Source organism: Balearica regulorum, chromosome Z (assembly GCF_011004875.1).
Source record: "Balearica regulorum gibbericeps isolate bBalReg1 chromosome Z, bBalReg1.pri, whole genome shotgun sequence".
Lineage (NCBI taxonomy): Eukaryota > Metazoa > Chordata > Aves > Gruiformes > Gruidae > Balearica > Balearica regulorum.
Window position 1 is genome coordinate 29306419 of NC_046220.1, and position 72089 is coordinate 29378507.

The following is a 72089-nucleotide window of genomic DNA, read 5'->3' on the forward strand; positions in this document are numbered from 1 at the left end:
CATAAAGTCCACAGAAATATTTCACCACAGCACTCACCAAGTTCTTATTTCACATAACCTGAACTAAAACATCTGTCAATTTCATCCATCTCCAGAATCACAAAACTAGTAAAAATTTAGTAAAATTTTGAATGAAAGCTCCACCTAGTCCACCAATTGCAGGAAACATCTATACTTGAGAGTGACACTTTACCACATGTTTTTTCTTTAGAGAAGACCATCAGAAGACAAAATATAAGGTTACTGCAAAGAAAGTATGGAATTTTTAGATTAGTTGGAAATACTAGTATACATAAAAAATAAATACACTATGTTGAGTGAAAGTTCATGATACATTATGAAAATAGTTTAGGTAATTTATCTAACATAAATGTTATGCTTGTCAGAATACCCATACTGGACAGACATCAGCAGAGCAGTTGCAATTAAGAGAGGGTGTGCACATTCACCATAGGTTACACCATAGCAGTTGGAGACATAGTCAGCGAGGAGACATTTTAATAATTTCCAAACAAAGGCTGACAAAAAAATCTTATGCAGAAATGAGAGTATTCTGATGGTATAGTCACTGCAGAAGAGAGGAAACAGGCAAGAAAACTGGTATGTGTGCTCTTGAACATGCTTATGATCATGCGAGACTTCAGGCTGGATCTGTGTGGTCAGCAGGCCACTACTGAAATATTTGTGAAGGTAATGCAGGAAGTCTGATAACAAGGTGGAGGAACTTCAACTGCTTGAACCCCAGTTTTAAGGTTAACTAACAGAAATAATTACAGAAATGTAAGATGGTGTTTGAGGAAAATAGAAATAAAGCTAAAATGTGTAGTCATAGTATGGTACTCTTGGTTCAGTGGAGTCTGGATAGTAAGAAAGTTCTAATGAGGTAATTTTTGTAAACTAAGTCTCTCTTAACAGCATCAAAGGAAAAAATAGCCCTGTTTGTTCTAGTAATATGGGACATTTTAGCTTTCTAGATAGGGATTATGGGGAAAAAATGCTAGTTAATAGTGCTAGAGCCTAGATACTGACATTTGACCAGTACCTTAATATCTTTTCAATGACTAACTTTATTTTGGGGATTAAGGAGTACATTAAAAAAAGCAGAATACCTTTAGATCCTATGTTGATTTGTTTTGACTTAAATGGATAAGCAGAAATAAATCTTTAATTATCTTGATTTCAGAAGGGGAAATATTGAGAAATTAATGATTTAGCAATACAGATACACTGAGGAGCCCAGATACTCAAGTGAAAAGGAGCTTTAAAATTCCACATGGAAATTAGTCAAGGTGATTATCAAGACATTCTATATTGTTCTTATGTACAAACTGAAAAGTGGGAATTTTGAATCTCATATTGAAATAATTACAGGATGAAATCATACTTAGTCATAATGTCTGTGGGTTATCAGAGTTCAAATATACTTTTAAAGCTATTTTTATGTCAAATGCACTGGTTTATTACAAGATACGACAATCATATTAGAAAAAAATCAGGATCTTCATTCACTACAGCACTGTTTACTAGGAAACAGAATCTCACAATATAGTTATTACATTGAATTTAATTATGTTCTCAATCTCAATAGCCACTCAGTGGCTGCGCTTTTAATCATTTTGACATAAACAGGAACTTAGGAGATGCTGAGAAGCTGCCATTTCCAGTGATATCCCCTTGAGTTAAATATTCTTATTATGTGAAATAGGAACTAAACCCATCAGTATTTCCTTTCTGCTAGCAGACTCAACTCAAATATTTGGAAGGGAAACAATGACATGTATATATTTGGCGTGCAGCTTTTTTTTCATTATTGAATTTTTGTAGATTTTTGTGTCACTTGTTGCTTTTCTTTGTTCTAGGATTGTTAATAGTACAATATTTTGTTAACAAAGATTTAAGAGCAAAATATTACTGTGTGATTTTTTTTTTATAAAGGGTACAGTATTAAACTTATCAAACTGGCATCGCATACCATATTATTAAAGGTCTGTTCTCAGAAATAGTAGTAACAGCACAGATGGTGAAAAGAGAATAGGTCTACATTACCCATTTGACTGTATATTTTCAGAGAAAAGGGAAAAAACCCTATCCCTTCATATAACAAAAGATTAGTAGTTACCAATACCAATACCTCCTAAGTTATCTTCAATATTTTAAATTTGAAGTTGTGACAGTATCTCTTTCAAATTCTGGCTTTGACTGACTTTAAGATCTTAAGATGTATACTAATGACAGGATAGAGAGTTTAATCATCATCTGCAGTTTTGGGAAGTATCAAAAAGTTTTGCACTCCATTTAAAAAGTAGTCTTGTTAAAGGAATTTTATCTCACTGGTCTTGGCTTCCAGGTACCTAACACATCAAACTAAGCCCATTTTCCTGTGATAAATCAGTTGTTTATACAGGTTAAAGGTGGCAACATGAAATCATCAGACTAACATAAGCAGCAGAGAGATAACTCACATTTACTGTGTGCATGTGCAAGTACACAACTAGTGTGAATTTCATAATCTCATTTCCCATGTACATATATTTTCGCCCTTGTAAATTCAAAGCAGATCTTTCAGAAGGAAGCAAAACCACCGAGAATTATCTTGCACTGCTACAAAGTAGAAACGTAACAAGTAAGTTACCAGTCAGCTTACTGTGTGTGCTGAATCTAAATCCCTGAAGACAAGGAAGCAACAAGGTGCAATCATAAATCTCACAAAAATGTACATTCTGATCCTTAGATTTATTTTTATTAATCTACAAGTGAGAGACAATCCAGCCTAACTCTCCAAATTCAGATTTTAATGGCAAAGTTGGCAAAAACTGGTTTGGCATACATAAATTCCAAGAAAAAAAAAATTAGTTAATCTATACCTTCCTAAAACATCAAACAGGTAAATACACTTTTACATTATTTTAGGATACTGATCTTTTGCCTCGTTTGTTGAATGTGTTGAGGATCTAGTAAACTTGTTTGGCTTTTTTTGAGATCTGGAGAGAGAAAAAAAATGAAAGCCATTAATGGATGTTAAAAGTATCAAGGGGCTTAGGCAAACTGCACTGATAGACATTTCTGACCTTCATTATAATACATTATGCATGTTTTGCAAGAGTTCTCAGTCTTGTAGGAAGGGAAAGGAATTGATTCCGTGGCCTATTTAGGCATGTTTGTGCTTAGCTGCCAAAGAATGGCTGCATGTCCAAAAGCTTGCCTGTTTTTGCAGCTGTATAGGTCTAGATAGAAAATCTAGTCTCCCTGTAAATTTCACTTTGCAGATATTCCTAATGCTTCACAACTTCAACACTGTGTACACTTTGATATTTGTGAGAAGAATATACAGCCAGAGAGAAATTTAAATAATAAAATTCACTTAAGATGACCAAAAGCATGAAGTTCATAATTCACTACATTTCTCCTCAGGATCTTCCAAATATTCTACTGAAAAGCACATCTCTCCATTTTCTGGGTTCAAAGATACTAAGGTCTAGTTGTAGAAAGACAGTTTCAATAATGAAGAAAACCTCTACAACATTCACTAAGTATAACAAATGTAAAATGTTTTTGCTAAATAGCACATCTCTTATTACCAGACAAGAAGTCAGAGATCACAACAAAAAATAAGCAACCAATATACTTTGCTATAAACAGGCAGCATCAGCTTCTGATGTGCTGTGCTTGGAAAAGACACCTTATTGTTACAAGTTTCCTCCAGCAACCTTAGTATTTCAAAACCACCATAGTGCTCTCATTTCCAGTTAATGAACACTACTGTTTCGTACACCACATAAGAAAGAGCTTTGTATGTTTGACCAAAGTTTAGAACTTCTCTTTAAAATGAGGCTGACAAGTGTGTTCTGTGCTAACGATGGACACACACAGTCAGCACTAAGCTGCATCTTTTTTGACACAAAGCTATACAGTCAGTATTACCACTTTCATATAACACATGCCAGTTGATGTAATTTTTTTAGATTTGTTGATGCCATTTTTTTAGATTTCAGTAAAGCTTTTGATACTGTCTCTCACAGTATCCTTCTGGACAAAATGTCCAGTATTCAGTTTGACAAAAACATAGTGCAATGGGTGACCAACTGGCTGATGGGTCGGGCCCAAAGAGTTATGGTAAATGGGGTTACATCAGGCTGGTGGCCAGTAACTAGTGGGGTTCCCCAGGGCTCAATTTTAGGGCCAGTTTTTTTTAATGTTTCCATAAACCACTTGGATGTAGGACTAGAAGGTGTTGTGAGCAAGTTTGCAGATGACACCAAATTGGGAGGAGCTGTTGATTCCATTGAGGGTGGAGAGGCCTTGCAGAGAGATCTGGATAGATTGGAGAACTGGGCAATCACCATCCACATGAGGTTTAACAAGGGCAAGTGCTGGACTCTGCACCTGGGAAGGGGCAACCCTGGCTATACATACAGACTGCATGATGAGATGCTGGAGACCAGCCATGCAGAAAGGGACTTGGGGGTCTTGGTCAACAGCAAGTTGAACATGAGTCAGAAGCGTGCCCAGGCTGCCAGGAAGGCCAACCATACCCTGGGGTGAATCAAGCATGGCATTGCTAGCTGGTCTAGGGAAGCAATTGTTCCACTCTACACTGCGCTGGTGCAGCGTCACCTTGAGCAGTGCGTGCAGTTTTGGGCACCACAGCACAAAAAGGACATAAAACTATTGGAGAGTGTCCAAAGGAAGGCAAAGATATATGAGGAGAGGCTGAAGTCCCTCGATTTGCTCAGCCTATAGGAGACTGAGGGGACACCTCATCACAGCCTACAACTTCCTCATGACAGGGAGCAAAGGGGCAGGTGCTGATCTCCTCCCTCTGGTGACCAGTGATAGAACCCAAGGGAATAGAATGAAGCTGCGATGGGGGACGTTTAGCTTGGATATCAGGAAAAGGTTCTTCACTGAGAGGGTGGTCGGGCACTGGAACAGGGTCCCCAGGGAAGTGGTCACAGCACTGAGCTTGACTGAGTTCAAGAAGCATCTGTATAATGCTCTCAATCATATGCTCTGATTCGGCTGGTCCTATGTGGAGCCAGGAGTTGGATTCAATGATCCTTATGGGTCCCTTCCAACTCAGGATATTGTATGCCCAGTTTTCTAAGTCTCAAGCTGAGGATGGAACCTAGCTGCAGTCTTTTAGCAGCATAGATACCCTGCTTTCTTTCTCAGAGGAAAGCCACTGCTTTTTGATATGCTTTCTATCTACTATTTTTCGCCCTCCCTCATTATTTTCCCCCAACTTCAGGTTGACCTGCGTATTTCTGTCCGTTCCTCTCTGTTGAGGATAGAGCCGCTTCCATTGGTATAGCCTCTTATGAACACCACAGCAAAAACAGACCTGAGCAACGTCCAACTAAAGAGCCCATGTAGAAAAATGGTGAAGATGGGGTTATGATACCCTGTATTCACCAGCTGGAGAAAAGGAAAGACATTAGCCCAGTAATTCTAGAGCTAGTCTTTGGTTAAGAAAAGCAAGAATACAATAACCCTCTGTTTTACACTACCTTCACAAACAAATGAACTGTCATGCTAGATGAAAAAATAAAATACAAATGTTTGGGGTAAAAAGTAAGAATCAACAAAATGTACTTTATAGATACCACATAGATGTTTTATGTAGATTACTTTTTTATCAGCCCAAGCACTTTATTTCTATTGGTTCAGAGTAACAGAAAACACAGGAATCAAAGATTTTGTTATTTTTCTTTAAATTAGTCAATGAAAGTATGTTTTCTTTTTAAATCTCCATTTTTCTGATACTATTTAGCTTATTTATTTTTAAAACGGAGTGTTGAAAAAAAAATAGCTCACTCTTCTTTGATGGAAGATAAACATAGGCCATTGCAGTGAAACTGAATGACTAATTGTCTTCCACTGTTTGCTTTATTTTTCTTGGGACCAAAACACTTACTAGTTCACTTTCACACTTTTTGCTTCTGGCATATTTCAAATATTAAATTATTTATTTTTATGGAAGCTGATCAATTTTTTTTCACCCAAGAGAAAGGCAAAGTATTCTTTCAAATAAGAAGTGAAAAAACACTTGCAAAACCAGAATTCCAAGTTGCAATTTTAAAAGAAAGACTACTCACTAAGATTTAGTCTACAGGCCTTCATTTTGTGTTTTTATATAGCTCAAAGCTGTAAGAGCACAAACCTCTTCAAAGCTGAGCTGCTGAATGCCAACAATACACTACTTTACCTGATATTGCAATACTGCCAAATATTTTCTGACCAGGTTCTAAATAAACCTTCTTTACTGTGCTTCCTGTTATTACCTGCACTGGCACTAGCTAGAATTTGTAATTCTTCAAATGTATACCTAATTCTATCTGCTGCACTACTAACTGTTTCTGAAGCTGTAGCTTTGGCTTCTCCACTGCAACATGCTTTCACAGTGACAGGCTAGGCTGGTCTGTGGATAGTGCCCTCACCAGGCTTTTAAACCATGTGTAATAAAATTTAATTTGTACTGGACATCAGAATTAATAATGAAATCAATCCTGAACTGAGTACAAAGAAAGCTGGTATTTATGAATTCCAAAAGGAAGACCTTAAATCTTCTAATTCTTGCTGTATTTTCATATTTTCCACTTGGAGTTTCTGAAATAAAATAAAAACCTTTATTAATAAAGTAGAGCAAGTAACCAAAAATAAGCATTTGCTCAATATTAATGATCCATTATGGATTGATTCATCATTTATTGACTGATGACCTAATTAACCATAGAATATCCAGGGTATGTTACACAGAAGTGTTCAACATATACAGTATTTAGAATAAACAATTGAAATAGTATATACCATTCAAAGTAATCATATACACAAATGAGAAATTTGGAAGAAGCAAGATCATAGGGGTGAACACGAACATAAGACAGCATGAGAGCTCAAGAGAGACACCATCAGAGTGCAAGAAAGAGGGCAAGTGCTACAGCACGCAAAAGACTGAGCACGAGGGAGCAAGCATGGCCAAGCCAAAGCAAGAGAGCATGCAAGCATGACCGAGCCCACAGGAGCACATGGAAAACTGAGGGAGTAAAAGTGAAAGAGCTAGAAACCAAATGAGAAAGCAAGAGCATTGTCAAGACAGCAGAGAGAACAAGAGATGTAATAGGAAGATAGGGAGAGCATGACAGAGAATGCATGGGGAAAGGCGGGGCATTGAGGTGGATGTGAGAACGCATGAGAGCATGAAAGCGATAGTGCAAGAGTGCAACAGGGTGAGAAGTGTAACAGAGCACAAGAAAGGAAGAGAGGGTGACCTCAAGAGTGAGTTTGAGCATGAGAGCACCAGAGAACAAGCCCAAGAGTGCAACACTGACAGCAAGAGAGTGCAACCAAGCTGAGCACAAGAGTGACCACAGGAAAGAGCAAAGTGTGTGAGCAACAGAAAACAACAGTAAAGAGTGAGAGACAGAGTGTGAGACAGGAAGTGTACAGAAGGGAGAGAGAGCACCAGTGCAGCAGACACAGCAAGCATGCAAGAGAGCAAGCAAGTGTGCTTTAGCTCTTCTTTCAGTCAGCCCTTGAGGAAAGGCAGACACAACATGGTCTCATCAAATTCTGGAAATCACTACAGAAGACCTACTGTAATGAACAGCTGTCCAAAGCTACATCAGATAAAGAACTAGCGAGTCCACTGCATAAAATACTGCTAGGTAATTTACACATTACAGGTCAAAGTCTAGCAAACCATATACCTTGAAGCCTTTCATACTTCCCATGCACTGAATAAAAATAAACCTTTTTGCAAAAGCCTTAGTAATTTCCATTCTTCTTGTCAATGAAAAGAAAGAAATACGTTAAAATCCGTCAAGAACATAAAAGTTTCAGTTCAGAGAATATCACCTGAAAGTCCAGAGATGCTATTTGTTGGGTTATCTTTGCCTATTTAACAGCTAAAGAATTATAAATCATCATTATAAATTCTTACTTTAAAAATAGGCAGACAGAAAGACTAAATAAGGTGTGATTAAAATATCAAGTGTTTCAAACTGTCATCTAAATGGTTAAACCCATACTATTGGTTATTAGAATCATGCAGCTGAGATCATTGTACTACTACTACATTTACTTGACGCTAAGGCCAAATATATAAATTTCCCCAGTATCTTCACAGGAAAACAAATGAATATCACAACTCAGAAAGCAGAACAGATGGAGACATCCCAATTTAGAGTCTGCTTAGATTTTACAGAAGCGTTGAAGGAGTTTTTTTTATTTTCAAACTTTTCATTACCCTGTTTAGCTAGAAATCAATTTTTAGTAACTTTTATATTGAGTAAGCAGTTTAGGGACTGGGAAAAAAACCCCAAATACCAAAAAATCATTTTATGTCACTACCCATAAAAGTCCAGCAGTGAAAGCCTGAAGAGAGGACACAAGGAGCAGACACATTTTCTTTGAGAATCCCAGGACAGGCAAGCACAGTGGTAGCAGTACTGTGTCAACATCTGGTACACAATAAAGGGAACAAGCAAGACGGCCCACAAGTCCTCAGCAGGATTAAACATGCATACAAGCACATTTTTATATGAGAACATATATATATGTACACACATATATATGTATGTGCATGCATGTGTGCCAATATCTTTAATTTTTATATTTGATATATAGAATATAATATATATATACTCACATTAGGAAAATTCACGTGATCCAATATGCCTGAATGTTCCGGAGCTGCATGATCACCCCTCATATATTGCAGTGTTGTCGCGGAAGGTAAAGATTCTTCATTTGGGGAACTTCTAACAAAACCAAAAGGCCCTAACGCACACATTCTTGAGACTTTTCAAACAATCTGAAACACTTACTGCACACTAAGCTTTTTCACAGCACAGCAAAACTTTCTAGTAGCAATAGCACAGCTGTCAAGAAGAGCAACCAGCAACATCAATAATAACACATTCTTACCAAGCAAAGGAGAATATTTAAGATTGTAAAAATAGAGCCAAAAATTAATTATTCCTTTAATGGAAACTGATTCACCTGCTCATCTACTGGACTCCAAATTGGAGAACAAAAATTTGGAGGAATATAGCACCTGCCTCTTTCACCAATTACTCGTCCATGCTGAAGAACTGACTGAGGGGTTTGGGGGTTATTAGGACAAGCATACAGCATGGCATACAGCTAGACAAGTCCATAATACCTTGGGTGAATAACTGGCTGACAGGTCTGGCTCAAAGAGTTATAGTTAATGGGGTTACATCAGGCTGGCAGCCAGTCACTAGTGGGGTTCACAGGGCTCAATTTTAGGGCCAGTGCTCTGTAATGTCTTTATAAATTATCTGGGCACAGGAGTTGACCGTACATTAAGTAAGCTTGTGACGTGGTTTAGGCCCAGCCGGCAGCTGAGCGCCACGCGGCCGCTCACTCACTCCTTCCCCAGCATGATGGGGAGGAGAAGTTAACAAAAGGCTCGGGTCGAGATAAGGACAGGGAGAGCTAATTATCATCAAGAGCAAAACAAACTGAACTTAGAAAAAGGGATCCATCTAATCTATTACTAAGCAGAATAGAGCAATGAAAAAAAACACATAACATCAAGCCTTAAAACACCTCCCCCCACCCCTCCCCCCTTCCCGGGCTCAACTTCACTCCCTGCTTCAAACCTCCTCCCCCCTCAGTGGCATGGGGGGAGGGGGATGGGGGTTGCGGTCAGTGCAGCGCACGGTGTCACTGCTGCTTCGTTGTCCTCGGGGGGAGGACTCCTCTCATCGCTCCCCTGCTCCAAAATGGAGTCTCTCCCACGGGCTACAATCCTTCCCGAACTGCTCCGGCGTGGTCTCTTCCATGGGGTGCAGACCTTCAGGAGAAAACTGTTGCAGCATGGGTCTCCCACGGGGTCACAAGTCCTGCCACCAAAACCTGCCCTGGCGTGGGCTCCCCTCTCCACGGGTCTACCGGTCTGGCCAGGGACTTGCTTCAGCCTGGGCTTCCCACAGGCCACAGCCTCCCTCGGGTGCCTCCACCTGCTTCGGCGTGGGGTCCTCCACGGGCTGCAGGTGGAATCTCTACACCCCCTCATCCTTCCTCCATAGGCTGCAGGGGGACAGCCTGCTTCACCATGGTTTTCACCACGGGCTGCAGGGGGATCTCTGCTCCGGTGTCCGGAGCGCCTCCTCCTCCTCCTCCTGCACTGACCTTGATGTTACATCTTCGCACTCTTTCCCCCTCCAGCTGTAAAAAAAAAACTTCCCCCCTTCTTAAATATGTTATCACAGAGGCGCTGATTGGCTTGGCCTTGGCCAGGGGCGGGCCCATCTTGGAGCTGGCTGGCATTGGCTCTATCAGACACTGTGGAAGCTTCTAGAAGCTCCTCACAGGAGCCACCCCTGTAGCCCATGCCCCCAGCTGCTACCAAAACCTTGCCACACAAACCCAACACAGTTTGTCAACGATACGAAATTAGTTGTGGACTCTCTTGAGGGCAGAGAGGCCTTACAGAGAGATCTGGATAGACTAGAGACCTGGGCAATCGCTAACCATATGAAATTTAACAAGAGTAAGCACCAGATTCTCCACATGGGAAGGTGTAAGCCTAGTTACACATACGAATTGGGAGACAGGACGCTGGAGAGCAGCCCTGTAGAAAGAGATCTGGGGGCTTGGGGTGATGGCAAGTTGAATATGAGTCAACAGTGTGCCCTGGCAGCCAAAAGGGCCAACTGTGTGCTGAGGTGCATCAAGCACAGCATAGCTAGGCAGTTGAGGGAGCTGATTGTCCCACTCTACACTGCACTGCTGTGGCTTCATCTTGTATACTGTGTGCAGTTTTGGACACCCCAATACAAGAATGGCATCAGACTATTGGAGAGTGTCCAGAGGAGGGCAACCAAGATGATGAAAGGTTTCAAGAGCAAGACTTAGGAGGAGCAGCTGAGGTCACTTGGTTTGTTCAGCTGAGATGAGAAGATAGAGAAGAGAGAGACAAGAGAGAGAGAAGAGAGAAGGCTGAGGGGTTACCTTATTACAGTCTACAACTTCCTCAAGAGGGACAGTGGAACGGGAGGTATTGATCTCTCTCTGCTGATGAGCGACAGGACACAAGGAAATGGAATGAAGCTGTGTCAGGAGAAGTTCAGACTGGACATTAGGAAAATGTTCATCACTGAAAGGATGGTCGGTCACTGGAACATAGGGAAGTGGTCATGGCACCAAAACTGTCAGAGTTCAAGGAGTGTCTGGACAGTGCTCTTAGTCATACGATTTAGCTTTAGGTAGTGCTGCAGGGAGCTGGTTTTGATGATCCTTATTGTATGATTCTATGATTATCCAACTTAATCACATTACACTTTTGTAAAAGTGCTACATATAAACCACATTTTCAAAAAAGAATTTGAGGAGTTCTACAACTGAATACACAAAATACAATGCAACACAGTTCTACTGCATTAAGAGTACTACTTAGCCTATTGAAGATGCATGTTGTGGTTTTGCCCCAGCTGGCAGTTAAGCCCCACACAGCTGCTCACTCACTCCCCCAGCCTCCGGTGGGATGGGGGAGAGAATCAGAAGAGTGAAAGTGAGAAAACTTGTGGGTTGAGATAAAGACAGTTTAATAGGTAAAGCAAAAGCCAAATGGGCAAGCAAAGTAAGACAAGGAATTCATTCACCACTTCCCATCAGCAGGCAGGTGTTCAGCCATCTCCAGGAAAGCAAGGCTCCACCACGCATAACTGTTACTTGGGAAGACAAACACCATCACTCTGAAAAGTTTCCCCCTCCAGTCCTTTATATGGTGAGCATGACGTCATATGGTATGGACTGGCCCTTTCATCAGCTGGGATCAGCTGTCCTGTTTGTGTCTCCTCCCAGCTCCTTGTGCACCCCAGCCTACACGCTAGTGGGGTGGTGTAAGAAGCAGAAAAGGCCTTGGCTCTGTGTAAGCACTGCTCAACAGTAACAAAAACATCTCTACATTATCAACCGTTTTCAGCACCAATCCAAAACACAGCCCCATACTAGCTACTATGAAGAAAATTAGCTCTATCCCAGCCAAAACCAGCACACCATGGGATGAGGCTGACCTACCTATTAGACTTGTGAATGCACAACTGCTGTACAGAATTTCAATGCAGCATATGCCATTCCTCCACAAAATCTTTCTTCCTCACTACTCGGAGAGCACTGTATCACCAGCTAGTGCACTACATGCATAAATTATTTCAGATCTTTACATGTGGTCTCTATCTGTACTGCTGGCAACTCATTACAAGAAAAACAGACAAAAATACATAGATCTTGCGATCATTGTGAAAACTTTTCTCAAAGATACTTGATTAGTAAGTAACATCTTTCTGACTTGCCATGTCAGAAAAGCTTAAAAAAACCCAAACACAAAACCCCCAAAACAACAACAAAAAAACCAAGGAGGGAGGCAGGGCACATTTTAAAGCAACGTTTAACTTCTGAAAATAATAAAAAGTATCAAGGATTTACTGGTTTAAGTGAACAGAAAGATACTCTTTTCACCAAAGACCTTGAGAAAGAATATGAAAAATGCAGTAGACAAAAAGTTCACCAGAAATATTTTCATCACAAGTAGTTATATTACAAAACAATTGAGGAAAGGGTGTCTAATTTTTCATTACTTCTACAGAATAAAATTAACCTCTCACCACTGCAGTCTAATACACAACGCAGAACAGTTACTAACAAAGCAGTAAAAGCATTTCATTTCCCAGTTAGTAAACGTGAGTTCAGACTACAGCCTGTTCCTCAAAAGGGTTAGGCGAGGGGGGGAAGAACCATCCTCACTTCCCTAGTAAATAGGTTTGGGAATTTTTTTGTCCCATCAATATTTCTACTTCTTTCAGCCCTCCTATGACGTATGATTAAAAACCAAAAAGAATTCACAGAAGGCGCTCCACGGCGCGACACACGAGCACTGCCTCGAAAACCACCACCATCCTCCCCGCACACACTTCGCTCGCCGCGCAGAGGAATCACAGCGATGCGGCGCAGATGTAAAAATAGCACCGAGCCACACCCCCTAGTCTATAGGCGCAGTACATCCCGGCGGTGCCCGGGTTGTACGCAGGCGCAGCCGAGGTTTGCGGCCGCCGGGAGGAGAGCGAGGCGCCCGGGACTAGGGACGGTGGGAGAGTTACCTCGAGAGCGAGGCGCCCGGGACTAGGGATGGTGGGAGAGTTACTCTCGACAGCTCGTGCTCGCTCCGAGCTGGTTGCTTTGCCTGCTTTCTCCAGAGTGGTGTTTCTTTTAGAGAGTCGGTCTTGAAAGATGCACACACCACCCAACTAACACATTCGCAGTAGGGAGAGAGGTCAGGCCAAACCTCGGAGCTTGCTCTGCTTCGATTTTCAGTCGGTAATGACTCAGTGATAACGCACACGAATATCCGGCCGAGTACACGAATGCGTACGCACCTGCCAGGACCCAAACGCAGCAACTTTCCGCTCGGGAGGAGCTTGCTGCGGCAGTGTGGAGAATTCTGCGCATGCGTCGGAGTGCTGCCATGGGCTTGGCGTGTTTCCGGACGGGCAGAGAGGCCTAGTCGTGCTCTATTTCGGACTAAGCCGGCTTATTGCGCCGCTAGCGTGTACTAGAAGCACCGGTCATGGGGAAGTTGAACGTCGTGATGCTTCGGTACCTCTCCAGAGAACACTTCAGGGTCCTGACAGCGGTGAGCCGGTGGGGAGGCCTGGCTAGGGGGACAGGCGAGCAGGGGGATTTAGGAGAGGCCTGCTTAGCCCAGCTCTGCGCACGGAGTTCCGCATTGCCGGTTAGCTGAGCAGGGTTGGGCAGGTTCCGTACATGGATGGGAAACTGGATGGGTTGTGTCACAAACGGCAGTAGAAGAAATGCTGCAGGGGAACGGGACCTGCTTCTTTTCTCGCTGCCTCCCCTATGGTCCGATGTTGGTGTTTCCCGGTGGGGAGGGCCCAGGTCGTGCCGCTCTTTCCTTCAGCCGGCCGCCTCGGAGAGATCGTTAGCGGCAGGGTGGTCGCTGGAGCTGCCCAGGTGGTTGCCGCCCAGTAGGGTACCATAGAGTTTCTCCACACGTGCTGATTGCTTTTTCCACCCAGCCTAAGGAACAGCGAGCAAAGGTTTACCGGTGTGTGACATGCTGTCTTGGCTAGTTGCTTGGTAAGCACAGGCCAGACTTGGTGTGACTGTACAGCAGGAGTACTAGTGGAAAAGCAAACTGAGCGATGGCTGTGTAAGTATGAGGAAGGACTCTCATTTCGGAAATGTAGAACAGCTTCTTCATCCACCCTCGAGACAGATATCTAATTAGTCATTTATTTTCTGGCCAGGACTATAGAAGTTTCCATGCTGAATTATAGAAAAGATATCAAGGGGTAGTGATGCATATTAAAATGTCTGCTTAAGTAAAGAAAAAAAATATCGCATCTATGAAAAATTATTTTAGTCTCAAGCAGGATGTAATTGTATCTCATTGTTGAACGCAGAGGCTAACAAATCTACTTTTATTTACTCTTTTAGGTGGAAATGGGCATGAAGAACCATGAAATAGTTCCTGCTAGCTTAATTGCTTCCATTGCCAGCCTTAAACATGGTGGCTGTAATAAAATTTTGAGAGAGTTGGTGAAGCACAAACTTCTAGCTTATGAACGAACTAAAAGTGAGTTTGACTTTTGTATTGGGCTCCCTCTGTCATTCTGTCCCCAATGCCTCACAATGGTGCTTGCAGAAGTACCACAGCTTGGCACATAAGAGCATCCAGAGCACTTGCTAGCCTTACCTTCTTTAGGACCTACCGCGGGAATATGGTTTTGCGCAGCACCAAATGTTGTAGCTGTCTGCCGAGCTGCTAGTGATGAATAAATCAAAAAGATGACAGGCAGAAAAGAGATGAACAGTTAACTTCCTTTTTTTTTTTCAGTCACCAAAGTCATGAAAAATAAAAGAATCATCAGTTACAGCAGTATTCAGATGCGTACAGGGATCAACCCAGTTCCAATCTTATAGCACACAAACTGGAGCAGACTGCAAAAGCCTTGTATGTTCTCCCCTGTCAGAAACAGCTAAAGCAGTTTTTATTCCCTGTCATATAACAAATAGTTGTGCAGGCCTTTCCCCATTTCCTTCAGCCTTTTAGTTGCATCTGGCTTTGCAAACATATTGTAGGAGTCTACAAGAAATTCCTATCCTTTTTTTCACAGTTCTTCAGAGCAATAAGGGTCACTCTAGATCATCACAACAATCCTAGATCCTTGCTGTGTCTCCTATATGTCTGTCTTCCAAAATGCTGCTTAGATTTTCCAAGGCTATTTAAAGTACTGCCGTTGCCCCTATTAGAGAGGGGCTAACAGCGTGTCTGTCTTTTGCCAGATTGTCAATTTTCATAAAACTTGCAGCAATTTAAACATCTTTATACCCTTCTGTTAGATGGGCCTGATATTAGCCAATGGGTGAAATATTATGTGGCGTTGTATACTGTAAGCTGAAACAAGACTAAACTGAGACTTAAGTATAATGTATACATAATGAGGAATTAAATGTTTTGCATTTTATTCTTCCCTAGCTGTCCAGGGTTATCGGTTAACTAATGCAGGATATGATTACCTTGCTTTGAAAACTCTGTCTTCCCGACAAGTCATAAATTCGGTTGGAAACCAGATGGGTGTTGGCAAAGAATCAGGTAATTAAAAAAAAAACCAACCACATATTTAATTTTTTTTTTTAAGCAAACACCACTGTAATGTTGCAAATATTTTGCTAGAAAGTAGGTAGGTTTCCCTCTGGATAGGCACATCAGTTAATCTGTCAAACACCAGGATTTATGGGTCACTTGTTGAAATGCTGCATGAGGCTTGTGGCTGCATTTGAATGTTTCTTTACAAAAATGTCATTCTACTTTGACAATTTTGTCTGATTCTTGGTTCATCACTTAAAAAGATACTTTGCAGGCAGATGCTGTTTGTCTCATGCTTTCTGAAGAGTTTTGAACCATTTTAGCAAAAAGATAATTTCAACTTTTTCATCACACTTCAATATGAGATAGTAAAGTAAAGCAGACTCAAAACTATTAGAGTACTATTTTAGTTCCTCTTACGTTAATGAAGATGGTAATTTGATACAGCATGTAACTTGTGTAGTTGAAGAATGAGAAAGGGATTTTTGGGGGACAAGTGGTAGCAATGAAACATAGGCGGTTAACACTGAGTTAAGAGGCTGGTCCCTTAATAGAAAGAAGTCTGTCCACTTAATAGAAAGAAGGCAGCTCTTCCAGAGGGCAGTTGAGAACACCAGCATCTGCTCTAAATTAGGATAGCTTATATTTGTTCTTTGCTGTGCAGATAGTCTGATGTTACCCTCAATATAGGAACTTTTAAGATCATCTACTCTGAAAGACGTTTCAGATCACATCAGTATTTCTTCTAATGGAGTACCATGATGTCTTTAACAATAATTTCTTCTTGTTCAGATCTCTAATATACAATATGTAAATTTAACTGTCTTTACTAACTGTAGTAGAACTTGCCATGCCAGAAATAGTAATTGTGAGAAGTGAAGTAACAAACTTATCACTGCACTTTTTTGTCAGATACTAGCTTGTTAGATATCATTTATGTCTTAGATCTATGCTATTATGTGTCCTTTAGATATTTATATTGTTGCAAATGAAGAGGAGCAGAAGTTTGCATTGAAATTACATAGACTTGGAAGAACTTCCTTTCGCAGTCTGAAAAATAAACGTGACTACCACAAGCACAGACATAAAATGTCATGGCTTTATTTATCCCGGCTAGCAGCAATGAAGGAGTTTGCCTATATGAAGGTAGGTGGCCATTCACACAATATCAGCAATGGTGTAATAGACTGGAAGATACTTTTCAGACTGTCTTTTGATTACTTCATATTTGCAGTGCTGGTAGGATTTACACTTTGGTTTTTTACTAATGGACTTAAAGTATACATTTGAGAGAATTTCAATGCTATATGTTTTGTATACTTTCCAATGACAAAATGAAGCTTTGCCATGGAAGTCATGTGGAACACAAGCAGGTGTCATGAGAGAATTTCAGATGAACGTTGCTGTTTATGGATAGATAATTTATATATCACCAGTTCTGCTGGTTTTTCTTTAAAATTTATTACATAAGCTGGCAAAAAGCACCTTAAAAAGTAAGGAAATTTACAGTTACTTGTAAGAATTACTTTTTTTTTAACTGCCCTTTTTTAAAAAATGCATTTATTTATTTTTTTAATATACCATGTTTTCAGTTCAAAAAAATGTAGATGTTATGTAGTGATTGAAAGTTGATAGTGGAAAAAATTATTTCTGAAAAAAGTTTTCCCTTTTCCTTTTGTGCTATTCAACAGTACTATATACATTAAATATTATTTTATTGTTTCTTTTAAAAAACCTTGATAGGTTTCTGTCAGAGGGAGAGAGAACTATTACCATCATTTAGAACCTCTGTATTGGTTCAGTTAGTCTAATTGGGAAAGCATTTTGTGCTCAGGACTTGCAGGAATATAATCTTGGGGGGCAGTTTCCCTGAAAAGAGTTGGAGGAGGATTAATTGTGTGCTGAAAAGTGATAATAGTGTAATATTTAAGTAACAAAAGCTGTATTTATGTTGCTTTAACTCGGAAGTCTATCTTAGAAAAAATCACTGTTAACAAGAGAATGAGTAAAAAGAGAATAAAGAAGTTGAGTGGATCGAGTGAATGACTACATTTGTGTTAGAAAAGTCAAACAGGAGAGCTTCTAAATATTATTACTTACCTTTTAAGTACCTATTAATGTAGTGTAATGCTGGTTTTTAATATTTTGTCTTACAGCAACTAAGTATGGATTAACTAGTCAGGCAGAACTGTATTGGCAGCAACTTAGTGTGGATTTTTTTTTCTAATGCCTGACACACTATTCACAGTTATCTGCTTTTGATTACTTGGGCTAGGAGACTAGATATGATTCTGTCATTTTTCCGTTCTATCAGGTTTTTTCCTTCCAGTCGCACAATAATTAAACTGTAGACAGTATAGCAGTGTGCTTAGTGTCTAACCTCAGTAATTTTATTTGTCTTTGCAGTGAAAGTTCAAATAGCTGTTAATGCTGTCTTCCTTCTTAAGCATGTGATTTGATGTTTCCAGTTAGCATTTGAGTAATGTATGCTGCTTCCTCAGTAATATTCATTGCTTATCTTAGGTGGGAGTTTGTCAATATGTGTAATGTTTCCTTAACTATTTAATTTTAACTTTTTAATGTGTTGTCTCTTTCCAGGCTTTGCATGACAGAAAATTTCCTGTTCCAAAACCTGTAGACTACAACAGGCATGCAGTTGTTATGGAACTTATTGATGGCTACCCTTTGTAAGTACTGAAGCTTGAATTCTCTGTGTTGTAGAAACCCTAACAATGTTAGGTTCAGTAATGTAACATGGTTAGGGTTTTTTCTTGTCATATGAGTGAATTCTGACTTCACCATGCTGAATAGTGCTCTCTAGCCCACACTCACTAGCATTCTACTTAATTATAGTCTTGCTTCTCTTACCTCTTTCTTCAGAGAAATCGTTATTTTCTTAGTCCAAAGAAACTGGTGAAATAGACTGATTTTTTTTTTTAAGGAATACATCAAAAAAGCGGAGTGACACAGGTTAGTACTGCAACTGTTTTCTACAGAGAAATTGCATATTCTGAATGTTACTGAATATATACAATATTGAATACTGTATCTTTCACGTTCTGACCTCCAGTTCATGATCCTTGCTTTGGTAATTCAGGTAAGATTAGACCTCAGTGTTTTAGAACTTCTGTTTATATAGAGTATCATGTGTAATCTAGTTTTGCTTCTTCAAGGTAGATTAGATTACTTGAGTTCAACATCTAGAAACTTTACATATCATTGATATTTGTACGTTGAGGGATGGTTTGTTTTGTTTGCAGAGCAGAATGCAAAAGGCCTATATATTTGATATAATGCAGAATAACCTAGGTGTTTGTCCAGAGATTTAAAATGTCTAGTTCAAGAACAAACCAGTCCATGCTCTTGTATGGTAATCAAGATCTGAAGTGGGCAGTTTAATCAAAAGGGAGTTAATCCCAAAGTATAAAAGTTGAGGAGTAACATGTAATCAACTTCGTTATATTCTGTCTCCCCACCTTCATTTGTTAAATGTTTCCACATCCATCATGTACGTGGAACACTTCAAGTTCCATGTGGACATCTGCAGTGGAAGTTTACCATGCTTGCCCTGTTTTGTGGTTCTAACATGAAGGAGATCAGTAGTGGATAAGAATTATTCAAATATGTGAAGATCAAAGAAACTCCAAATGGTTGAGGTTGGAAGGGACTTCTGGCAGTCATCTGGTCCAAACACCCTGCTCGAGCAGGGCCACCTAGAGCCTGTTGCCAGTTTTTCTATTGTCCGTTGCCTGAGTTGAAAAACTAGTGTGGAGTTGGTGACGTATAGTGAATGATTATTATGCTATCTTTGGCAAATAGAGGGTTATCCAAAGTTCCTGCAAAATTGGACTTAGTTTTTCCTAGTCTACCAACTTTATTTCATCTCACAGGATCACAAAGTGGTTGAGGTTGGAAGGGACTTCTGGAGGTCATCTGGCCTGACCTCCCTGTTTGAGCAGGGCCACCTAGAGCTAGTTATCGAGGACAATATCTAGATGAATTTTTAGTATCTCTAAAGAGGCAGACTCTGCAACTTCTCTGGGCAACCTGTGCCAGTGCTCAGTCACCCTCACAGTGGAAAAAGTGTTTCCTATGTTCAGTTTGTGCCCATTGACTCTTGTCCTGTCACTGGGCATCACTGAAAAAAGCCTGACTATGTCCTCTTTGCACCCTTCCTTCAGGTATTGATATACATTGATAAGATCACCCCTGAGCCTTCTCTTCTCCAGGCTGAACAGTACCAGCTCTCTGTCTTTTCACAGAAGAGATACTCCAATCCCTTAATCATCTTGTGTCAAACTGGACACAGCACTGCAGGTGTGCCGTTACCAGTGTTGAATAAAGGGGAAAGATCATCTCCCTTGACCTGCTGGCAATGCTTTGTCTAATGCAGCCGAGGATACAATTGGCCTTCTTTGCAGCAAGGGCACACTGCTGGCTTTTGTTCAACTTGGTGTCTATCAGGACCACCAGGTTGTTTTCTGTCAAGCTGCTTTCTGGCTGGGTGACACCCAGTATGTACTGGTGCATGAGGTGTTTGTCCCCAGGTGCCGGACTTTGCTCATTGAACTTCATGAGGTTCATCCTGGCCCATTTCTTCAGCCTGTCAAGGACCCTCTGGATGGCAGCATGACCCTCTGACATATCAGCCACTCTGTTTGGTGTTGTCTGCAAACTCTGACCTATCATCCAGCTCATTAATGAAGATGTGAAACAGGACTGGAACTACTTTTGACTGCTGAGGTACACTGCTAGTCACTGACCTCCAACTAGACTTTGTGCCCAGCTGTTCAGGCAGTTTTCAGTTCACCTCACAGTGTGCACATCCACACTGTACATCAACAGCTTTTCTATGAAAGTCTTATTGAAGTCCAGGTAGATAATATCCACTGCTGTCCCTCATCTAGCAGGCCAGTCACATCAGAGAAGTTTATTAAGTTGGTGAAGCATGACTTCCCCTTGGTGAAGTTGACTACTATGGGTACTTCTTGGCCTTAATGTGCCTGACAGTGGTTTCCAGGATTAGCTCAAGGTGAGGCTGACCAGTCTATAGTTCCGTGGATCCTCCTTGCCCTTCTTGAAGATGGGAGTGACGTTTGCCTTTCTCCAGTCTTAAGATACTTCTCTCGGTTGTCATGATTGATCAATGATTATCAACATCCCATCAGTGTCCATGGGCTTACATATGTCCAGTTTTCTGAAGTATTCCCTGAACTGATGGTCTTCCACCAAGAAGAGGTCCAGCCCTTCCCCCTGGTCCCTGGGACCTCAAATTCCTATCTCAGAAGATACCAGTTAACATGACTCCAAATTCAAAGAGCAAGTGGGACACTTTTATGCTACAGACCTGTGTCTGCCACCAGTTAATTTTGGTACAAGTGTGAAAGTGTTCGACAGGAGCCTCTTACAGAGCTGCTAGACGTCCAGACTTCCACTTTTCATTCTTTGTACTGTACAAGTGATCCATTCTTATAATACTGTAGTGCTCCATTTGGACTAAAATATTTTACATAATAACTAAATGCTGACCACTTTCTGACAGTTTATGGTACAATTAGATAACTGCCTTTGTACTTGGTTTGTTTCTAAAGAGAAAGTGATTTGTATTTTGCCACTTAAGGTACTTTGCTTTTTCAGATGTACATTCAGGAATGCTTTAAGCTTTTTTCATTTTTTTCTTCTTTTTTTCTTTTCACTTAATCTAGAAAATACATTTTTGTAAAAAAAAAAAAAAAAAGTCCTGGGGCATTTGAATTTGCATACAGGAAGACCTAGTTCCTGCTGAGACCATAAGATTACCTGAAACAGGAGAGAAAAATTTGTGGATGTATTATTTAAATAATGCATTTTGATAATAATGCCTGATGGGAGACAATGAGCATAAGTTGAAATAAGATTTAGCCTGGATATAAGGAGAAATTTTCTCCCATTGAGGACAGTGAGGCAGTGGCACAGGGTGCCTGGGGAGGTAGCACAGTCTCTCTCCATCCCTTGAGTTTTTCAAGCCCCAACTAGACAAAGCCCCGAGCAATGTGGGCTGATCTCAGAGTTGACTCAGGTTTGAGGAGGATATTGGACTAGAGACTTGAGATCCCTTTTAACTTGAATTACCCTGTCATTCTGTCAGATGTATTTCGTGTACTTTGTCTGTATTTTTAAATAAAGTCTTTCAAGGTTCAGAATATTTTATTTTACTTTTCAGGTGCCAGGTGCACGAAATGGAAGATCCTGCCTCTGTCTACAGTGAATTAATGGATCTAATCGTAAAACTTGCCAATCATGGTTTGATTCATGGTGATTTCAATGAATTTAATCTTATATTGGATAATGATGACCATGTTACTATGATTGATTTCCCTCAGATGATATCAGCATCACATGCAAATGCGGAATGGTAGGTTCAAATTTAAAAATGTTCTCAAAGTAAATCTGCCAAGTGCTTACAATTGCAAATAGTCAACCATCATTTGTTTCCATCGGACTGTTTCTGATTCTTTTTCTACCATTATTGTTATGCAGCACAAGTAACGTTCCAAACATAGTTTGATTTATGAATGAGTAGAAATGTCTCTTTAGGGTAATTACGTAATTAATTGCTTCTCAGAATGACGTTGTTAAGAAATGCTTAGAAATAAACTGCATGCAGTTTGTCTCCTAAGCCTTTTGTCTTGGGATCACTAGTAGAAATAATTTTCAGATAAAATCTATAAAAGAGAAGAAGTGTAGGGTAAAAGTTTGTCATTGCGGTAGACATCGTTACCTTGATTTTGTGTTTGTACAATTCTCTATTTTTACAGGTATTTTGACAGAGATGTTAGCTGTATTAAGGAGTTCTTTAAGAAACGCTTTAGCTACGAGAGTGAGCTCTTCCCAACATTCAAAGACATCAGGTGCAAACTACCAGATAGGTTTCAGTTCTCCTATTTATTGTATTTGTGTTGGTTTTGTGAGAAAAATAGGTGCCTGTGAGAGACGCTTGTAGGAGAAATAAACCCATAGGCCCAACTATGCAATTTTAAATTATATTTTTGTCATTCCTGTTGTGTGTTCTTCAGTCAGAGTTACTGTTTCCAAAAGCTAGAATGTGCTTTAAAATCTGTTGCTGCCTCCTTTGTCTTTCTTCTTGCAGCTAAGGAAGAGAGATCCAAAAGCTTGGTCCAAATGGTAGTTATCTAGGAAATGTAAACAGTAATGCAGAATCAGTTTCTTCCACTTCTCAAAGCCTGTTTGACAGTTCTGGTATATTAAGGATCAATTTGTGTTTCAATTTTAAATTTATTTTTTAAATGCTAGTAAACCTGGTGGCTACTTCTTCAAACATTATTATGTTCAGGTTTTTTCCTAATGTCTCTTGTCCCTTTTGAAAAGTAAAATAATTTTTCACTTATTTTAAGACTGAAGGTGTTGCAATGAGAAGGGTTTTATTTCATTCTGAGCGCTTTTTCCGAAGGGCTACCACACTTTAATCAGTCTCTACGTGTCAGTGTACCCATTATTTTTCTGTTTGCTTAAACATAATTTGAGCTTAAAGCCAAATTGTATTTCTGCTAAAATAAAATATTTTCCTAAGCATTAGCAAACAAATATATGCTAGTTATGGAGATGGACTAATTTTCTGTAGAAGTTTGCTTCTCTCAAGTCACAAAGCTCAGCACTATCATGTGGTATTCTGTGTGTTTGAACAGAGTATATCCTCTTTATTAATAGTATGGGTAATTATAGTCTAGTTTGATTAGTATTTTTAATCCAAAATGTAGTGTATTGGTAGCTTGATGATTCAGCATGTTAAAAGAAAACATACTTTTACTTCTTTCACAGGCAAGAGTGTTCTCTTGATAGAGAGATTGCTGCCAGCGGCTATATAAAAGAAATGCAGGAAGATGGTGAACTGCTTTACCCACCAGGTTCTGATGAGGATGATAATACAACAGAGGTGTCAGAATTTGTAGAAGATGCTGAGAATAAGCTCAACTTCTTCAGCAAAGATAAAGGAAACAATGCAGACTTCATGTATGAAGTGGGTGATTTCTCTGAAAGCAAAACTGTTAACGACTTTATATATAGTGATGAAGAGGCTGATACAACTGAGAGTAGTGAAAATACCCAAAGGCTGAATATGTCAAAGTTGTGTTCAGCCTTAGAAAAAGTTGAGGGGCAAGCTATGCTTTGGAAGTCTGGTGAAGAGACAGAGTGTTCTGCCAGTGCTTTTTTTGAGGGCAGAAGCATATCTGAAAATGCTGCTGAAGTCGAAAATCAGACAGGTCAAGAGGAGTGCTGTAATGATAAAGAGAATGGAGGCAAATGCCCTGATCTGGTTGACTTGTCGACTTTAAATGAGGAATTCAGGCAAGTTAAGACTAAAATGTGATGCTCATAAAGGTGAAGGATGTTTATCGTGCTAGTGGAATAAAACATTGATTTATGTATTTTAGAAATGAAGAACGTATCGTTCATGTTGCTGAGCACAGAACAAGGACTAAAAGTATCACATCAGTCCGAAGTGTTGGGAGCTGTTCAACAATTCCAGCGGTAAATATTGTTATTATCTAGTTTCCTCTCAGACCATGTTATATTGTGCATAGCTGTTAGTACGTATTTGTAAAAATGTTACCTAGTGTTAATTATCTTTAGAGAGACTGTTACCATGTATCTCTGATTTGCATTTCCATGCCCACAGAAAAATAGGACTGATACTTCTGTAATTGTTCACAGGGAACAGTTTCCAGCACTTTCCTTCATGTATTGCTCTTTCAACAAAGCTATACATCAGCATTAAAACCTCTGATTTAGTCAATAACTGGCCAATATATGTTAATGCACTAACATACAATCAGTTCATTAATTTCTGTTGCTAGCCACAATATTTTTTATTTTAAAAGTGAATGCTTGAGTCAAGATTTAATTTGGCCTTTTTTACCTGTCTTAGAGATTTCTTCACACTCTTTTCTGAAACATTGTGTGAACTCACTTCAATAGTGATTTCTTTGGCAATATGAATTTATTTGACTTTCTGCGTTATATTAATCAGAACTTTTTACAGCAGAATTTAATGTTGTCTTCTGCAACTCCAGACTACACACTAGTCAGTACCTCTGTCACATTTCTTAAAGTGCATTTTAATTTTAAAGGGAAGAAAGTCCAATTCTCTTTATTAGTTATAAAGTATTCTTGTACAAAACAGGAAGAAACTTCTTCCAGCTGAACAGTTGATTCATAAGGTATTTTTTTTAATTAGGGCAGACTATATAGTTGCCATTGTAAATATGGGTACCTATGTTCAGTCTCATTTTCATTTGCATTTAGGAGCAGAAGCTTTGAAAAATCTTGTTTGGGGAACACATCAGCTCTTTCGTCACATGTATCAAAAGTCAATATATACTTTTTCATTCTGTGTCTTTTTAAAGCATGTCTGTTGCATAATTACAGTATTAGTCCTAGAAATACTATATCTGAAACCTCTAGTGCAAGAGCAATTTTTTTTTTAATTTTTATTTTTTTAGTTAGACTTAATCTTCCTCGTGTACAGTCTTTTCAGTCTGCCACTTAATGCTTCCGTAATTTTCTAACAAAGACTTTGCCACTGTCCTATTAAGTGATGTGTTATTCTGTGAAGCAATGTTGTTTTACACAAGGTGCCTGTCGGTGGCTATAATATTAATGGAATAGTTGGATGCTTCACTGTTTCATGTTTGGATTATTTTTTTTTAAGATAAATATTTTAAAGATACACTAATAACCAGTAAAATTACATGTGTAAATAAATGTGTGGAAAAGCAGGTTTGCATCTTGTCTAAGACATTTTTTACAGGACTTTGTGCAAGCAGAATACACTACTTTGATCTTCGTTGTCACAGTTCTTATTCTAGGGGATGGCATTACATCTTCTTGAGGAGCCAAAGATTAGGGTAAAACTATGGGATAAAGTAAACAAGAGCCAGAATGACCTTGCAATCTTTTTCTTTTTTTTTTTTTTTTTTTTGTTTGCTAATTTATGTGTGTGGAATTAAAAAAAAAAAAAAAAAAGATGAGTACTACTAAGTCCTATAAAGGAAATTACTTGAAATTGTAGTCCTACACCACTGGGTGGTAGCAGTGGTTATTATGTAACTATGGAAACTTTTTTGAGTATTTAGTGGCTGTATGTTTATTCTGTAGACAGACACATAAAATAGGTTAAAATATATAAATGTCAGGTACCTAATTTTCTGTTCTAAAAGATAAAAGCACTTCAGCAGAAAAGCTTTCAAGAGCGTTAGCCACATAAACTTCCCTGCACTAATTTGCTTGGCATAATGTTTTCACTTACATGCTTTTATGCTGAGTAAAATAACATTTCTGCCCATTGCTGAATCTTATTTTAACTTTTGAGTGTTAGAGCTAAAGAGATTATATGTATAATAAGTTATTTGTAACATAAGAAAATAATTAGAAAACTAAAAATGCAAAAAAAAAATGGCACTGCAGTAAGATGCACTGGGCTGCTTGGAGCTGATGCCTGTTATTGCTGCTAGCATTTATCTATTTATGCAGCTTGCTTTTTGTTTGATGGAGAAAACATTAAATCATAGGCAGATTTTTAAATTAATCACACAAACGAATTCATATAGGCATATATAAACAATGGCAGTAATAGGAGTAGGTACAGTCATAACTTGAAGCTTATGCCAAAAAGAGAAGGCATCATGAATTTTGGAAAACCAGCTATTCCACATGAAGTAAGGTATCTTTCTGTGCTTGTACACATCTTTATACGTACTGGTGTAATTTAATTAGAGGAAGAATGAGAATGATCAAAAATTTAAATAATAAAATGTCAATCTGTTTACTCTGAAGCATTTCTCAGTATTTGCTTACATTTAGGTTATGATGATACATTAGTCTTTCCACCATGTGCTGTGGTTGAATTTATGTTATGACTACATGTCCAAGATTTCTGGTATCCATCTTGCAAAATTTCTTCTAGCAAGTTTTGTATAAACTGTGAAGGAAGTCACCTGTCTTGGACCAGAGTGGGAGAAGTAGAAAAGCCTTCTTTCAGGCTTCTGCCTATAGAAAACATAGATTGACAAATGTTTATGGGCAAAAGGAAAACATCAGTGCAACAGTTTCAATTAGTTCTGATCATTTTTCTGTAGGAATGTTTTTAAAGAGAATCTACAATTTTTATTTCCAAAGAGTTCGTGGTTAAAGTACCCAAGGAAGGAAGGACACATCACATGCAACTGTTTTTAACCACATTTTGACAGTCAGCCTGCATGCGACAACATAGGAAACTTCTGCTCAGGTGCATCCTTAATTACAGGATTCCTGCTGAAATCAGGATCCAGTAATTGGATTCACTGACTACCTTGTATTTTGTTATTTTAGCTATATTAGTCACAGCAATTCGTAAAGACCATAACTTGCCAAAATTATGCTTTCTGGTTTCTGATTTACTCCCAACTTACTACTTCATATGCTACAGTGGAGTTGATAGCACAATCAACAAAGCACAACAAGGCAACTGAAATTGGGGCACATGTAAAGGAAATGTAATTAGATGGATACTCTTCCTCTTGTCCAGTTATTTGAACAGCAGCAGATCTTTTATTAAGAGCAGATTTATCCCTTGATAGGATTTTTTTTAATGCTTTATTAATTCCAATTTTTATTAATTCCAACAAGATGTGGTGGCATGAAATAGTTATAAAGATGAAAATAATTTTATTTCTTTTTCTTCCAAGACAAGATATGCAAGTATGCGCTCAATATCAGTGCAGCAGCTTGAGCTGGGATCATTTTCCAAATGACAAAATCACTGCCACAATCTACTAAACCGTAGCTTCACTTTTATTATGGATAGCTATTGCCATCATAATGGAGGGCAGAAGTCAGAAAGAAAACTTAGGTGTAACTAACAGATTAAATTTCATAAAGCTGCTGCAGATTTATGGAAATAACAGTTGCTGTTGCTGTTTCCGTACTTATGCTGTAGAGGCATGAGACAGTCCTGGCCTTGTGAATCTTAATAGGAGAGTGCCTTACAACAGGGGAAAACTGGAGGAAGAACTGTAAATCTCTTCTGACTCCCCCTCTTTTTTAGCCACACTTGTGGCAAAGAGTTTTTGTTTTCCATTAGAACCATATTCAGATCTTTGTAATCCAAACTTCAGAAAAAACAAGGTGCTAAAAAAATAGGCACAAACCAAATAATTACTGCAGGATGTGAAATGTTGTGTTAGTCCTTTTTTTTAAAAAAAAGAAAACTTTAAATATGTTTGTCAAATCTTCAATTACAGAATATTACCAGCTTTTATATTTTTGTAGAAGGCATCTGCTTTGCACTGAGAGGTGCTGGTCCTTTATAATCCCTGTAAGAAAGTGACTTAAACTCTGTAAGATATGATTTAAAATACTATTTATTAGAGCTAAGACTCAGAATAGCATAGATAATGCCTTCTTTAGGTGCTGGAGGCCCTGAGGATTTAGCCTTGAACAGCACTCCAATACATGCGCAGCATGCTGTGCGAACCTTATCCAGAGCAGAGAATCTCTCTTTTCAATCAGTCCAGCTATTTTATTATTTCCTTACAAGAAAACAACACTGTTCCTAATTTCTACAGTCAAGCTGAAATGACGTTCACACAAGAACTTCTTGCTGCACTTTTAGGTGAAGACAGGGCCACACAGGAGGCGTAATTGCCAGTACTGAGCGGGAGCTGGCTTAGTTTATCCTACTGCCAATGTGTCTGTGCAGTGTGACACAGGCCTGAAGACCACCCTGTACACGCAACTTCGTGCAACGCAGCACAGACCTGGGCTTACTCATGGTAGCTGTTGTGTGGATCACTTAACTTCTCAATGTACAGAGGTCTTCCGGTTAGGATCGTGCATGAAAATACACTATTGTTATGCCATGTCTCAGTACTAAATGATCTTCAAAAAGTTCTGATACTGAATTGTTTATTTCTAGGAACTGGTGAAACAGAAGATAAAACGTCATCTGACCAAACATCAAAAGTCTGCTCTGAGGCAACGGCTGCAAAAAGGAGAGGCAAATATTTATACCAAACAACGTCGAGAAAATATGCACAACATTAAGTCAAGCTTGGATGCAGCTAGTTTCTGGGGATGATTTATTAAAGCTCCTGTAGAACATGACAAAACTCATCATGTTGATAAGTTGAAAGAATTATGCTAATAACCAATAATCCTTTTCTATAATGGCTTCCAACCATCAATCTCTTCCAACAACCAGATGTTTTTCTGGAAGTTAATAAACACATTCTGGTTCCTGTGATTTTGGTTGGAGGATTTTGTTTTGTGTTTCAGGTTAAAACTGTTGACTATAAATTAAATTAGTAGTACCAGCTAAGATCATTTAACTGCAGTAATTTCCAGCAATATCTTGTGGTAAATCAGTTGTACTGTGTTTGTTTAGATTATGAATCTTCTATTGTGCAGAGGATTGCTCTTAAGAGGGAAGGGAGATTTTTAAAACCAATTTTTGCAAAGACATGAGATTTAAATTTAAAATGTTGCCCTCATGTTATAAACAGGTATTTTTTTGTTTAATTAAAAATCACAAATATGAACCTGATAGCAGTTAGCATTCATAAGATTTCTTTTGTACGTGTACAAACATGAGCAATCTGTACGATGAATGTGCATTCTTCGAAGCCAGCAATTCTCATTTATGTTTTTCCATCACTCCAAGATCTCAGATATAAATCTTGCCCAGAAGAATATGTAGTAATAACAGAGTTGTACAGACCTGGAAAGGACTAAGATTTTAATGTGCCTCCACAGTTACCAATAAATTGAATTCCTTTATACCTAGTAACTTACAGAAAGTGATGAGGATTCTGGAACTTCTCTTTTCAAAAATATTACCATGACTTTTACTATGCTATTTCCTTGCAGTCTGAGGACCTGCAAGAAAAAGAAGTATACTGATTTTTTTTTATTATTTTAAGATATGTCTAGTAATAAAATTAAATGGTGTTTATGTTTAAAAACACCCAGTCAACTTAAGGAGAGAAGTGTTTGTGAACACTGAAGCTACTGAAGCAAGGAGGAGCAGTTAAAATTTTTCTTTATTCTTTTCTTAATCTTCCAGCCACTACATCTGTGCTTGAAATGTGAGCTGGAGCCTTTCTTGGGAAGGACAACTTGGTAGAGTTTAAATTATCAATCTATAGTTTGAAAAATCTTGAATCTCCAACTTGCCTTAGTAGAAGAAATTAGGAACTTGAGCTTTGACCTTGCTTGTCTTACACTATGTGTTCTTTACCCTGTGTACCTGATATGCCTGATACCTTATTCAGGTTTTAGCCTGTTCAGGAATTGCAGTTTCTATGCTCTCTTGCAGCATGCTCTTGCTTTCAACGTTTTTTAATTTTTTTCTTCTCTCTGGCGCAATATAAAAGCTAGTTTAAGCCAGCAGCTGTATACGGTCTTAAATAAAACCATGGCAGGTCAGTGAAGACATGCAGTAGTAGTTCCTTGTAGCATCACAGTTTCATGAACGTCTGTTGACACAAGTAAAGAAGTTTGATTAAATCTCATGTGTAAGTGACTGCATCAAGGTATGTAGGCCTGATTTTAGCAGGAGTATGTCCTGGTTTTGGCTAGGATAGAGTTAATTTTCACAAGGAGCCAGGACAGGTGAGCCAGGCTGGCCGGGGGAGGGGCTATTCCATACCATGTGACATCATGCTGACCATAAAAGGGGGCTAGTCGGGCAGGGGTGGGGCTCGGCGAGGCTCTGGGATGGTCTGAGTGTGGGCTGAGCATGTGTTAGGTCAGTCCTCGGATCGGTAAATTGCTTTCTGTTATCACCCATTGTGAATATTCCGTTCTAAGTACTGTTGTTGTTTTTCCCCTCTCCTTTGCTGTCCCAGTAAACTGGCCTTATTCCAACCTATGAGTCTTACCTTTGTCTTCCCATTCTCCTCTCCATCTCGCCGCGGGGGAGGGGTGAGCGAGCGACCCGGCTGGTGCTGAACCACATCAGAGTAGAAAAGCAAACTAAATTAGTTGTATTTCCATTTCAAACATTAAGGGGAAAAATCTTTTTATGTTTCTAGACTCTTACCTGTTAAGGGACTGGCTCAGTGACAGTTTAACAAGGTGTGAGTTACTGTTCTTTGGCTAAGGGATGCATGCGTTTTGGCTTCTAATTTAGGACTTCTTGCAGTGAATGAGTTCTTTTTGGTGTGCAACCTTAAGTTTGTCTTGGTAAGCAGTTCCAAAAATATACAAAGGCTGTCTGATTAAACACTATGAGAAAAGCAAGGATTATGGAAATCTTTGCTGTTTATTTTCAAAATGTTTCTTTAAAACATCCATTTACTCTTTCAAAGGTATTCTGACGGATAGCTGTAAGTTATCATTTTCATTTACTCTGCCAGATGAGACTCTTCTGAGATGAGTTAGGGAGGAACTAATTCTCAAAGTTACAGCTCAATACATCTCTATTAAGCCTATTTTTTTTCCAAAGCAGCAGAATTCCTGAAATGTCTGAAGTCATTCAAAGTAACAAGTTTACACATTGAATGGACTTCAGAGTACTTACTCCACTTGAATGTCCACATATGAAACAAAGTATTTTGAATGAACTTAGGAAAATGCAGAGATTAACACAATAGTGTTATTAACTATCTTAAATTCACATATTCAGCAGAAGGGAATGTGTGGCTTATAAAAAAAATGGTTTAAAATGTGTTATTTTAAGCACACAGAAAGTAGTATTAGTTCATTAATTTGAAACAAAATTTGGAGATTAGTAGAGAGCAGATAAACACCGTACTAAGCACACCCAATATATGAAACAGTATGTGTTAAAACTTTTAGGTGATACAGATACAAGGTTGTGTAGCAATTTTCAACTGCTAAATCCTAGGTAACTAATTTTTGTTTTGGAACATGGAAGAAAAGATTGTACGGTAACTAAAGAACACATCTTTGCTTTATGGGAACTGATATAGAAGTACTCTGTACCAGCAAAGTAGCTGTAGATACGTAGCTTATGGCTGCTACAAACAGGCCTCCTGTCTGAAAGAAAAATACCTGTTTAACAGCAGTATATTTGCATTTGTGCTTCAGGCTTTTGCTTGCACATCTATGTCTGTCTTTTGGTTGGAATGCCTCTTCAAACCCCTGAACAAAGCACAGGTCCTGTTCTCTTCTATGTAAATAGTTTAAATCACTGGTGTTTTAATACACTTACTGTACATGAAATTTGAAACTACATTCCAGGAAAATAGATTCAAATTGGGTTAACATAATACATCACAAGTTTACTTTTGCTTTCTTTTTCATTTTCCACTTGCTCTTAATATCAAAATTGTGTTCCTGTTACATAATTGAAAGAGAAAGAAAAACATACTTTTTTGGTTAGTTCACTGTTTAAACAAGAGTCCACGTGCTACTTTTGTGGTAATTAGTTTGGAACAACTTTACATCCTTTTTCCTTATTTTTTCAGTCTCTCCCTAGAATTTGAGAATCTTGAGTGTCTTTGTTCATTTGGCAGAAACCAGAACGATCTTTGCTTCAGTACATCATCAATACCCTGATGAGACAACCCTTTCCTCTTCCTCTCCCTAGCCTGTAGGTGGGTGTGGCTATTGTGGAAGCAATAGGAATAAGCCTGTCTGTCTGCCTGTACAGCTAATTAGCTCAGCGTACAGCAAAGAAAAGCAGTTCAGGGAGGTGGACCCTCCGAAGGATGCTGGAGTTAGAGGCAGTGTCTGATTGGCAGATGTGCAAAAATTCAGCACAGGACTCAACTAATTTAAGTACGAAGACATTTTGTGGATGCTTTCTGGAAAAGCAGACTTGAGATGGACAGAACCTTGAAGTCTTTGCAACTTGTAATTGCCCAAGTTCTTCCTCATAGAGACTCTGCCCTGATATTTAAAGACTCTAAGTACCAAAGATAACTGACTTGCGTAACAATTCAATTGCCTTATTTAACTCAGATGTCTGCTACAGTCAAATTATTAAGACATAGAAGTAATTAACTGACATATTTGCATACATATTGTGAACTGTAATCCTATTTTAACTCTATCAACTATCTAAGGTAGTGTTGCTGGCTGTTTTTTAAGTTTGCATTTCAGGAGATTGATTCAGAACTTTTTCTTAGGATATTTAATTACATTCTTAGTAATATTCATCTTGTGGTAAAAACTTTTACTAGTTGACAGCTTTGGAAAATTTTATGTCACTTCCCTTTCTTTTTTATGGTAGTTTGTCCTGTCCATTTTTTAAGCGTAAGTTTTCCTACAAGTAATGGAGTGGTGTTTGTGTGGTTTGTTTTTGCTTTTGTGGGGGTTTTTTGGTTTTGGGTTTGTTTTGGTTTGGTTTGGTTTTTTCCTATCAGACTTGATCATAAATGCTCGGGTTTTTTTAAAAAAGCATGCCAAAGCTGTTCACTTAGTTATTCTATGTATATAGTTTTCTCATCTTACAAGATGTATCTGCCTGTCCCTTATGAACCATTAGTTCTGAAGTGCTTTTCAGCTACATAATAAACAGGTCTGATAGATGCCTTGAAACAAATGGAGTTGAATGTGACCTGGATATCAAGGAAATACGAGTATTTAAATTTGACTTTATGATTTAAGCAGGGCTATGCATGAACCAAAGATGAATGGGATCTCTTAATTTTGTGTCCGCAAATCCAGTCCTACGTAAACTGTTAAATTAGGAGTCTTCTAGCTATCATTTGAAGCTCAATCGATCAGTTGTGTAATGTGCAGACAATGCTGGGATAACTGATTTTTCTTTTTTTAAGGAGCTTTTTTCCCTTAACATTTAAATCTAATTGTAATCTGTTGTGGGACCTAAGGCACAGTGCAGAGGCATTTATTTAATCTCCACTTCATTTGTCAATAGGTACCTTAAGAGTTAATAAAATCAATCTCATGCAATCAAATGTTTTTTTCTAACTTGCTATGGAAGAACTAAAGTATATGACTAGTAATGGACCTGTGGGAAAGCATGTGTACTTCTGCATTAAACATGTCTGCTCACTACATCCCTATACTTCATTCACACTGAAAAGTGAGAGACTGCACAAGTAGTTCCCTGGGAACTTCATGCAGAAGGATGTTATTCTCATATGACTGCCATGTAAGGATCCATCCTGAAACTTAAGAGTTCAACATTTCTTTCTCAAGCCACCCCTCAGGTTGTTTTTATGCTGCTGGGTAGATTTGTATTACCATTGCAGTCTCAGAACCTTCCAGTAAAGTCTGTGAATGTACATGCATCACAGGACCAAAAAATTTAAGGCGGGGGATGTGGGACAGGAGATGGGAAATTAGTCTGGAGGAAGAAGGGCGTTTCCTTTCATACGTTATCACTGGTAACTGGTTCCTATAGATCTACTGACAATGTTTTTTATGAAAACGTATGTACAAGCTGCTTGGACAATGCAGTTGTGGTGACCCACGGATCTAGGGAAAGATGAAATTGAAACAAAAATGTAAGTGGCTTGGAGTACTATTTTTCTCTAGATTTTCTGAGGTACAAAAAGAATTCTAAAGACATTCTAATACAGGTTAACCTACATAGGCTTGAAATTACTGTGAGTACATGCCACTAATTCTGGCTGGTGAAAAACATTCATTGTGCTTTGTGTATAAAGTTAGATGAGAATTTACATACATTCTTTTTATCTTCAGTAAAAAGTCAAGTCTAAAAAGATTTAGGTAGATTTGTCCATCTCATCTGATTTTTTTAATTTAATTTTTTATTTTTTTAATGGGATTTAAACAATGTGAAGCATTAGGCTGTAAAGAAGATTATCTCTTGGATCTCTGAGAAAGCATGTCCACAGGTCTTGCATTAGTTTCAGCCTTTGCCAGTCATAACTAGATAAGAATGAAAAGCCATCTAGCATCCATATTGCTGTACTAACAGCTACCTTTTTTCAAGTGTGAGCTAAATCCGTTTAGTATGTGGATCAGACTGATTCTTGCTTAGAGGGAAACATTTCAGAGCAAGCAATCTGCTTGCTACCAGTTAACACCACATGCAACTTTTGTTTCCATTGCACCGTCTGTTGGAAATGCCTTCATAGCGGGCTTTCCCCAGCAGCAGGCAGCCACAGGAGTTTCCAACGTTCCTGCTTCCCTAGGTGCAGCTAGCAGGAGAAAAAAGTTTGATATATAAAACAGAGACATGAATATGCAGTAGTCTTGTCTATTAAGACTTTTGTTCTTGCTATCTGCTAAACCTGTGTATTTGAACTGTTTATGTTCTGTACTGGAAAGAGCCAGCACTAGGTAAAAACTAATTTTTGTCTGAATTAACAGATTATGCATCTATCTTTCTCTGAAAAAGCTGTAATCCATGATTTTTCACAAGGACTTTTTATTTACTAGCAGAAATGGCCTTCTGTATAAAGGATGCAAGTTCTGCAGTTAGCTAGAAAAACTTAGCCACACTTCTCATTTTGAAAAAGCTCAATTTGCACTTGCTCAGTGGAGACAATCTGTAGGTGAGAAATTCTTTTTCCCCTTATAATTGTGTGTGCTGAGAGAAACTGGGCCTTGAGTAGTATCTCTGGGCTGCTGTGAAGCATGTCTGGAATTGCAGTAGCTCTCACATACTGGCATGGCCACATCTGCTGACCCAGGAATATAGAATCATTGAATCATAGAATGGTCTAGGTTGGAAGAACCTTAAAGATCATCTAGTTCCAACTCCCCACTATGGGCATATGGAGGGCAAAACTGCAGTATTCATGACACAGCACACAGGCCAGCTCAAGGAGGAGGCATGTCAGGCTGCCTACCAGCTGGTGGGACAGAAAACATCAAACGGAGACAGCTAATCTGCAGAAAGGCTGTAGCAGGTAGCCCCAGGGAGAAAGGAATGGGCAAAGACCTGGAGAATGAGGGGGGATACTCAGGCTAGAACAAGGAGCCCAGCATTCAACTCTTGTAACTAAAGATACGTTGTTGTAAAGATAACACCTTCTATCACACAGCCCTTATCTAACCCCAGACAGAGCTAGTCTAAGCTGTGCAGTGACAGAAAAAAAAAAAAAGTGTCCTGATAGCAGGGAAGGAATAAAAGTATCAGCATGTAATTAATTACTATGTAGTTAAATTGTATTTCCTGTGCAGATTAAATTCATCCCCCTTCTCTATACACATTATGATGCACTTGTGTATTCTAACTTAAGTTCAGTTGGGTTTTTTTAAATGTTCTTTGAAGGAGACATGAGGATCACCAAGCAAGGAAGGAAGCTAAACTCATGAATTCTATAAGGAGTTGTCCTGGTTCTGGCAAGGATAGAGTTAATTTCCCAAGGAGCCAGGACAGGTGAGCCAAGCTGGCCGGGGGCTATTCCATACCATGTGACATCATGCTCACCATAAAAGGGGGCTAGTCGGGCAGGGGCGGGTTCGGCGTGTCGGCGGGGCTCCTGGACGGGTCGAGCGTCCGGTCGGTCGGTCCGTCGTCGGATCGGTAAAATCGTTCTCTGTTATCACCCATTGTTACTATCTGTTATCAGCTCTGTTGTTGATTGTTTCCCTCTCGCTTGCTGTCCCAGTAAACTGCCCTTATCCCAACCCTCGAGGCTTTGCCGTTTTTTTCCCGTTCTCCTCCACATCCCGCCAGGGGAGGGGTGAGCGAGCGGCGCGTGGCACTTAGCTACCGGCTGGGCCTAAACCACATCAGTCCTTTTTGGCGCCCAACGTGGGGCCCGAGGGGTTGTGATAACGACAAGTCTGACCCAAGTATGTTAAAACAAAGTTGTTATAAGCATTTATAATGTTATTGAAACAGTCACTGGTCATAATGATGTTCTGTTTGGTCACATGGCTCTGTTTTGTAAACCTGTGTTTACTCTATGCAATCCCTGCAGTGCTGTTTATCACCTCTGGGAGAGGGGTTCCTGTTCTCATGTTGTTGTATTGTGTGATAATGACTTATGATAAGATATCATTGACAGTCATGGGTCTGAGCTGGTATGTGTATGTAGCATTTCGGTCAGGCCCGTACCTCGGTCAATATCTTTCAGAATTGATTAATAATTGGACCCAATCTATGGGGAAGACGGGGGGGGATACCTTCTCCCACTCTTTCACCTCCCCTTTTCCCTTTTGGTTGGTTACAACAATTTTTGAGAATTTTGAATACCCTTGGAATGTTCAGGCCAGTATATTCCTATTGCTAGGTGTCCTGCATGTTTTCCAAGTCCTGTTTAGGGTTAGCAAAAATCTTTTCAAGAGTACCACCCAGGGATCTTCCCCAAGACTGAATGGTCAGGGCTGGCATGGCATGTGGGAGAGTATGGGTGGGTATCTAGAGACCTTTTCACCCCCAATGGTTTGGAGCTTCACTCCTGAACAACTGCAAGACCCTGATAAAATGGTAGAATATTTGAAAGGAAAATGCTGTGGGGATTCTAAGGAGACACAACTTACTGCGCTGTGCTGGGCCCTGGCCACAATCTATCAAACACTGCTTGATAGTAGACAGCACCATCCAGAGGGAGAGAGCGGACCCACAGGCACTGCAGCTGCCCAAGCCCCTGCAATAGGCACTGTAGCCGAGCCAAAAGATCAACCCATACCAGTATCAGTCGCCCCTATACACAAAAAGAAATACACAAAGAAATTGGTTCGCTTAGTGAAAGATGATGATGAACCGGGACCGTCACGAGAACAAGAAGAAGAGCCAGAACCAGAAGTGATTACTCGATCCCTGTCCCTGAGTGAGCTGCGAGATATGCGGAAAGACTTCAGCCGCCTTCCAGGGGAGCACATCATTACCTGGCTGCTCCGCTGCTGGGATAACAGGGCCAGTAGCTTGGAGCTGGAGGGCAGGGAGGCCAAGCAGCTGGGATCCTTGTCTAGGGAAGGGGGCATTGACAAGGCAATTGGGAAGAAGGCGCAGGGCCTCAGCCTCTGGAGGCGACTCCTGTCAAGTGTGAGGGAAGGGTATCCTTTCAGCAAAGTTGTCGTATGTCGGCCAGGCAAGTGGACCACCGTGGAGAGAGGTATCCAATATCTGAGGGAACTAGCTGTGCGGGAAATGGTTTATTATGATCCAGACAACGCGCAGTTGCCCACAGACCCCGATGAAGTCCAGTGTACCCGACCCATGTGGCGAAAATTTGTGCGAAGTGCACCATCATCGTACGCCAACTCACTGGCAGTAATTGACTGGAAGAGTGAAGAGGCACCCACAGTGGATGAAGTGGCTGGCCGACTCCAGCAATATGAAGAAAGCCTTTCTTCCTCCCTCGTCTCGGCTGTGCAGAAACTGTCCCAGGACGTCTGGCAACTCAAAGAGGATATATCGTACTCCCCACCTGCACAGACCCGCATTTCAGCTGTTAGGAGTAAGCGTTTTTCTGCTCCAGAGAGTGGATATGGAGCATACACACCACGAGGTATCCTGTGGTTTTACCTGCGTGACCACGGAGAAGACATGAGGAAACAGGATGGGAAGCCTACCTCAACCCTGCGGGCACGTGTACATGAGCTACAAGGCAAGACAGCTGTAAAAAGGGACTCCTCCAGAAAGAATGCTGCTCCAGTTTCTACCAGGCAGCCCCCCAGATCAAGTGGAAGGTCAGATCACACTTATGATCCTCTTGAAGGGACTTCTAAGTGCTTTCTGCAAGAGATGAGTAGTGAATATGACGAGCAGGATTAGAGGGGCCCTGCCTCCAGCCAGGTGGAGGAAAGGGACAACAGAGTGTATTGGACTGTGTGGATCTGATGGCCTGGCACATCGGACCCACAGGAGTACAAGGCCCTAGTGGACATGGGTGAACAGTGTACCCTAATGCCATCAAACTATGAAGGGGTGGAACCAATCTCTATTTCTGGTGTGACGGGGGGGATCCCAACAGTTGACTCAGTTGGAGGCTGAAGTAAGTCTAACTGGGAATGAGTGGCAAAAGCACCCCCTTGTGACTGGGCCAGAGGCTCCGTGCATCCTGGGCATAGATTGCCTCCAGAAAGGGTATTTCAAAGACCCAAAAGGTTACCGGTGGGCTTTTGGAATAGCTGCCTTGGAAGCGGAGGAAATTAAACCATTGTCTAGTTTGCCTGGTCTCTGGAGGACCCTTCTGTTGTAGGGTTGCTGAGGGTTGAAGAGCAACAGTGCCAATTGCTACTACAGCTGTGCACCGGCGGCAATACCGCACCAACTGAGACTCCCTGGTTCCCATCCACAAGCTAATTTGTCAACTGGAGGGTCAGGGAGTGATCAGCAGAACCCACTCACCCTTTAACAGTCCCATATGGCCAGTGCGGAAGTCCAATGGAGAGTGGAGGCTGACGGTAGACTATCGTGGCCTGAATGAAGTCATACCACCGATGAGTGCTGCCGTGCCAGACATGCTGGAACTTCAATATGAACTGGAGTCAAAGGCAGCCAAAGGGTACATCATTGTATGGGGCAACTCAGCAGAGGAAGTTTCTGAGAAAGGGAAGAAAATAATCCAAATCCTGCTGCAGGCTGGCTTTGCCATAAAACGAAGTAAGGTGAAGGGGCCTGCGCAGGAAATCCAGTTTTTAGGCATAAGGTGGCATGATGGGCAATGTCAGAGCCCAATGGTTATTATCAACAAAATAGCAGCCATGTCTCCACCAGCCAACAAAAAGGAGACACAGGCCTTCTTAGGTGTTGTGGTTTTCTGGTGAATGCACATTCCGAATTACAGTCTGATAGTAAGCCCTCTCTACCATGTAACCTGGAAGAAGAATGATTTCAAATGGGGCCCTGAGCAACAACAAGCTTTCGAACAAATTAAACAAGAAATAGTTCATGCCGTAGTTCTTGGGCCAGTCCGGGCAGGACCAGATGTCAAAAATGTGCTGTACACCGCAGCCGGGGAGAATGGCCCTACCTGGAGTCTCTGGCAGAAAGCACCAAGGGAGACTCGAGGTCAACCCCTGGGGTTTTGGAGTCAGGGATACAGAGGATCCGAGGCCTGCTACACTCCAACGGAAAAGGAACTATTGGCAGCCTATGAAGGGGTTCGAGCTGCTTCAGAGGTGATTGGCACTGAAGCACAGCTCCTCCTGGCACCTCGACTGCCAGTGCTGGGCTGGATGTTCAAAGAGAGGGTTCCTTCTACACATCATGCAACCGATGCTACGTGGAGTAAGTGGATTGCACTGATCACACAATGGGCTCAAATAGGAAACCCTAATTGCCCAGGAATTCTGGAATTGACCACAGACTGGCCAGAAGGGAAAGATTTCGGAATGTCGCCAGAGGAGGAGGTGACACGTGCTGAAGAAGCCCCACCATATAATAAACTAACAGAAGATGAGAAACCATATGCCCTCTTCACTGATGGGTCCTGTCGCATCATGGGAAAGCATTGAAGGTGGAAGGCCGCTGTATGGAGTCCTACACGGCGAGTTGCAGAAGCTGCTGAAGGAGAAGGTGAATCGAGTCAGCTTGCAGAGGTGAAAGCCATCCAGCTGGCCTTAGATATTGCTGAAAAAGTGGCCAACACTGTACCTCTATACCGACTCATGGATGGTGGCCAATGCCCTGTGGGGGTGGTTACAGCAGTTGGAAGTGGAGCAACTGACCGTGCAGAGGCAAACCCTTCTGGGCTGCCCCACTGTGGCAAGATATTGCTGCCCGGCTAGAGAAGCTGGTTGTAAAGGTATGTCATGTAGGTGTGCCCACGTACCCAAGAGTCGGGCCACTGAGGAATATCAGAACAACCAGCAGGTAGATCAGGCTGCCAAGATTGAAGTGGCTCAGGTGGCTTTGGACTGGCAGCGTAAGGGTGAATTATTTATAGCTTGGTGGGCTCATGTCACCTCAGGCCATCAGGAAGAGATGCAACATATAGATGGGCCCGTGATCGAGGGGTGGACTTGAGCATGGACGCCATCTCAGAGGTCATCCGTCAATGTGAAACGTGTGCTGCAATCAAGCAAGTCAAGCCTCTGTGGTATGGAGGCCCATGGTTGAAATATAAATATGGGGAAGCATGGCAAATCGACTACATCACGTTCCCACAAACCCGCCAAGGCACACGCTATGTGGAAGCAATGGTGGAAGCAACCACCACATGGATGGAAACATATCCTGTGCCCTATGCCACTACCCAGAACACTATCCTGGGTCTTGAAAAGCAAGTCCTGTGGTGACATGGCACCCCAGAGAGAGTTGAGTCAGACAATGTGACACATTTTCGGAACAACCTCATTTTGGCCCAACCTCGGACACCTGGGCCAAAGAGTGGGTGTATCACATCCCCTACCATGCACCAGCCTCTGGGAAAGTTGAAAGGTACAATGGACTGCTAAAAACTACCCTGAGAGCAATGGGTGGTGGGACCCTCAAACACTGGGACACACATTTAGCAAAGGCCACCTGGTTAGTTAACACTAGGGGATCTGCCAATGGAGCTGGCCCTGCCCAATCAAAATTTCCACGCCCAGCAGAAGGCGATAAAGTTCCTGTAGTGTGCATGAAAAATATGTTGGGAAAAACAGTTTGGGTTATCCCTGCTTCAGACAAAGGCCAGCCCATCTGTGGGATTGCTTTTGCTTGGGGACCAGGGTGCACTTGGTGGGTGATGAGAAAGGATGGGGAAGTCCGGTGTGTACCCCAAGGGGATCTGATTTTGAGTGAAAATGGCCAATAAATTAAATTGTATGATGTTAATAGCTATATACTGTATCAATGGTACGACCATAAGAATCACCCAAAACTAATGAAGGACGGACTTTGAAACTGAACAAAGTGCCACGATGATGGAACTAGAACTGACTTCAACTGGTGCCCAGGAACCTCATTGGAAAACACATCTTTGACATCCAGACTGCAAGCATGGACCATACCAGATACACTGGCTGTGAAACCTCTGGATGCAGCATGCAGCAATCCAGCAGCACGCACCATTGCTCCTGCCCTGAGACACTGTAATGATAGATGGGACCCAAAGCCATGGACTAAATGAACTCGACGGACATTTTAGAGCAATGGCCCATAGACTAAGGTAATGATATCTGTGAAATAATCTGTGCATGATTTGGATGGTATGGAATAAAGGGTGGATAGTGTCCTGGTTCTGGCAAGGATAGAGTTAATTTCCCAAGGAGCCAGGACAGGTGAGCCAAGCTGGCCGGGGCGCTATTCCATACCATGTGATGGTCATGCTCACCATAAAAGGGGACTAGTTGGGGAGGGGTAGGTTCGTCGGTGTGGCTCCAGGACGGTCTGAATACGGACTGAGTGGCTGACCAGTTGTCTGATTGGTAAATTACCTTGTGTTATTGCCCTGGTTTCAGCTGAGACGGTTAATTTTCATCATAGCAGCTAGTATGGGGCTATGTTTTGGATTTGTACTGGAAACAGTGTTGAAAATATAGAGATGGGTTTGTTATATAGACCTATTGTTGTTGAGCAGTGCTCACACAGAGTCAAGGCCTTTTCTGCTTCTTGCACCGCCCTGCCAGTGGGATGGCTGGGGGTGCACAAGAAGTTGGGAGGATCTTACATCAGGATCTGTTGGTAACTGCACGTTGTCCGGATCATAATAAACCATCTTCCACACAGCTAATTCCCTCAAATGTTGGATACCTTGTTCCATGGTGGTCCACTTGCCTGGAAGACATACAACATCTTCACTGAAGGGATAACTTTCCCTCACGCTTGACAGGAGTCGCCTCCAGAGGCTGAGGGCTTGTGTCTTTTTCCGAATCACCTTGTCAATGCCCCCTTCCCTAGACAGGGATCCTAGCTGCTTGGCCTCCCTACCCTCTCATTCCAGGCTACTATCCCAGCATTGGAGCAGCCCAGGTAATGATGTGCTCTCCTGGAAGGCAGCTGAAATCTTTTTGCATATCTCGGAGCTCACTCAGGGACAGGGATCGGGTGATCACTTCTGGTTCTGGCTCTTGTTCTTGTTCTCGTGATGGTCCCAGTTCATCAACATCCTGAAATAAGTGAATTGATTTCTTTGTGTATTTATTTCTTCTTGTGTATACAGGCAACTGATACCAGTATGGGTTGGTCTTTTGTCTCAGCTACAGTGCCTGTCACCAGGGTTTGAGTAGCCACTGTGCCTGTTGTGGGGGTTTGGGTAGCTGCAGTGCTGGTCAGTCTGTGTTCCCTCCCTTCCCCCTGATGACACTGCCTACCATTGAGCAGTGTTTGGTAGACAGTGGCCAGGGTCCAGCACAGTGCAGTAAGTTGTGCTGTCACTCTCGAAGACTTATTCTGAAGTTTTAGCAAGCAGGCATTCTTTATTGCAGCGCTGGGTGCACGGGGGATAACTCCACCTAACGTGCACACCCAAAAGACAAAACTAGAAAGTATTTATACTATGTTAATATACATATTCATTATATTTCCGAGTAGTGCTTATCACATTCATGGATTTTCCAGGAACTTGTTAGCATATGCTAATGTCTTTCGCGCATGTTTGTTGGCACCTCCGGGTGATTGTCGGGGTCTTCAGATGAAGGCTCAGACTCAGACCTGGTATCACGTATACCTTATCCTTCAAGGCTGGTTTTGTGATCATCTTGTAACTTTCTTATCCTTGTGCATCTGTTCTTCCAAGGCTGAGCTGTTTAGAATGAGATTGTCCCAGAGCTTCTTATCTTACAACTAATCGTTTTCTAAGTTACAATATTTTCCCTTTTGTTTGGTTACATCTATTGACCAATGGCTCTAATTGCTTGAATTGACCTTAATATTTCAATATTGACAGGTATCAGTGCCTCCTAGTGGAGGGTGTCCCTGCCCACAGCAGGGGGGTTGGAACTGGATGATCTTTGAGGTCCCTTCCAACCCTAACCATTCTGTGATTCTATGATGATTCCTTGGAATAGCCACATTTTCCTTTCAAATATTTTACCATTTTATCAGGAACCGGTAGGTGTTCAGGAGTGAAGCTCCAAACCATTGAGGGTGAGAACGTCTCTAGATACCTGCCCATAGTCTCCCACATGCCATGCCACCCCTGACTACTCAGCCTTGGGGCAGATCCCTGAGGAATATTCTTAAAACAATTTTTTGGTAACCCTGAACAGGACTTGAAACACATTCAGGAGACTTAGCAGTAGGAAGATGCTGGCTTGAATACCCCAAGGGTATTCAAGATTCTTAAAAGCTGTTTTAAACAGCCAAAAGGGAAAAGGGGAGGTGAAAGAGCAGGAAAAAGTATCGCCCCTGTCTTTCCCCATAGATTGGGTGATTATTAAACAATTCTGAAAGATGATGTCCAAGGTATGGGCATGACAGAAATGCCACATACAAATACCAGCCTAGGCTCATGACCATCAATGTTATCTTATAATAAGCCGATATCACACAGTGCAACGAAATGAGAGTTTGAACCGTTCTCCCATAGGTGATAAACAACACAGCGGGGATCACATAGAGTAAGTACAGGTTTATATATCAAAGCCATGTCAACAAACAAAACATCGTTGTAACCAGCAAATGTTTAAATAACATTACAAATATTTAAAACAACTTTGTTTTTAACATGATCTGATCAGATCTGATGTTATCATAACCCTTTGTCCCCCATGCTGGGTGCCAGAAAGGACTGTTGTGGTTCAGCCCCAGCCAGCAGCTGAGCACCAGGCGGCCACTCGATCACCCCTCCCACGGCGGGATGGGAAGGAGAAGGGGAAGACAAAACCAAAACCTAGTGGGTTGTGATAAGGACAGTTCACTGGGACAGAAAAGGGAGAGGGAAATAACAACAGTACTTAAAACAGCACATATATACAGCACATACACGGGTGATAACACAAGACAATTTACCGACCTGATGACTGACCAGATGCTCAGCTCACACTCAAGACCATCCCGGAGCCACACAGACCCACCCCTCCCTGACTAGCCCCCTTTCATGGTGAGCATAAAATGTTTATACCAAATTCATGTACATGCTTCACTGTAGACATTCTGGGGAAAAAAAAGCAGTATTATATTTCATAACTGTAGCAAGAAAGAGGTTTCATTTTAGATGAAGCTGAGAAAAAGATTGCAACTATAACCTCATGTCCTCCCCATGTACTTCAATCCTAATCTATTCTCTAACAAAATGTAGACTGAATTTTAAAACACATTTACCATAGTAATTCCCCCATTCCTCCATCCCGCCCTGCCCCAGGGACAAGCCTTTATTTATGTTTAGCTAAATCAGTTCTGTTCTCCATGCCCAGTGCTCTCCACATTAAAGCTTTTGCTCAGAACCAGCAGCAGTAAAAATAAGCAATAAAAAAAATGAGTAGTTTAGTCCTTCCTCTCACCCCCACTGACTTTTCAGCTTTCCTACAGCTATGGCTCATTATAAAGTGCAATCTTGTTCTCTGCTACGGATTTTTCCAAATTGCCTTGGGCAGAAACTCTGCAGTCACAGCCTTTGTTTCTTTTTTTTGAGGAATGTTCAAAAAATTCTCTGCTGTCATTGTTTCATAGCTGACCTGTTAGGGAAATGTATTCCACATAAATAATAGAGATGCTGAAAACATGTTAGATGGTGAACTGAGGACTCTCAGCAGCCCAAATTTCTGAGGTGCTGTGTACATTACAAAGGAGAAAATTATGAAGTCAAATCCATAAATTAAGCATAATAATACAAATTTCTGTGAGCAGCTGAACTCACAACACAAGACTTTCTTGTGGACTTTCTTCTTAAAACCTTTGCATGCCAGAGCAGACACTTTACACCATGTTTGCCCATGATAAGGAATTGATTCTTTTGATTATTTTATGTTTCTGCATAAAGACAAACAGAGCTTTCCTAGATATGAGTGCTATGATTTAGCTGAGGCCTCCTTTCACAAATAACACTATGCTTTATAGCATAACTGTTACACAGAGTTAAAAAAATAAAGTCTCCTCAGTCTTTCTGTATTATCCACTTGCAAATTCATTACTTTTCCCATTTACACTGTCAAACATGCAAGTGCAAATATTATTTGTCTACGCATAAGTTACAGGACACCCTTTAAAATTTCTGTATTGAATTAAAAAAATTAAATATAGACTGAATTTACAAAAAAAAAAAAAGAAAAAAGGACAGAGACCAAAAAACTGGGGCAACTTGTGGTGAGAATATAAAAGACAAGTCTTCTGTCTTCATGGTCCTGAAATGTTTCTCTTAAGACTTCACTACCGTATTTTCCATAGTGAAGTGTTTCAAGATACTTTGTTCAGCTATGATACCTCAGACCTGTAACTTTTGACAAAAATCTGTTGCATACCACTTAGACTTTAAGATTTGTAAGACCACATCCTTTAAAAAAAAGAAAAATCAGAAAATAAACTCCTTTCCAGAGAACACAGAACAACATAATAAATCTTATCAAGAGTGGTTTCAAGGTCATTAAGTCAACACACAGGCCCTTTCTTAAAGTTACTTTCAGTTGCTTGGTCACACAATTTTAATCAATCAATCAATCAATCAATATTAACTACTGACATATTCATAAGAATATTTATTTTAAAATACAAAAAAGAACTTATCTGCTAAAATTGTCCACTTAACACAAAATATGAATTGCACTGAACCCCAGTTGCTTTACCACTGCTTTATGCATAAGCTTATCACATGGAGAGCATTTTCTTGAGAAAACCTTTCGAAATTACTATTTGTACCTGAGTCAAAGAAAAAAACCTAAATTGGCACCTCATAGCACATATTTCTTTGTTCCCTAATTACATTCAGGGAACCAAAATACTTACGGTACATTGCTCCACGTGGAACTAGGGAACAATAGACTGGAGTAGATGATTACTCTGTGATGGCCTGGAGGTTTTAAAAAACCTGCAGAAAGGTGAGTAATGGTCTATAAAACATCCTGACAATTTTGCTGACAATGACCCATGTTCTTATTAGGAGAAGCGGTCTACATAGGAATCAGCTTTTCTTTTGTCCATTCTAGTTCTTCACAAAGAACCTCCAAAATCCTGAGTCCAGTAGGAATCCAGCACACCAAAAGAAACCAAGGATTTTTTTGGTTCTTATACTTCCTTCTGTTTACATCTCCATTCAAATTCTTTCCTTCCTTAGGTTTCCTTCTGGAATAAATCTCTAAACATATATCAGCTTTCCATATTCCCAGCAATCCCTTGCTACCTTTTGTAGCATTTCTGATCCTCCTGTGAGACTCAGAGAGACTGCAGGCTAACCGAACCCCAACTCTGTCCACAATGCAAACAACAGGCAGTCATCCTGCACAGCAGTACATTTCCAAAGCCCTTTGCAAAAAGATGACGTGAGCTCCGAGGGCTTGCATACACTCAAGGTAGATAGAGGAGATCACTAAATAAGCAAGCTGCAGTAAGATCAGGCTGTCATCTGAGCTGAAAACAGAAGGTGGAATAGCATTTAGAGAGGAGAGTATCATAACATGCTTCCCCTGTTTTTATTCTTCCCTTACCATATTTTTATGGCAATTGTTGGAGACATGATAGTGTGCTAGGTGAAATCTTAGCATTGCCTGGTACACTTTTTATGATCCCTGCACCCCCAGTTCTCCCCAGAAACACAGAGGTATTTTTTTTTTAATCTTATTCTCACCGAAATTCGGGAATAAAAGAAAACTCCTTAACACCAATTTAGCATTAAGCAGCAGGCATTTCCTTTTATTGCAGCGCTGGGTGTCAGGACGATAGTTCCTCTAATCAGGCACACCTAACGCTGGTTCTCTTGTCATATTTATACACAAATATTACAAAGATTACAAAGTAGTGCACTCCCTATTACAATAATTGATTGAAATTTCTTAGCCTAGTATGCAAACTAGAACGCATTCTCAGTTCCTTTCTCCGCCTCTATCTTTTGAGTAGGTGGTATAATTTGGGTAAGGGGCTTATGGGTCAGTGGTTGTGGGGACCCTGGCCCAAGTTACCTTCTCCCTAGTTCCCAATACTTTGGTCCCAGTAATTGTTCGCTATATGCCTCAGGAAGATATATGCTCCTGGAGACAATTAGTGTCCTCCTTTTCTGAAAAGTACATACATAAGGACCTTGAAGTGTCTTGTAGCTCCTCCTTTTTATCATGATGTGTAACAGGTGGTCATTCTAAGAATTGTTAGCCTTCTACCTAAAGTAACAATGAATAGTTTCTTATCACCTACAATACAAGTAGGTCTTCATTACAGGCTTATCTTTTTTGCTACATTATCAGCTATTATGAATAGTGAAGAATTTAACCATTTACACTTCTGCTTAAAGAGAAGCTGATTACCACATTTGAGAGCTCCAAGGAGAGGTCTAAGTCACACAGTAGGAAACACTTTCTAACATTAAGACCAAAATTTCTAACATTAAATTCTGGAACTGATAGCTATAGGAAAGGATGAAGGGGCAAGAAATTATTCGTCTCTGGGGAATTTAAATTAGAGTGTATAAACTGACTATATCTAAACTATCTCTGACAGCAATTGTCAGAGCTAGAACAAAAGCAGTGCTAAGGCTCTTAAATAGAGCCTTTGAAGATAGTTTTCTTCTGGCTGCTGTAACTCCCACCATGTACTCATCAGGAACAGGGGCAGCTGGAAATTATTGGTAGTAGCTTCTGGTAGATACCAGTAGCAGTGGTAGCTACTAGGAAGACCCTACAGAGAAAGGTAGGTGAAAGAAAGGGATATCACACAGGAAACAGAGGACAAGGTGTTACATGAACCCCAAAATGTTTCACAGATACCACTGGCTACAGTTAATCTTTCCCTGATGCTGCAGGAAGATTGATTAAATTACCTAAAGAATCTCTTACAGCCCTATTTTCACAGAATCATAAAATTGTTTATGTTGGAAGTGATCTCTTGAAATCCCCTATTCTACCCACCCTGCTCAAGGAGGGTTGCTCAGGGCCATGTCCAGACAGCTTTTGAATATCTCCAAAGAGGGAAACTACACAACCTCACTGGGCAACCTGTGCCAGTGCTCACAATAAAGAAGTGTTTCCTGATGTTCTTAGGGAATTTCATGTGTTTCACTTTGTGCCCATTGTCTCTTGTTCTGTCACTGGGCATTGCCGAGAAGAGCAGGGCTCCATCTTAACTCTTTTCCATCAGATATTCATACACATCAATGAGATCCCCCCGAGCCTCCTCTTCTGCAAGTTGAGCCGTGGATTTCCCATACTCTGTAACCAAAAAGGCAGAGGGGTTGAGAATGCTGGGGGCAACCATATGGTTATCTCACTGGCATTGCTTTGTGGGGTGGGTTGTGCTGCACTCCGTCTTGCATGGATCTGGTGGGGGAGAATGAGCTTTTGCTGTCTCGATCTCACCTCATATGAAAGATGTTTCAGTGCAGTAATAATTTCTGTGGGCTGATTCCAGTAAGTCCATATCTCTCTCATACTGAGGAAACTGGCAGTGGACACAGTACTCCAGATATGACCTCACCAGTACTGACTAGAGAGGAAGGATTGCTTCCCTAGACCTACTGGAAAGTCTCTTCCTAATGCAATGAAGCATACCGTTGGTCTCTTTCGCCATGAGGGTGCATTGCTAGCTTATGAGGATTCAGTGCGGTCCACCCAGACCCTAAGGTACTTGGCAAAGCTGCTTTCTGGACACTTGGCCTCCAGCATGTACTAGTGCCCCCAGTTATTTCTCCCCAGACACAGGAGTCTGCATTTCCCCTTATTGCACTTAATGAGATTCCTTGCTGCCCAGTTCACTAGTCAGTTGATGTCCCTCTGAGTGGCAGCACAACCCTTTGGTTTGTAAGCCACGCTTCTCAGCTTTGTATCACCTATGAAATTGCTGAGGATGGACTCTGTCCCAGCATCCAGGTCATTAATGAAGATTTTGAACACTATTTGTCCTGTTGTTAGGGTATTAAGCCATTAGTGTTACTATTGTCAGGGTATTAATTTCCAAGGTATATCACTTGCCTCCAGCTGACTTTGTGTCACTGAGCATGACCCTTTGAGTCTGCGTGTCCAGCTATTTTTCAATCCTCCTCAGTGTCCACTTAACTAACCCATACTTTTTCAGCTTGTCTATTAGGATGTTGTGCGAGACAGTGTCAAAAGGCTTTAATAAAGTCAAGGTAAACAACACCCACTGATCTCCTCTCATCCACTAGGCTAGTCACTTTATTGTAGAAGGCTATCATGTTGATTAAACATGAGTTCCCCTTCGTAAGTCCATGATGACTCTTGATCACCTTCTTGTCCTTCATGTGTTTGGAAATGCTTTCTGTAAGGATTTTATCCATCAATTTCCTAGGTACTGAGGTGAGACTGATGGACCTATAATTTCTTGGATATTCCCTTCTGCCCTTCTTCAAGTTAGGAGTGGTATTTGCTTTCTTCCAGTACTCAGCAACCTCTCCCAGTTGCCATGACCTGTCAAAGATGATCAAGAGTGGCCTCACAATGACATCAACCTGCTCCCTTAGCACTCATGGGTGCAGCCTCTCAGGTCCCAAGGAGTTATGTACATCCAATAAGTTTAAGTGGTCCCTAACCTGGTCCTCCTCCACTGAGGGAAAACCTTCCTTGTTCCAGATTTTCCTTCTAATCTCAAGGGCCTGGGATTCCTGAAGACTGGTGTTGCTGGTAAACATCGAGGCAAAGAAGGCATCAAGGACCTCAGTCTTCTCCATGTCACTTGTTGAAAGCCCCCCTACCCCCTTCAGCAGCAGGCCCGCTGCTGGGGTGGGCAGGGGTAGGGGAGCTAGTCTTTCTTTTACTGCTAAATGTACATGCAGAATCCTTTATTGTTGACCTTCAAATCACTTTTGAGATTCAGCTCCAGCTCAGCCTTAGCTTTCCTAATTCTACCTCTGCAAGATCAGACAGCAACTTTGCACTCCTCCTTGGTCACCTGTCTCTGATTCTACCCCTTGGATACATCCCTTTGATGTATGAGTTCAGTTAGAAGCTCCTTGTTTATCCAGTGCAGACCTCCCACCTTTGCTTGATTTCCAACTTCTCAGGATGGACTTCTGCAGAGCTTGGAGGAGCTGATCCTTGAATATCAGCCAACTGTCCTGGACTACTGTTCTCTCTAGGGCAATATTCCATGGGATTCTTCCAAGCAGACCTCTGAAGAGTTTGGTCTGCTCTGCTGAAATCCAGAGCTGTGGTCCTGCTTCCTCTTCTTAGGATCCTCTGCTCCCCCCATGTCACAGTCACTGCAGCCAAGGCTGCCTCTGACTTTCATGTCCTTGATCAGTTCTTCCCTGTTCATAAGTACCAGGTCCAGCAAAGTGCCTTTCCTTGTTGAGTCCTCAATCACCTCTGCCAGGAAATTGTCACCAATACATTTAAGAAATCTCCTAGAGTGCTTGAGCTCTGCTGTGTTGTCCTTCCAGCAGTTATCAGAGAAGTTTAAGTCTCCCATGAGGTGTGGGGACTACATTACACAGGATTTAAGTGGTGAAAGATGGTATAGCATATGAAAGGATGAATTACAGACAGACAGATGATGCCAGAAAATACCAGAAAACTAGAGATATCAAACATGAAAGACATACACGAGCAATATGTGATGGTAGAATTTAGAGTCAGTACAGTGGGAATGACTGAGGACAGAAGGGAATAGAGAACAGAGTGACAGACAGCATACATTAGTGAGGCAATGGGAACTATTAAGTGAAAAGAAGTACATCCACATCAGTCATGACAGTTTGTACCACCAGGAGGGAGTAAAATGGCATACTGAAACAGGAAGAAGTGAGGGAGAAAGCAGTGCTGTCTCATCTACAGCATGAAGAGCAGTCCACTTTCGGTCTGGAGTTACATATTGCATTGCAATACCTTTGCACTTTCATTCCCAGCTAATGCAGTACTTTTTAAAAAAAAAAAAAAAAAAAAAGAACAGGTTTTGAGAGGTCAAAAACATTTACAAAGTCCACCTAGGAGCTGCTATCCCAAACAAGCAAACAGAAATCTAACAGAAACAAGACACACAAGACCACAGTAACAGTAGTAACATAGTAATTATTTTGTCCCTTAATAAAGAGTTTTAAAAGCTAGGTAAAGCCCCGGGGTAGGCCTAAAAGAAAAGATTCAACTCTGCTTTGAAACATGGGCAGTACTTCTCCCAATTTACAGTGCTATTCTCTATGTTTTTAATTTAAGGAGCACTAGTGAGAGAAAAAAAAAAAAAAAGAAAAGAAAAAACAGTTGACATTAGAACATCGGTATTTGTTCTTCTGTTGTATCCCATCACTACAGCTCCACAAGAAAGTGGCATTTATTGTTTCATTAACAAGAACCTAGCAACAAGTAGGCAAAAATCACTTTTTGCAACTCACTGTGTCATTTACTACAGAGCAATGCTTCTCACAAAATTTGGATTAACACAGAGGGAAGGGAGAAGAAGAAAAAAATAAAAATGTAGCAGGCTGCCTCCTTCCTAGAGAAATGAAATTCCATGTTATCAGAAGCAGTTGTTATTTGGTTGGGTGAGCTACTTGCAGCAATCCAGTTCCCTGCTGGCATCACTGGCAGCTGGTTTGGCTGACACACCAGCCTCTGAACAGCTCTTAGAAGCCATTATCTTCATTCCAAATAAAGAAACCTCCAAGACCCAAAACTCAGGCAAGGTTTCATTTACTGTTTTTAAGCTCTGTGCTAGACAGTAAAATCAATGCAGTTGTGCCTGATGAGAACTTCTCAATTCTCGCTCACTCAGTTGTGACTCATTTTAAATTTTTCCCCTCACATGCTTGTGAACAGTCCTGTCTCAGCAGATGGCCTCAGGTTTCCCAGTGATTTCAGCTGAAACATCTACATGCACCAGGTGCTTGATATACTTGCCTCAATGGCCATCTTTCATGGGTACCAGCATGGCAAAAATGCATCTCACTTCATGCCCTCTATGCTCCTGTTTGGGCTGATTTTCAGAGCCGACCCATGAGAAAGGCCTGTGCCCAGCTGGTAGTCAGGACTATTGTTGGAACTGCCGACTGTTTTCAGAATCTCCTCCATCCTCATTCCTAACACTAGAAATTAAAGCCTAGAAGTGATGCAAAAAATATTTTCTTACCTTTAAACTTAGTCTTTGAGCACTCTCATAGTTCTAGTTGAACAAAAACTATTTACGCAACACTTGCCTGCATAGATTTATCATGCAAAGAACAGACTTCTACTTGATTTTTTCCACTAATTGTTAAACAACTTTCACTGTTGAAAGCACTGCTGAATGAGCAACACGGTATCCATAATTCCCAGGGGACCCTCTAAAAATAAAAATTCTTCCTCAGAAAAGTAACACATCATGGGAAAAAAATCCTGCTACTTTTTCTTCTACCTAACACAATGCACTATCAATTCAATTCTAGATTCCTTTCCTCCATCTCTTCCTCTTTGTCTCACAAGCACTATATAGAAGGTTCTCTTACTTAGCAGTCTTAGACACAGAGATACTTACTGCAGTTTCTTATGATGTCAACAGACTGATAAGGCTGAAAAGCACATCTCATCTAAACATGGAGCTGTCCCATGCAACAAAATACACAGAAGAACAGATAGCAAGAGTGCCAGTATAATCATGGAGCCTGGCACACAGCTAGGCACATAGCCTGGCACAGTCTGTATCTCTCATTAGCACTGCATGCTCAGCATTATCAGCAGCACTATCTTCCTTTTCAAAAGAAAACATCATTTTCTTCATAACTGGTGGTTCGGCATTCATGTGGACTGAGTAGTGCAACTTTTGAGATCTTTTATAGATCTAATGTTCTAAACTGGGAAGTAGTTCTGATCTTCTCATTGGACTGTTTCCCTGCCCATGTTTAGTCTGTGAAGAAGCTGTTAACCTGTTGCAAGATTTAACGGTGGATTTTCTTCCATCTGGCAGGGCAATATTTAAAGTTTGTACAGTCCCTCCTCAGATGCTGAATCTTACATTTTGCATAAAACATACATTAAATGTCAGATCCTACACAATCATAGAAATTGGATTAATGTATGCAACTTAGTAGCAGCTTGTAATGGAGTCAACACCTTTAAGGTCCTAATAAGATTGGAGGAACTGACTCCTAGGCTGGTTTTTAAAGGATGCTGTTCTACACATAGATTTATGACATGGTTAAAAGGAAAGTGTTTCCCTGGAGCAGATGTAGCTGTGACAAAAATGGCAGATGGTGCCACCTCACAGGTCATGCCAAACTGAGCAGCAAAGGGCCCAATCCTCATTACAGGCAACCAATGAGAGTCTGGTTCAGCATCTGCTTTACTGCCTTTCTACCCCCCACATCCCTTATCTTAGTTAACTGAGTAATAAATTAATGTTTTCCTGGTTCCACACATCAGAGCACGTAGTAAACTTCAAAATGTGAACACACTGTAAAGATTAACAGGAGAGCAGTTGGGCAGTTAGATGCTTAAATTATTTCAGTGGAATTATTTGGTTGAAAAGCAAGTACAATGGGACAAAATTAAGCATGCCAAGTACAACTAGAGCTATTGAGTCAGGTCTTCTATGAACTGAAGAAGACAATGTTGTGTTCCTTCAAGTTTGTCTTATGTTAGTGTCATAACAAAGAAACCAAAGTCGCTCCAGTATGTATTTTTAAAAGAAAGCTTAAATTTTAGCTTACAGTTCAACAACAAGTACTACATAGTAAATTTTGCAGCTGTTTAAAAATAGAGCATTTTATGGCTAGGTAGTAATTGCCTGACCCTTTATCCCATCTGAACAGGGTTATATCTTATGTTTATACCTTTCTTTTTGAGTAGACCATTCTCACTCTGCCTCCCTCACTGACCAGACCTGACAGCTTAAGTAATCTTAGAGATAATTTACTTGTTTTGAAAGATTGAACAGTGCTTTTGAATTGTGCTGATTTGCATCCTACACTTAGACAGTTAACAGCTGACACAGCCATGCTCACCTGCCTCCACAAACCCGCCTGTATGCTTTGAAACTTGCAGAGCAAACTGCAAGGACAGTTAGAGGAAACAGGGAAGTCCAGATTTCCTCACTAGTCTCTTATTTGCCTTCTGATGCTACAAGCAATAGCATCAGTTGCTGCAACAGTGCTGTTACAATTTGGAAGCTTGGTAGCCAGCAAAACTAGATACAAAAGAGTAACTCATTTTCCACTGAGCCATGAGTCATTGGATAACAATTTTGATTTATAGCTTCAAGTTGTTTGACAACTGGCTTTGCAATGAAAGTCTCTGTATATCCCATTAATAAAACACTATTTCTTTACAACACCGCAACTTTCAAGAAAACACCTTAATCAGGAGAAGAAATAGATATTAGTAATTACTAATTTTAATTATTATTAATCATAATTAATAAATGGTAAAACATATTTGCTAAACTACTATTTACTAGCTAATTTTTACTAATAAACAGTATTGTTACAGGTCTCAATAAACAATGGGTTCTGAATTTTGTCTCAAATTTTTTTCACTGTATCATGATATATGATAATCATTATAGTGTATTAAGGTTTTCGCACTTCCAAAAACCAGTCAGTGGAATTTAAACATGTCCTTAAGTGTCTAGAACAGTGACAGCAAGCACATTTAATGAAATTTATATGTATGTACACATACTTTGCTGAATTGGACTTAGTACAGTTTGCCTAAAGGGAAAAAAAAATCTATTATCTTTCTTTTCTATATAGAAAAGCAGAGGAAGGGGCGGGGAGAGAGGAAGGGGGGGGGAGAGAGGAAGGGGGGAGGGGGAGAGAGAGAAATTCTAATCAGCAACATTTAATCCAAACCCAGCCCCTATTCCAAGAGAAAGGAACAACAGAACTAAGATATTAAAAAGAAACTAATGCATTAAAGAGAATTTACTCCACAGTAAGGTACTTGCAAAGTTATTCATTGTTGTGGATTTAATTTAATGAACTAAATTTAATGAATTAAATTTAATGAACACCATCACAAGCTGAATGAATTACCATGATTTTCTCACAGAGCTGAGCTGGCACACAATTATCTGGATTTCTATTCTATTGGTGGATTTAAGCAACTGTAAAAATGCAGACATTTAAATCCTCCCCTCTAGCAACAGATGTTCTACATCTCCCCAAGAGTACTGTAAATTTTGTTTTCCATCTCTTTTTTAAACTTCTGAGTAGCATCCCCATAAATATCAGGAAGTACAAACAAGAGTGTAATATAAGAGTAATCACAAACGTATGTATCTTTCCGTATAATACAGTCAGTAGTGGAGCAGTAATGCTTACCATGTGGTGAAGTAATTGGATGAAACATGACACAGGAACTCTGAAATCTAGCAAACAAGTCTAGATACATGGAAAACATACAAAAAATTATGGTTTATGAGACAACATTGTTCAAAATTTCGGGGTATGATGAAAGATAACATCTTCCAGCATTGGAAAAATCCAGTCTGTCAGGTGAAAGAATGTTCCAGCTAATGGAGAACAGGTGAAAAATATGGGGTCATAAAGAAGAACTCACTTTAAGAGTCAAACTTCCTGCAGCCCCTATGTAGTAAGTGAAAATAACGAATGCCACCATCACATTCCATGCAAACTTACAGTTATAACATCAATTTTATCTGCCTCAGACACTGCAAGATATTTTAACCTGCTAGGAATGTTTGAAATTGCTATTGAAAAGCTAGATACCATTGGATTTACAGTAAATTCTGTAAGGATCTAGGACAAGTATGAGTTGCAAGTGGGTTTTTTTTAAAAAGAGTTTAACACTGTGCCAATGTACTTGAGTGGCATGATGTTTACTTGTTAGAGCGAACAACATTGTATTGGTTCAATTCAGTGTCTGTTGACAACAGACTCTATGGCAGTTTATGTAAAGAGCTTGACTTTGTCTGCAAGGTACAAGTACCCCAACACATTTTTCTGACTATTTCCCAGAACAAACTTTTTCACATGTACGATCAAATTTTTTTCCTTTATTCCAGCACCTGTTCCTGTCTAAGCCACAGGGATTTGCTCTTAAACCTACCACCACTACTCTGAAGCAGGAATCTACCAGTTTCTCTCTGCAATCATTTTCTGGTTAAGATTGAGATTACATACTTTTTAGTTCTGGAACCAATAATCGCACAACCTTTATACCATCTCCTGGAATCCAGAACATAGTATACCAAACTTCATCTACATGAAACAGAAGAGAAGCAGCTAGAAATACAGGGTAGAAAGGATAAGCCTTTGGCATGAATGTCAATGCAATGAATGCAATATTCATTATGCTATGACATCCAGGGCAAACTGCAAGTTACCACAGATGTGGGGAAATTTTGCTAAAGAATAGCCTTTGATATTCAGTGATTTCCTTATTTCTTCATGTAATTTCATTATAGCCCAAGCTAAAGAAGTAACAAATAGTGTATTAATGCACTAATTATCAGCTTGCTAATCTTTCAGCTCATGAGGGAAACCCAATTTAATTTTTCAAGCCCTTTTGTGAACAGCAAGTCTTTAATTTCCATGTATATTAACAGTATCTGAGCATGAGTGTCTGAACCAGTCCAAGGTAGTTCTGATGACAAGCATCCTCAGTTTTTCTACAAATCATCTGATGAATAATTAAAAAGGATCAAGCAAGTACATATTTAAAGAAAAAAAAAAAAAAAAACAAAAACTTTTTGATGTGTACAACAGACAAAATTGGTCCTATTAACTTAGGAATGATGCCAAACAGCCCTGAGCAATATTCATTGGCACCATCCCTATCAGGTATTCGCAAATGCAAAGCAGGTTGTGAGTGCTGTGAGATGACAGAAGTCAGAAAGATAAATCCACTAGAACCAGCCTGGAGCTTGAAATACATGACAAAAAACAAATTTCAGTTTTAACTACGGTTTGTGATATTCATCCTGAGGATGGGATGGTCAGGTTTAAGGTAAGTATGTTTGCCTGTTTGTTTAACAGTGATCCTTCTGTTCAGCGGACACACCAGAATCCGTGGTGGTTCAGAATGGACTGAAACATGAGTGACAAATCATAGAATCATAGAATGGTATGGTTTGCATAAGATGTGAAGATGAAGGCATACATAGTACAAAATAATTACAGAAATCTGGAGCCAAGCATTACTGGTGGTGTCATCATAAGAGAGTTGATTCCCTATAGCATTATACGTACAAGTAAATGGCAGGAACTGGGGCAGATGCACAGCTTTGAAATTTGTAGTAGTCTGTACTCTTTTCATCCCAGTGCATACACAAAATCTCTCAAACTTGTCATTTTGGGTGTGAGTAATGGGGGAGTTGCTCTGCCAATGTACTGAAATGCAGGGAATTTGGTTTCCACTGAAATATTATTTTATTTTCTTTAATAGTGTAAGAAAATACTGCATCTGGAACAGATGTTTTTGAGAATGCTGTTGTAGAACTTAAAACCCTTAGATCTTTTCATACAAACTCTCTGCTTTTGCTGCAGTTGCTAGTTTGAATCCTAAATTGCTAGTCTATGTTGGGTTTTGTTTATTCAGCTCTGTTTTTTTCCTTACCACGTGAATAGTTACTATACACTTTTATGTAGTATTGATCTAAAATTACTTTGGCTATCTCTTTGCAATGACATGAATATGTTTTTGCATTTTATTGAAGCTGGTCTTGTCACCGAAATCCGGGAATAAACCTCGTAACACCAATGTAGCGTTAAAAGGCAGGCATTCTTTATTGCAGTGCTGGATGCATGGGGGATAGCTCCACCCAAAGTGCATGCCAGGTGATCACCAACACACAGGTTATATAGAATCAAAATATATATATTCATCGTTTTTCTCAGAAAAGGCAGTCCTATGATAATAATTTCTTAGAATCCATTTCCATATTCTCCTCCTCGTCACGCATGCTCAGTGATTTCAGTTGGTGGTCCTCAGGGGTCTCTGGTGGTCGTCAGTGGTCTTGCACCCGTGTTCGCTGGGTGACCCTCTTCTTGTGGGCATGCGCAGTACCCTTGCTGTGGATGCACCTGTCCATAACGACTTCATAAGATTAATATCTCCAACCCTATTGTTCAGTTTGGTAGGGACTGTACATGGAACATAGCAGCATTGTACCTTGCCATGGTCAGTTAGCTTCATTACCTATTACCTTGGTTACAAACTAATTATCTCAACCTGATTCTATAGTTTCTGTTTCACGGCCCCTATCCTACGGTTACAGTCTGACTCATTGTCTTACGTCTGCTGATGTATTTTCTTCTCCTCCATTAAAGTTACTGTTCAGTGCATTTATCTGGCAATTATTTTTAATTCATAAATGTATCTCACACCTCTACTTTTTGAAATAAAAGTATACAAATTTTAAATCAAATTCTTAGAGCTGATCTTGACATTTTTACAGTTTTCTAATTTTTACAAACTGCCAGGCCTCTAAAATTACTTTAGAAGAACAATAATTAAAGTAAATATTTTTTGTTTATGTCATTCTGGCATTAGTTTTACAAAGCCTTCAGGTTATTCCTGGCCTTTTTCATTTGAGGTGGAGTTTTGGAAAAAAATACTATGAATTATCGGAATGGAAAAACAAAGCGGTTTAATTGAATGTGTTCTTGATTTTACTAGAACTAGTGGGTACGTAGCCTGATTTCATAATCTTTGTTTGACCTCAAATGACCCTGTTGGTGGTCTCATGTTCATCATACTAATTCCTTACTCACATGAATGTTGAGGATATGAGAGTAGGAGAGATGTACCTAAGAGTTTGGGGTAGAATATTTACTAAATTTCAAAGGCATTGTAGGTGCTATACAATTTGATGTTTTGGCAGTAGTTATAGAATCAACTGAAATGAAGAAATTTTTCCCAAAGCCTTTCTTCTTGTATCTAGTTGACTCTGAAACTAGAGTGTGTCCTGTCATCTACTTAATGCCATCTCCTTTTCTCTATGTCTTTATATGATGTAACTGCTCCCTATAGAGAGATAGATATATATATATATTCCTGGTTCTGGCTAGGATAGAGTTCATTTTCACAAGGAGCCAGGACAGGTGAGCCAAGCTGGCTGGGGACTTTTCCATACCATGTGACGTCATGCTCACCATAAAAGGGGGCTAGTCGGGGACAGGCGGTTTGGTGGTGGTGGCTTTGGTGGATCAGTCACTGGATCGGTAAATTGCTTTCTGTTATCACCCATTGTGAATATCTGTTATCAGTACTGTTGTTGATTGTTTTCCCTCTCCCTTGCTGTCCCAGTAAATTGCCCTTATCCCAACCCTCAAGGCTTTGCCATTGTTTTTCCCGTTCTCCTCCCCATCCCGCCGCAGGGGAGGGGTGAGCGAGCAGCGGCGTGGTGCTCAGCTGCTGGCTGGGGCTGAACCACGTCATTCCCTAACACACAAAGAAAAGAGAACACCCATTCATTGAAAGTATTTATAGGGCAGGGGGCTGCATCACGCACCAACAATATGAAAGTGGGCAGAGAGGAGATGGGGTTGTTTGAAAGGAGGACTGGACAGCAGGTGAAAAATTACTGCACTAAATAATTAGCTGCATAGATATGATTCAGGCAGATTGTGATACTGTTCATTCAATCAGATGTAGGAAGAAGGAGGAAGTACAAGCTGGAATTTTAGAGCCTTCTTGTGGAACCTTTGTACTGGTCTTTCTTCACAGTAGGGGAAGCTAGTGCGTGGAAAAGGATTTTTTGACTCTGGAACCAATCTACTTCATAGATTTGGATTTAAACAAACTGTTGCTAAATGTTTGTTTCTGCTGTTAACTGTTTGTCTGTCCATTAGCTGTCATTGAACTTCCAGAAGAGGTGGAATGGATAAAATTCAATGTGGACATGAACGGCTATTACATAGTACACTATGCAGAAGACTGGAAAACGCTGATTGCTCTGTTGAAAAAAAACCACACTGTTTTGAGTCCTAAAGACAGAGCCAATTTGATCAACAATATCTTCAACCTTGCAGGGTAAGACTTTTATATTGGAAAACATATTTAATATATGTTTAAAGTTTTTTCCAAGTCAAAGAAGATCAGACTTAGATTCTAGAGAAGACTGCTTCAGAGAAGTTTTAATTCAGCCTTCATTATCGTATTGGAACTGTTCACCGTTCACTAATTTTTTTTTTTAAGTTAAGTCACTGATGCTTCCATTTTGTTATTAGATGTTATCTCCCCATTCTTTACAGCAGTATCCATTTATTTGCATCACAGAGAGCCATGTGATAGCTTCCATTTCTGGAAGACATTGGGTTTTTTAGTGTCTGATAATCTGCCTAATGGACTGTTTTCCTGTATTCTGTCAATGAGTGCTCCACTTCAAAAAAGTAAGCTATTTGCCTTTCAAATTTTTACTGGCTCCCTCCCTTGTCTTTCACCACTGCCATCAGAGCAGGTGAGGCTGAGCATTCTGGATAGCCTCTTTGACAGCTGCTTCCTGTGTCTGAGTACCCTCATTTATGATAAGTATTTTTAGACATTATTGTTACATTTCTATACCTATTTTCATTTTTGTTAATTGAAGGCATATTGGTGGCCATTGTTGCTTTGTTGCTATCTTACTAATGTTATAAAAATCTCTACATCTAAAATGTTTCTTATGTTACTTCCTCTGTTCATCTATCCCTCTGTTAATGTAATGGAGAGCATGACTTCTGAACTTGTTTCAGGGAGTGCTTTTATTCTGGAAGTCATTTTAATGTTTGTGTTCATTGACCTATAGTCTAGGAAAAGAGTCTCTGGAAAAGGCCTTTGAGCTGATCGATTATCTTAACAAAGAGAGCAGCACTGCACCACTCACTCAAGCTTTGTATCAGCTGAGTCTTATATACAGCCTTTTAGAGAAAAACGGTGAACAACAACTGGCAGCACGAGTCATGGTATGTCTTAGTTTTCAGTAAATTATAATTTGAAATAATTAGCTGTAATGTTCTTTATAGTTACATTATCTTTTTAAGTGTTGATTGTTGAACATTCAGTAGTCTCACTAAGTTGGATGGGGATTCTAGATACTTGCCAGTCTTGCCTGCTTTTGTTAAGTAGTAGTGATCTCTTAGTGAAATGCTAATATTTTTTTATTGACTTTCCCCTGCAATGTTTTGTGGAGAGTGTAATACAGTGGGAACATAGTGGTATCTGGGGATTTTTTATAGTGACTATAAATGTATATAAATAGCCCAAGCTGTGGTTTGTAACACAGTGTCTATGAGATTATATTTAAGGTGACGTAATTCAGCTAAGATATAGTAGCTGGTCAGGCACCTAGCTGTGATTTTGGCAAGCTCCAAAACTACAGGCCTGAAGGAGTTCAGCCTGTAGATAAAGGTTGGTTGGTTGGTTTGTTTGTGCTAAACTAAGGTGTATTAACTGTCGCTTAATGGAGTTAAAAACAGTTAAACCTACAGGAGTTTTAGTTAGTTGTAGTTAGTTCAGATAGTAAACTTAAGTACATACAAGTCCGAACTGCAGCTCAAATAATAGTCTTCAGTTTCCATGTGCAATTTAAGATGTAGGGCTGGCCCATCTTTCAGATCTATGTGGTAGCTGATATTTATTCATACAGATAAGATATGGTGTATGTAAATTGGAATAGGTAGATGAAAAACTACTATGGTTAACTTCCACAGTTCTAAAACATACCTTTTTTTTTTCTTTTTTAAAACTAATATTGTATATAGAAAATTCTCTTGGAAAGAAGCATTATTTTACAAGAGGGATAATTATTTTTTTTCCATTAGCATAGAATAGAGCAGCTGCTGGGAGATAAAATTGATAAACAGTGTTGGACAGATGATGGGACCATGTCTGAACGAGAGCTCCGGTCAACACTGCTAGCTTTCGCCTGCACTCATGATATAAGAAACTGTAGAACAACTGCCACTGAGATGTTTGAGAAGTGGATGAAGTCTAATGGCACAATGAGGTACTACAAAAACTGAGCTTCTGTTTCTTTTATCTACCTGTTTTCCTTTTACTTTGCCACAATTATTTTGGAGGGGGGGGAAACAACAAACAAAACAACCAAACTGAAAAAAACCCCCACCACCGCCGCCGCCACCAGTTGAATATTGATAAAGCACTTCATTCTGTCTTTTACCTCATCTAGAAGTAAATGCTGTTTGAGGATGAGAGGGAGAACTCTGCTAGAATTTAAGACTTCATCTGCAGTCTCATTACGTGTGACTCCAAAACCAGCCACAAATTGCTTCCATCTGCATTTCCTAAGCTGCATGCTCAAGGAGGATTACTTAGTAGCAATGTCAAAGCATACCTTTTTATCTTGCAGAATTCATTCTGCTCTGGATTCATGTGCATTTTGAGCCACAGAAAGTTACTCATATTTTTGTGCAATTTACTGTGCTTTCATGTGACTAATATGATTTGCCTTTTCCCAGTGATTTCAAGTATTAGACTGGCATGATTCAGTCCAGCAAACTTACAATTGCTACAGAATTAAATTACTCAAAAGAGAGGCATCGCTTTCAAGCTAATCTTTTCATTTTGTGACTATTCTTCCTTCTTTTCTCAGATGAGCATTTTCATGTCCCCCTTTTTTTTTTTGTGTGTATGCGTGTGTTTGGTTTTTTGTTGTTTTGTTGTTGGTTTTCTTTTTCCCTGTAGTCTGCCTAGTGATGTGATGAAAGCCATATTTACAGCTGGAGCCAAATCTAGTGATGGTTGGGAATTCCTCCTAAAGATGTACTCCTCTTCAGTTTCTGAAGCAGAGAAAAGCAAAATGATTGAATCCTTGGCCAGCACAGATGATGTCAGAAAGCTGATATGGTATGAAGAAGCCCCAAAAGTTGTATGCTGTGTAAATTAAAAGCATTAAAATCTTCTTTGAAAAAAATCTATTTTCTTTTTTGTATTGTTGAAAAAATTTCTGATTGCTGAAGAAAATCTATCCACATGCTTTGTACAATCTTCCATAAACATGAAGAACCTATTATTTTTCACTTAAAAATACTTTACTTAACAGAGTAGTTCAAAAGGATAGATTCTGAATACACATAAAGAGAAAACATTTTATAGAATCATAGAATGATTGGGTTGAAAGGGACCTCAAAGATCATCTAGGTCTAGCCCCCCTGTTGCGGGCAGGGACACCCTCCACTAGACCACTTTGCCCAAAGCCTCGTCCAACCTGGCCTTAAACACTTCCAGGGATGGGGCATCCATAGCCTCTCTGGGCAACCTGTTCCAGTACCTCACCACTCTAACAGTAAAGAATTCCTTTTTAACATCTCATCTAAATCGACCCTCCTTCAGCTTAAACCCATTACCCCTTGTCCTGTCACTACACTCCCTGATAAACAGTCCCTCACCTGCTTTCCTGTAGGCCCCCTTCAGGTACTGGAAAGCCGCAATTAGATCTCCCCGGAGCCGCCTTTTCTCCGGGCTGAACAATCCCAATTCTCTCAGCCTGTCCTCACAGGAGAGGTGCTCCAGCCCTCCGATCAGCTTTGTGGCCCTCTTCTGGACTTGCTGCAACAGCTCCATGTCTCTCCTGTACTGGGGCCCCCAGAGCTGGACACAGTACTCCAGGTGGGGTCTCACCAGAAAGGAGTAGAGGGGCAGGATCACCTCCCTCAAACTGCTGGTCACGCCTCTTTTGATGCAGCCCAGGATAGGGTTGGCTTTCTGGGCTGCTAGCACACACTGCTGGCTCATGTTGAACTTCTCATCAATCAATAACCCAAAGTCCTTCTCCTCAGGGCTGCTTTCAATCCATTCCCTGCCCAGCCTCTAGTTGTGCTTGGGATTGTGCCAACCCACGTGCAGGACCTTGCGTTTGGCCTTGTTGAACTTCATGTGGTTCACACGGGCCCACCTCTCCAGCCTGTCCAGGTCCCTCTGGATGGCATCCCTTCCCTCCAGCACGTCGACCGCACCACACAGCTCGGTGTCATCAGCAAGCTTGCTGAGGGCACACTCGATCCTACTGTGCGTGTCACCGACAAAGATGTTAAACAGTGCTGGTCCCAGTACCGACCCCTGAGGAAAGCCATTCATCACTGATTTCCACTTCAACATTGACCCATTGATCATAACTCTTTGAGTGCGACCATCCAGCCGATTCCTTATCCACTGAGTGGTCCATCCATGTCTCTCCAATTTAAAGACAAGGATGTCATGCGGGACAGTGTCAAATGTTTTGCCACAAGTCCAGGCAGATGACATCTGTCGCTCTTCCCTTGTCCACCGAAGCTGTAACCCCATTGTAGAAGGCCACCAAATTTGTCAGGCCTGATTGGCCCTTAGTGAAGCCGTGTTGGCTGTCACCAATCACCTTATTTCCCATGTGCCTGAGCATAGTCTCCAGGAGGGTCTGCTCCATGATCTTGCCAGGCACAGAGGTGAGACTCACCCGGCCTGTAGTTCCCTGGGTCTTCCTTTTTTCCTTTTTAAAAAATGAAGGCTATGTTTCCCCTTTTCCCAGTCAGTGCGAACTTCACCAGACTGCCATGACTTCTAAAATATGATGAAGAGTGGCTTGGCCACTTCATCCGCCAGTTCCCTCAGGTCACGTGGATGCAACTCATCAGGTCCCATGGATTTGTGCACCTTCAGGTTCCTTAGATATTCTCGAACCTGATCTTCTCCTACAGTGGGCAGTTCTTCATTCTCCTAGTCCCTGCCTTTGCCTTCTGTGACCTGGGCAGTGTGGCTTGAGCACTTGCCAGTGAAGACTGAGGCAAAGAAGTTGTTGAGTACCTCACCCTTCTCCATATCCTGGGTAACGAGGTCACCCGTTTCATTCCGGAGGATACCCACATTTTCCCTCGTCCTCCTTTTATCACTGGCATACCTATAGAAGCTTTTCTTGTTGTCCTTGACATCCCTGGCCAGGCTAATTTCTGTCAGGGCTTTGGCTTTCCTAACCCGATCCCTGGCTGCTCAGACAGTTTCTCTGTATTCTTCCCAGGCTACCTGCCCTTGCTTCCACCCTCTGTAGGCTTCCTTTTTTTTGTTTGACTTTGTCCAGGAGCTCCTTGTTCATCCATGGGGGGCCTCTTGGTGGTTTTGCCTGACTTCCTCTTTGTTGGGATGCATTGCTGCTGAGCATGGAGGAGGTGACCCTTGAATGTTAGCCAGCTGTCTTGGGCCCCTCTTCCTTCCAGGGCTTTGTCCCATGGTATTCTAGCAAGCAGATCGCTGAAGAGGCCAAAGTCTGCTCTCCTGAAGTCCAGGGTAGTGAGCTTGCCGAGTGCCCTCCTCGCTGCCCTGAGGATCCTGAATTCCACCATTTTGTGGACACTGCACCCAAAGCTCCCCGTGAGCTTCACTTCCTCTACCAGCCTCTCCTTGTTGGTGAGAACAAGGTCCAGCATGGCACCCCTCCTCGTGGGCTCCTCTATCATTTGGAGGAGAAAGTTGTCATCAACACATTCCAGGAACTTCCCGGATTGCTTGTGCTCTGCTGCGTTGTCCCTCCAACAGATGTCGGGGTGGTTGAAGTCCTCCATAAGGACCAGGGCTTGTGAACGTGAGGCTGCTCCTATCTGCCGATAGAGGGCTTCATCTGCTCGGTCCCCCAGGTCAGGTGGCCTGTAGCAGACCCCCGCTATGATGTCCCCTGCCCCAGCGCTCCCTTTAATCCTGACCCATAGGCTCTCAGTGGGCTCCTCATCCATCCCCAGGTGGAGCTCCATGCACTCCAGCTGGTCATTGACATAGAGGGTAATGCCCCCTCCTCATCTGCCCTGCCTGTCCTTCCTAAAGAGGCTGTACCCTTCCATCCCAACACTCCAGTCATAGGACCTGTCCCACCATGCCTCTGTAATGCCAATAATGTCATAGCCTTTCAGGCATACACACATCTCCAGCTCCCCTTGTTTGTTTCTCATGCTCCATGCGTTTGCGTAGAGGCATTTCAGTTGTGCCCCCGATGAGGTTGACTTATTGGCTGGGGTGGCTGGGATTCTTTTGATGTATCTTCCCAGTGTTACCCTGTTGGTTCCTGTTGCATCCAGAGCCCCTGGCTCATCTCCTCTAGGCTTTGAGCGTGCTGTAGTGCATCCAGCACATCTCTGAGCAGTAAGCCGAGGGCCATCACCAGCGGCCCATCCCTCCAACCTGGGCACATCATCCCACGACATGTCGCTGACAAGCCTGATGTTATCTCCCTCCTGCTTCGAGCCTAGTTTAAAGCTCTGTCGATGAGCCCCGCTAGTTGCTGGGTAAAGATCCTCTTCTCCCTTTGAGAGAGATGAATCCCATTCGGGTTCATCAGGCCCGGTGCCGTATAGGCCGCCCCACCGTCAAAGAACCCAAAGTTGTGGCATTGACACCAGTCACAGAGCCATGCATTTTATGGACTGTGCCCGCCTGTTCCACCCACCATTGCTGCCCTTAACTGGACGGAGGGAGGAGAATATTACCTGCGTCCCCAAATCCTTCAGTGACTGTCCCAAGAGCCTGAAGTCCTTTTGATCGCTTTCGTGGTACGTGTCTCTGCTTCATCCCCACCCACATGGAGGAGCAGCAGTGGGTAGTAGAGGGGCGTACCAGGCTGGGGAGCTTCCTAGCGATGTCCTTGACACAGGCCCCAGGGAGGCAGCAGACTTCTCTGAAAGAAGGGTCTGCCCTGCATATCAGGCCCTCTGTACCCTTCAGAAAGGAGTCCCCTACAACTATAATTCTCCTTTTCTTCTTTGTTGGGGTGGTTGCAACCCGATGCATGGGCCTTTTGGGCCTAGGTGCTACCTCTGGAGTAGCTTGACTGTCATCCACATCCTCGCTTGAGTGGCCTTCCACAGCCAGAGCCTCATACCTATTGCACAGGGGTGCGTGGGATGGTGAGGTGGGTCAGGAGGAGGAGGTTCACCTGCCACACTGAGCATGGACTTGTTGCCATTCACTCCCCTCTTTGAGGCTGCTGCCTTCTGCCTGGTAAGGGGAGGATACAGGGTCCCCTTCACTTTGGCTTTGGTCTGTTAGCTGTCCCTGTTTCTGCCTCAGGGAGGGCAGAGCTTGGCTCCACCAGTCTATCTCTCTCTCAGCCTCTCTGATGCTCCTTAACCTCTCCACTTCTTCACAGAGTTCTGCCACCAGGCTGAGCAGGTTGTCCATCTGGTCACACCTCAGGCAGCCAATCTCACTACTGCCTTCCCCTGCCAGTGCCAAGTTCAGGCACGCCCTGCAGCCTGAGAGCTGGGTGGCTGCACACTTCTGTGGCAGCTCTGTGTTGCCACACGCCTTCTGGCGAGCACAGAGCTTCGGGCTTTCTGCCTGGTGTGTGCCATGCCTGAACTCCTTCCATGAGAGAGTGATGACCACCAGTGGGCTCTCCTCTTGAGCAGGTAGACTGACTACGCCCTACCCACACACCCTGTCTGCGCAAACTGACACACCACGCTCCTGGTTGCTAGCGCTCCCTAGGCTGCTTTTTATAGGCGTCTGGGGGTGGGCGCCGTTGCTTTGGCAACGCCCAGGTCTCGTCAGCGGTTCCCGCGAGAGCAACCGGCTCGTGGCGGGTGTATTCCGCGTCCTTGGCGTTTCCCTGCCTTTGGGAAGTCAGGAAAAGCACCCTGTGCTGTTACATCTGCCGCTCCGCTGCGGGTCGGGCCGGTAACGGAGCTGCACTCTTCAGCGACTAAAATCAGCAATATGTTCAACATAAACATGTTTGTTCACAAAATAAACAAATATATCATGCACAGTCTTCAGCATCTTCCAAGAGAATGTGTCTCAAACTATCCTAGTCCTGTTCCCTACAATCACCCTTGCTGCCACTCCAGTGAGCTCTGCAGTCAAAGATCATCACTTCATTCCTGCTTCCTGTCTTGATACAATCTGCAATACATAGTCCCTAAATTTTGCATCTGGAAAAACTACTTAGTCCAGCCTTGACCTTCTTTGAAATCTATTACTTTGATTCTTTGCCCCTAGCCATTTTAACTACATGAAGGTGCTACAATGCTCCAGTGTTTAACGTGTCTTCTGGTTTTGGGAAGCTCTGCAATTATTTTCTTTTAGGCTGGATTATAGCCAGCCATACTTTCCACCTCCTTGTCTACACTGAGGGTGGTAGAAGCCCCTAGATAAGATAGCTCTTCTTTTTAAACTCACATCAAGTGGGACAGAGTAATAGCAGAATTTAAAGTTAAGAGCAAAACATGTTAAATAGTGCAAGGAGGGAACTGCCATTAAACTGTTATCTGTGGCTGGATAAATCAGATATGTGGACACCACAACGTCTTCTTACACCACAACTTCTTAGTATTAAGAAACAGAGTAATTCCTCAGGTAAATAAAGGAAGATCTTTCCAATGACTTCATGTAACTCAGCTCCACAGGTGACAAAAGTGAAAACAGATGCAACTCAAGAGATTCATGGAATTTTACTAAACATATGTTAATATATAGTAGAGACACAATGATAACATGAGACAACATCTTGTCAGAAGATCTCAATGCTCATCAAAATGAAATCTTTCCTGTTTTACTGAGGAGGCATAGAGGAGGGGAATAATCAAATGAAGGTTGCCAGCTGGACAGCAGGAGAAGAACAAAATGTCTTTATTTATGTGCTTTTTTTTTTTTTTTTTCCTAAGAGCATCAGAACACAACAGCTAACCACTGGGTTTTTACAAAAGCATACAGAAGAAGAGCAGGATGTTTAATCATATTAGCTCCCTCCTGCTCATTCTCTGAACCTCTTACCCTGAGGCAAACTAAAACATTTCCCTCCCCCAGGTTTTGCTGCTGTCTTATTCTGTATTTTAATAAGCAGGAGGTGTCCTCTAGGAATCTGCTTTTGAAGGCATAGGGGTCCATGAGTGATGATTAGCTTTTAAGAAGCATCTTTTAAAAGCACAGGAGCATGCCAATGTCAACTAACTACAAAAGTGTAGGTGATAGTAAAGGTTAGTAGAGAGAGCCCATAGCCCCAGTGTTGGGGGGCTGCGGAGGGGCTGCAAAGGGAAGGTGAGAGCTGCCAAACACTTTCAGCCCTGGCCACTTCTGTATGGACATCTGAGCTGGCGAATATCTGTTCTGGACCTGAGCTCTGGATTGGATGAGGTGTAGGTAAGGGTTAGGTGGTAGAGCAGTGCAGATCCTAGGGCTGGTGGGGCCGTGAAGGTGCTGCGAAGGACTGGCTGCCAGGTGACCACCAAGCTGTTCTAGCACTCCCCACCCCCCCACCCCCTCTACCCCCTGCTGCCTCAGCAGGACAGAGGGGTGAAAGTAGGATGGAAAACTTGTGGTTGAAGATAACGGCAGTTTAAGAAAAGGAAAGGCCACACGCGGAAGAAAAGCAAACAAAAAAAAAAATCTGTACTTTCCATTAGCAGGCACTGTCCAACCACTTTGTGGAAAGTACATGTAAAAGTACATGCTTTGAAAGACAATGCATTCATAATGAATGTTGGCAGCCTTCACCTTCTCTTGGCAAGGAAGTTAGGGTTATTGTTACGGTTAAGGTTAGGGTTAGAGATAGGTGTTAGGGGTTAGGATGGTATTATGGTTAGGGGTTAATTGTTAGGGTTATGGTCATTAAGGTTAAGTTTATGGTTAGAGGATACTGTTAAGTTTAGGACACTATTGTGGTTAGGGGTTACAGTTAGTGTTAGGGCTATGTTTAGGATAAGCATTAAGGGTTAGAGTTATCATTTAGGGGTAGGGTTAGGTTTATAGATTGGCATTAGGGTTGGGTTTTAGAGTTAATTTTAGGGTAAGGCTTAGGTTTATGATTAGGTTCTAACAGTAGAGTTAGTGTTAAAGGTAAGGGTTAGGGTTAATGATATGTTTAGGCTTATGTGTTAGGTTAGAGCTAGGATGAAGGTTAGGGTTTGGTGTTAAGTTTAGAGTAAATTTTAGAGATAGTGTTAGGCTTTGGAGTTAGGTTTAGGGTAAAGTTAAGGTTAGGGTTAGGATAAGTTTTAAGATTAGGATAAGAGCTAGGGGGTAGAGTTAGAGTAAGGGTTATCCTACACCCTCTCCCTCAAATCTATCAGAGCCCAGGTCTAAAACAGAACCTATCCAGCTAGGTCTACCACACAGAAGTGGCCAAGACTGCAAGCTGTTCCTGGCCTTCACCTTCCCTTGGCAGCCACTTCATAGCCCCACCAACACTGGTGCTCTATGCTTGCTCTAAGTCCTCACGTGCTAACTCACCCTAATGCAGAGCTCAGGTCCTAAAGAGAAAACATACAGTGAGCATTCCCAACAGAAAGTGCCAGGACTGAAAGCTGAATGGTGGGGCTCTTCTCAAGGAAAGGAGAGGGCCACCAACAGCTTTTAGTCTTGGCGCCTTCTGTGTGGGAGCCTTTGCTGGAGGGTTACTCATTTGGGTCTGGTCTCTTCCTAGAGTGAGGGAGTAGATGAGGGGGATTGTTAGGTAACAGAGAAAGCACAGAATGCCAGCATTGGTGAGGCTGTGAAAGGGCTGCCAACAGAATATGAGGGCCAGCAACAGCTTTCACTACTGGCCCCTTCTCTGTAGAACTAGCATGTGGCTGTCTGTATTGGAGCTACCCTCTGCTTTAAGGATGAGCTAGAGTGAAGGAGTAGGTGAGGCAGCAGAGCATGTGCAAAACTGCATTGTTTGTGGGGCTGTGAAAGGCCTACCAAGGGAACGTGATGGCCACCAATAGCTTTTAGTCCTAACACAAGAGATGCTAGGACTAAAAGCTGTTGCTGGCCGCCAACTTCCCTAGGCAGTCATTTAAGAGTCCCACCAATACCGTGGCTCTGTGCTTCCTCTACCACCTAGTCATCACAGTCATTACCTGCTCACCCTTAACCAGAGGATAGCTCAAATACAGAAAGCCCATGCCAGTTCTCCCACAAAGAAGTGGCCAGAACTGAAAGCTTTTTCTGGCACTCACCTTCCCTTGGCAGCCATTTCACAGCTAAATCAACACTGCCACCCTGGGCTTGATCTACTCACTTCCTCACTCTGGCACAGACCAGATCCAAAAGAGAAACCCTCCAGAGAAGTCTGCCACACAGTTAGGTACTAAGAGTAAAAGTTCTTGCTGGCTGCCACCTTTCCTTGGCAGCCCCTTAAAAGTCCCACCAATACTGATGCTCTGTGCTTCCTCTATGACCTAACCATCATAGTCACCTACCTGCTCACCCTTAACCAGAGGGTAGCACCAATACTGACAGCCGCATACTAGTTCTCCCACACAGAAGTGGCCAGGACTGGGGCTGTGAAGGGGCTGCCAAGGGAAGACGTGGATCACCAACGGTTTTCATTCCTGATGTACTAATTTTGGCTAGGATAGAGTTAAATTTATTCATTCTAGCTTGTATGGGATTATATTCTGGATTTGTGCTTAAAAATAATGTTGATACTCTGATGGTTTTGTTACTGCTGTGCTTACACAGCACCAAGGCCTTTTGTACTGCTCATACTGCCCTGACAATAAGTAGGTTGGAGGTGCAAAAAATGTTGGGACGGGACACTATTGGGATAGCTGATCCCAACTGGACAAAGGGATATTCCATATCATATGTCGCACTCAGCAATAAAATTGGGGCGGGGGGAGGAGGACAGGTTGGCAAGGAGGGAGCATTGCTCAGGGAGTGGCCATCAGTCAGCGTTGAGCAATTGTTTTCATTTGCATCACTTGTCTGTCTTAGGGTTTGTTTTCTT

At 41.3% G+C, this 72089-nt stretch overlaps 2 protein-coding genes across 3 annotated transcripts; both read left to right on the forward strand.

Moving 5' to 3' along the window:
* The first annotated feature begins 13180 nt into the window (after positions 1-13180).
* RIOK2 (RIO kinase 2) lies at positions 13181-29459 on the forward strand. Of its 2 annotated transcripts, none has more exons than XM_010304294.2 (10): positions 13181-13660; positions 14485-14623; positions 15527-15643; positions 16608-16783; positions 18236-18324; positions 21840-22031; positions 22435-22527; positions 23456-23987; positions 24065-24166; positions 28590-29459. In XM_010304294.2, the coding sequence occupies exons 1-10, from the start codon at positions 13595-13597 to the stop codon at positions 28749-28751; spliced, it is 1668 nt and encodes a 555-aa protein (XP_010302596.1). In that variant the 5' UTR covers positions 13181-13594; the 3' UTR covers positions 28752-29459. The 2 variants fall into 2 exon arrangements, 1 of the variants encoding a protein (XP_010302596.1); XR_012832923.1 differs by having other exon boundaries at positions 13184-13660; positions 24070-24166.
* Positions 29460-59823: 30364 nt separating this feature from the next.
* On the forward strand, positions 59824-63320 carry LOC142599375 (leucyl-cystinyl aminopeptidase-like). Its single transcript, XM_075739299.1, has 4 exons — positions 59824-60451; positions 61206-61362; positions 62221-62405; positions 63104-63320. Exons 1-4 carry the CDS (start codon positions 60321-60323, stop codon positions 63303-63305), a joined length of 675 nt encoding a protein of 224 aa, XP_075595414.1. The 5' UTR covers positions 59824-60320; the 3' UTR covers positions 63306-63320.
* Positions 63321-72089: the final 8769 nt, after the last annotated feature.

Coding starts and splice junctions, on each gene's coding strand:
- LOC142599375 (XM_075739299.1), top strand. CDS start 60,321: ATGAACGGCTATTACATAGTACACTATGCAGAAGACTGGAAAACGCTG. Junction 61,363..62,220: donor AACTGGCAGCACGAGTCATG/GTATGTCTTAGT, acceptor TTTTTCCATTAG/CATAGAATAGAGCAGCTGCT. Junction 62,406..63,103: donor AAGTCTAATGGCACAATGAG/GTACTACAAAAA, acceptor TTTTCCCTGTAG/TCTGCCTAGTGATGTGATGA.
- RIOK2 (XM_010304294.2), top strand. CDS start 13,595: ATGGGGAAGTTGAACGTCGTGATGCTTCGGTACCTCTCCAGAGAACAC. Junction 13,661..14,484: donor ACTTCAGGGTCCTGACAGCG/GTGAGCCGGTGG, acceptor TTACTCTTTTAG/GTGGAAATGGGCATGAAGAA. Junction 16,784..18,235: donor AGGAGTTTGCCTATATGAAG/GTAGGTGGCCAT, acceptor GTCTCTTTCCAG/GCTTTGCATGACAGAAAATT.